This window comes from Engraulis encrasicolus, chromosome 2, assembly GCF_034702125.1.
Source record: "Engraulis encrasicolus isolate BLACKSEA-1 chromosome 2, IST_EnEncr_1.0, whole genome shotgun sequence".
Classification (NCBI taxonomy): Eukaryota; Metazoa; Chordata; class Actinopteri; order Clupeiformes; family Engraulidae; genus Engraulis; species Engraulis encrasicolus.
In genome coordinates this window covers 37542037-37614125 of record NC_085858.1, presented here as the reverse complement: position 1 = coordinate 37614125, position 72089 = coordinate 37542037, and the positions used below count along the sequence as shown (strand labels likewise).

At 43.6% G+C, this 72089-nt stretch overlaps 3 protein-coding genes across 4 annotated transcripts; 2 read left to right on the top strand and 1 right to left on the bottom strand.

Moving 5' to 3' along the window:
• The first annotated feature begins 15758 nt into the window (after positions 1-15758).
• Positions 15759-20425, top strand: atp5mc1 (ATP synthase membrane subunit c locus 1). Of its 2 annotated transcripts, none has more exons than XM_063187904.1 (5): positions 15759-15875; positions 17558-17605; positions 18056-18133; positions 19050-19234; positions 20038-20425. In XM_063187904.1, exons 2-5 carry the CDS (start codon positions 17567-17569, stop codon positions 20150-20152), a joined length of 417 nt encoding a protein of 138 aa, XP_063043974.1. In that variant the 5' UTR covers positions 15759-15875; positions 17558-17566; the 3' UTR covers positions 20153-20425. The 2 variants fall into 2 exon arrangements, with proteins under 2 accessions (XP_063043974.1, XP_063043965.1); XM_063187895.1 differs by having other exon boundaries at positions 19047-19234.
• A 1609-nt stretch (positions 20426-22034) lies between these two features.
• On the top strand, positions 22035-42698 carry ube2z (ubiquitin-conjugating enzyme E2Z). Its single transcript, XM_063187887.1, has 7 exons — positions 22035-22949; positions 28184-28256; positions 32251-32438; positions 36422-36533; positions 38274-38386; positions 39866-39956; positions 41039-42698. The coding sequence occupies exons 1-7, from the start codon at positions 22495-22497 to the stop codon at positions 41213-41215; spliced, it is 1209 nt and encodes a 402-aa protein (XP_063043957.1). The 5' UTR covers positions 22035-22494; the 3' UTR covers positions 41216-42698.
• Positions 42699-49225: 6527 nt separating this feature from the next.
• On the bottom strand, positions 49226-56264 carry LOC134462358 (uncharacterized). The gene is made up of 10 exons (XM_063215348.1): positions 56172-56264; positions 55802-55890; positions 55517-55553; positions 54087-54791; positions 53141-53249; positions 52770-52903; positions 52530-52592; positions 52389-52416; positions 51171-51314; positions 49226-50632 (listed from the first exon to the last, which is right to left on the bottom strand). The coding sequence occupies exons 1-9, from the start codon at positions 56220-56222 to the stop codon at positions 51205-51207; spliced, it is 1326 nt and encodes a 441-aa protein (XP_063071418.1). The 5' UTR covers positions 56223-56264; the 3' UTR covers positions 49226-50632; positions 51171-51204.
• Between the last annotated feature and the right edge of the window lie 15825 nt (positions 56265-72089).

The following is a 72089-nucleotide window of genomic DNA, read 5'->3' as shown; positions in this document are numbered from 1 at the left end:
GATGCACTATAGCTGTGGGCCCTACTTGTTATAACACCAGTAATTCTACTGTGAGTGGACACAATGAGTAAGTAGCCTACACTGTAAATATAGGCCCCTCAGAATAAAGTGTTACCAAATAAATTGTTTTAGCTCTGGAATGTATCCGCCAATGTGGTGTTCAAACACTTGTGTGTTCACATAGTTCTTCTTTCTTTATCTAAGCTATTTCTTCCCTTCACCTTCTACTTTCGTTTTCACCGTCCTCTTGTCTTCCTCCTCTTTTCTCCTCTTTTTTTCTCTCTTCTCCTCCACTTGTTCAATCTTCTTCTTCTCCTACGGTACATTACTTGCTCTGTTTTCCTCTTCTTTTGTTCCCTCTGTATAAATTCCCTCATTTCTTTCTCTCATCCTCCATGGGCACATTCTCTTCCTCCTGTAGCTCCCCATACCACCCCTCCCTCCCTACCTCCCTCCCTCCCTCATGTCTCTCTGTTCCTCATGATTCATCTATCACTCTCTTACTTTCTCTCTTCTTTCATTCTTTCATTACTTTTCCCTGTTTCATCACCTTGTCTCTCCTCCCCCATCTCTCTCTCTCTCTCTCTCTCTCTCTCTCTCTCTCTCTCTCTCTCTCTCTCTCTCTCTCTCTCTCTCTCTCTCTCTCTCTCTCTCTCTCTCTCTCTCTCTCTCTCTCCAATCCACAGAGGGTTTGCCCATGAGCTGGAATAATAAGCCCAGGTCACTGTTTAAGAGACTATTGATTTTGTGCTTGCTACAGTGTCAGAATACTACTGATGACATGGGGCGCATATGCCATGACACACACAGCAACAATCAAGCTCTGCTTAGTAACAAGAGTCACAGCAGTCACAACACCCAACACAACTATGCATACATGGTCGTTTTCTCTCACACACTCGCTCATAACACACGCGGGCGTGCGCGCACACACACACACACACACACACACACACACGTTATAACGTGTGAAACAACCATGGGATTTAAAGAACGTCTGTGCCAAGAAACTACTCGTTTTTAGAAATGGCACACATTACCTTTTGAAACCAAACAGTTCCAAACAATAGGCCTACATTATGTATATTAGGCCTATATGTGTCTGAAGAATTTATATGAATTTAAGAATAAAGAAGAAATTACCAGTATTCTGTCAATCTGACAGTAAATGAAAGCTCATCTGGCTGCATATAGGTCGAGTGCGTGTTTAATATGTTGTAATATGTATGGTTATAGTACTTTTTGTATTTGTGCATGTATGTGGCTGGACACCTTGGATTAAAAAAATAGCAACTCTACTCTACTTAAACATACAGTATGTGGCCTATATTTCGCTCAATCATCATGATCATTTAATACAAAATGTAAAAACATTGTTAGCCTTGATTAGATTTAGTCCTACTGTATATCTCAATTTCATATTATTAGCCTATTGGGGTTTTTTTTATCATTGGTCATTTCATATGAGGCAAAAATGCTACCTCAAGAACATGCCCTATGAAACTCTTCTGAGGGCCACATCTCACCACCGCCCGGTCCATCTGCACGGCAGCCTACGCCAGCCAGGTGCGTCCTAAAGAAACGACATGCCCTTCGACCTTGTGGAGGGAGACTTTCTACTCTCCAAATGTTACTCTGGGGCGCAGTACTATGTCGCCTCGTTTTTCTTCCGTGCGCTGCCATTGTGATGGAGATCAGCGGAGCACGCACATGCCCCTCGCAGCAGCGCGTGGGCCTGCGCTGCTCCCTTTCGTGTAGCTATGCAATGGAGCAAGCGCGCGACCATATTGTCGGGGATTCGGTTGCCTTTGTGCGCATGTCATGTTTCTACGATGACCGATGGGACGGTATTGTGCAGCTATTACAGGCGGAACGTTGGTGGTTTTCTAAAAGACTCAATTAATGAATAACCAATTCAACCACTTCAGAACAGAAGCATGTCTTCCTACAAGTGAAACTCAGTGGTGTTCACGCAGTTGGAATAGGCTTGGCATAGCGAAATCTGGGCTATAGGCTATTTCAGGGATGGCCATTGTCTTCTCTTCATGAGCAGGAAAGATATTTCTCTCGAAGACCCCATGTTTTACACATTTAAAAAAAATGGGTGTCAAGTAATTATAGTGCACCTGATTTGAATACATTGTAGGATATCGTGCAGAATTTTAAAAATAGCCTTTGTTTAAAGAGTCTTAATATTCTTAGAATTGCAAAAAGCCAGGGGAGAAAGTCTTCACATTTATCAAGTACAAGCATGATCACTAGGCACAGTTTGAAATGTAAAATGTATTCAGTGGACTGTATAGCCTCGTTGGCAGCAAATAAGGGGATCTAATGAAACCATAGATTTGCAATGAAATAAAATATATGCACTTAGCAGGCTTAGCCTATGGGCATCCAGTTTGACATAGGCCTATATAGGTGGTGACACAGTAGCCTACTTTGGTGCATGAAACAACTTCTGAAGTGCATGACATGCCTGACATCTGGGGCCCATCCCCATTTGCTGATCTGCTGGAGGGAAAGTAAAAGAAAACCAATTTTATCTCTTGAATGGAAAATTCCATGCACATTACAATTGCACCAAAGACATACTGTCTCAGACTAATCCAGTGGTTTTCAAAGTGGGGGCCGGTGACCCCTGGGGGGCCATGAAGGTGTGCTATAGGGATGGCCGCAGCAGGATGGCAGGAAAAGTATAGCACAAAAAATGACGCGACCCATGTAAGGGGGGCCTTGACTGGAATCTACCGGTATATGGGGGGCCTGTCATGGTAAAGTTTGGGAACCACTGGGCTAATCCATTCCACAAAGCAGGAATTTAAAACAGGGAATTGTCCATACAAAAACAGACAAAAAGACTTGGTTTTGGTCCAAAAACGTTGTTGCCTGTCTGACAAGACTTTTTTGAAACTACAACTGCAGTTCACACCCTTGAGTGGGTTTGACTGGCAGCTGGGTCTGCTTTATGATTGGCCAACAGTTGGCCGAGGGAGGGGTCGAGTCTGTTCAGTTACTGTACTGTATGCCTCACTACGTAGCCTATCACACACTGTGGTCAGATATCTGGAAATGATGAGGGAGAAAGTTGCCATTAATTATCATAATTTATGTGGGAACAACAAGTGGCAACAACTCCACAAATATTACAGCTCAGATCAATGAATCAACAAATATTTTTACAGATATAGTGCAACGCATAGGTCTACTGGTTTATTCAGGTTGCTCTTAAAGGTGCACTGTGTAGGATGGTGGCCAGAGTAGGTATTGCAGCTATGCTGCTGATTGAAACTGTGCTGTCTACTGCCAAATTTGATCTTTTCGTGAATATTTACTAAATAATGAACTAATATTTACCAATATGACCAAAGTAACATATGTTTTGCAGTTGCAATGACTATTTCTGGAAATTCCAAATGGCGATCAATGGAGAAGATCCCCCTCCCAGTCATAATGAATAGGCCTACTTAGAATTTGATGGTGGTGGTAAGTATTCATGAAAAAGGTAACATATGTGAATGGGCAGCATGAATTCTGGAAATAAACTGCTAAAAATATTACACAGTGCACCTTTAAGTGCTTTGACAGTAAAAAAAAACCAAACACAAAACAGTCCGAGAGGAATCAACCTAGTTTGTGCTGTTTTATGGGAGTTGCATTATATAACTTGTTTTATATAAATCATTTAAAGACGAAACTTCAGGCAAAGCAGAGGACAGCAGGGGAGCCCATCTGCGTTTGCTGAAAGGTCAAATTCTGCTGGTTTGAAATCCAAGGGCCAACAGACATCTTTCCCAGGGCCTCTGCATGTAAGGACTTATTTCCAAAGATAATATTTTGTTCACTTCCAGCTGTCTCTTCAGTCTGACGCCCTACTGAGCTTCATGTACACCCACACAAATACACACGCACACGCACAAAGACACTCTCTCTCTCTCTCACACACACACACACACGCACACACACTCTCTCTCTCTCTCTATAATATATATAATATACACCTGTATATCTTTCTCAAACTCAAACACACACACACACACACACACACACACATACAAACTCTCTCTATATCTCTCTCAAACTCAAACACAAACACACACGCACACTCTATATCTCTCAAACACACACACACACACACACACACACACACACACACACACACACACACACACACACACACACACACACACACACACACACACACACACACACACACACACACACACACACACACACACACACACACATACACACACACACACAGCAGGGCAGTACCAGATGCAAGGGGAAATATAAGTCTGTAGGGGAAACATATGGACGTGCATGCAATTCATGTGGCCTGCCGACAGGTTCCTTCCTTCCTTGCTGATGTTACTGGAGGAGTTCTAGCTGGGTGGCGGCTGATCTGTGGAAGCATAGGCGTTGCGCCACTTATAATTTCTTAATGTCCATGATGTGTGTATGGAATAGTGCTGGAGTCAGGGCCGCTGACAGCTTTTGCCGGGCCCAGGACAAATTCATCTGAAGGGCGTCCTAATCCGATACATGCAATGTATTGAGGACCCAAATCTAGGGCCCCCATTTCCCTAGGCACTGGGGCAACTGACCTCTTTGCCCCAGAACTTCGTCTTGATGGATACATTACGAATGGGAGGGGGACTTTGCCTAGCCATTGTAGGCTGCAGCCTATTTAGAGTCATTAGTAATGCATCTACTGTGCCTTTCAAGGCTATTCGTGAAAAGTAGAGAATTGATTTCGCGAAAACATGAACTCTCAAACGCGGAAGTTAGACTATAACAAAATCCCTCCGATGCCATCCCGGGGGAGTGTCCGCACCGGTTCAAGTCGACCTGGTGTGTTCGGGAAGAAAACTGTGCCTGATCAAGACCAAAAGGAGCATACAAACAACTGCCGGAAGTCTGGGGGAATCGTTCTGGTGCGCAACCGACTTTAAAGGTTGCACACCCAAATGTCTGACCTGATCTACACAGACAAATAAAAATGTTTTTGGCTCCTAATTTTTCACCGTGATGTGTCAGGTTAAATCCCTTTGAATAAAAAAGTAGCTTTTTTTTACTATTACTATTTTAGCTACACTCTGTGACCTTTGACCTCCACTTATGCCATCTCATCTCATCTTATCTGGTCATCTTGCCTGCCAGTGTTTTACCATCAGACCTGTGACACATATTTATACAGTATAGTATGTTTTATGTGTGTGTATACAGTATACATGTATATATACAGTATACACACACACACACACACACACACACACACACACACACACACACACACACACACACACACACACACACACACACACACACACACACACACATTCTCAACAGCTATTCCCGCATGGTTGCCAACTTTTGTCTATGAGTGTCTGTTTGTCTATGTGTGTGAGAGATGGAGTTAGTGTCAGCTGTGTGTGTGCATGCATGCAGTTTGGGAGAGACAGAGAGAGAGAGAGAGAGAGAGAGAGAGAGAGACAGACAGACAGACAGAGAGAGAGAGAGAGAGAGAGAGAGAGACAGACAGACAGACAGAGAGAGACAGACAGAGGGAGAGAGACAGAGAGACAGAGAGAGATAGAGAGAGAGAGAGAGAGATAATCTCATGGGTGAAGTTCATCCTCTTTCATGTCATGTGAGGAAAATCTGGCCAACCAGTTTCATCCCACTTTCCATTTTGTGGCCTACCAAACAACATCCACCATTGCATCTGCTAAACAATGCTGACCATGTTTCCATGGTGATTTTATTTTTTTTATTGTGGTGGTCAGACCCGAAACGTTTGTCGCTTGTCTGTCGGTTTTATTTACTTTATTAGGGTTTGTTTAGTACAGTTTTGATTTCGCATTCAGCTCTTATGTGCGACTCCTTACTTCCTTTTTCGCCATACTGTTCTTGGAATTACGCACCGAGCGCAACGCTCAGAAAAAGTCACACAGAACAAGACCTCCCCCTTACGAGTGTGAGGCTACAGATATCAATAATATAAAGAGAATAGGACAACACTCCAAGTTGTGTACTTAAACTGCCCGTCAGACGTTTCAGTCTTAACCTTCTTCAATGTTGGGCAAACACAACTTGGAGTGCTGTCCTGATCTCTTCATTTTGTATAATTCTAAGGAATGAGCATCCAGTTGGTTTTTACTTTGGTTGAGTTGAGCGCATTACACCTCTTACAGATATCAATATCAAATATGCTGATTGTACTGTTAGCTGTGATGCAGCTCGCTAAAGCATCTATCCATAGGTTGCATGCTCATGGTGAACCAGGTTCAAGTCCAGCTTGGCTCAATTCCCGGACCTTTGCTTTCACTTCCTCCGCTCATTTCCTGTCCTCTCTCCCACTACTCTGACCATTAAAGATCTATCAAGCCTATAAAATATATATACTTCAAAAATATGCCATACCTCCAGCTTCATAGTACAAATCAGCAAATTAGGACATCTTGTCTAATAATTCACCTTAGGTACAGTAGCCTATAAAATGACACAACAAGCAAACAATTTTAACACATGTAACAAAGAGATTACAGGGCACAGTCACTGGAGCAATGAGGGGTATTTTAGCTATAGTGATGCGGATGACACCGGATACCAGGGCCGCTGACAGCTTTGGCTGGGCCCGGAACAAAGACATCTGAAAGGGCCCCAAACCCAAAATATACAATGTAATGAACCAATTCTGGGCCCCCTCTCTCCTTGGGCCTGGGACAAGTGCCCCGCATCCGGATCGACACCAAAATTGAATCACTTGTTCCTTTTGTCAGTTCCAACAACTCCACAAAATGTAATCAAAATCCGTTGATAAGTTTTGTGAGAGTTAGTTTGAGAGGCTTAGATGGTTTGAATATCCTTTTGAAAATGTTCTCTTCTGCAAATTCACTTATTTGGGTCTTTTGCTCAACCACTAGACAGCACACAGAGCAATACCTCCCCCTTGTGGTGGTGTTGACCAAGATGATTTCAGTCATGTGTGGCCTGCCCATCTCCAGGGGTGGAATCCAATATGCGGACTTCCGTCCTCCCTTGCTCATTCGCCTGCTTGTGACCTCATGATGATGTCACTGGTGACAGAAAATGAATTCTATATATTGCAAAAGCACAATTCTAATGTCATTTTCTCATTTGCAATTGGGATGGTGAATGAAAAACAGTCCCTTAAATGTTCTTGTGGCTAAGCTGACAGCTGGGAAACTTTACTGTTTTCTCCACGGGCAAGGAGGCGGGGTGAGGCCACAAGCACAAGTGGAGGCCAATAAATAAAGATAGGTAAAATATGATAATACAGTTTGAGTTTTACTATTCCATAGCGTTAACAACTAAAGACAAATCCTGCAAGAATGTAGAAGTCAGTGTGCCATTTCCATTCCATTCTATTCCATTCCATTACATTCAGGGCTCTAAATTAACACCAGCCAACTGCTCAAATGCTGGTGAAATTTCTATTTGGCAGGTAGAAATGACCAACTTACTAGCCTCTTTGACCCATTAGTGAGTGTGTGTTTGGCTAGTACCTGGAAGATTAACATCTATGAGCCATTTTGGCTGGTGATGTAAAAAGTTAATCTAGAGCCCTGATTACATTGCATTTAGCAGGCACCTTTGACCAAAGCGACAAACAAGGAGGCAATTCAAGCAAGTACAGAGAATATGGTCAGCGCAGAGTACAGCAAAATACAACTTAGCAAAATGAAGATAATAAAAAGACATCTTGCAGTGTACAGTTGAAACACCAATACAAAGCCAACACCAAGCTTGAATTTAACAGGATAGTTTTGATGTTTGCTATGTAGTTTATGGCTATAATGAACCTAGGCGTGGGCTACTAGCATGCAGTGCTACAGCAGACATTAATACTACCTGCAGTCGTCTTGTATCTCAGTCATATAAATAAAGGTACCTGTAAGGCAGAGGCATTCCAGGCCCAGAAAGCATCCGGTGTCATATCTGCTGCAGACAACTAACTGATCCCACCAATTCCCAGCTAATTACCTAATCACCTCATAAATGAGGACTCTCATGAGGGCTCTTCTTTTAGATTATTTACCTCTTAACGTAACCTGGTTTACTCCTAAACCAGTGTTGTAGTATAGGCCCTTGGTGGTACACACAGGAGTAAGTAATCCAAAAAATCCCCTACTGTCATTCCACCCCAGCTGAAGTCTACAAGTTCCTGCACTTGTTGGCCATGTTGGCAATACCTTCTGTTGTCTATTTTGGTTTAGAAAGACATTACAGATTACAAATATTTCTACTGTCCAACAGTGAGGGACAAAATGAGACTTTAAAAGCCCCCCTTTGGACCCTGCCTTGGCTCGAGCGGTGGGGCACTGCTCTGCCACACCAACGACCCGGGTTCGATTCCGGCCTCTGACCTTTGCCGACCCTACCCCGTCTCTCTCTCCCCACTCGCTTCCTGACGCTCAACTGTCCTATCAATAACGGCAAAAAGCCCAAATAAAAAAGCCCCCTTTGCCAAGTTGGACTGTGCAGTTTCTCTAGACTACTTGAAACTATGGCACAGCAGAGCAGGACACACTGTAAGGTTTGATAAGCATTTGTTTCAGCAATTTAACAGATAATTTGCCCGCACTGCATATAACAATTTGGGGTATTTCCAGACACTCACCATTCTGCTGTTAAGATTCCATATGCATTTCTCTGAAGGTGCGTTTCACTTGTTGTCTCTTCTCCAGTACGAAGATCTCTGATCCCTCTCCGTCAACACTGCTGTCAATGGTGCACAGAGAGGAGCTTACAGTACAAGACAGTCATAGGCTTGGGGTTAAGGAATCTGCTTATAGTAGCGTATGGGTCACAGCCTTCAGTCCTGACATTGACAGGTGTTTGGGGGAAATGACTGACTGAGCACAGCACCCTCCATCCTCCTCTCCTGTATCCTCCCCATTGACTGATGTGTGCTGCTGAGCATACGGTTCCAACTCACTGCTCCCTGGGTGCCACTGTCATGCCTGCCCCCCCCTTCACACACACACACACACACACACACACACACACACACACACACACACACACACACACACACACACACACACACACACACACACACACACACACACACACACACACACACACACACACACAAACATCTGCGATGAGTTAACGTGCAGAGGTTGAATTTCTTTGTGTGCAGGATTTGCAGAAGTGTGACGTGGGATCACAATGGAAACCCCTTATGGCTTACAAGTCCTCTGATCATATTGACACTTTTTGTATTATATGTTTTTAGGGGGCCGAGAGGATCACAAATCGTCCTTCCATTTTGTCATTAAAGAGACGCGCACTGCGCTGTTTGAATTCAGCTGCCAGTGTATGTCATGTCAGACAACTACAAATTTCCCTGATAGATTTCAGGTGGTGGCGGTGACTTAAAGATACTGTAAGATCAGTAAGTACACGCCCTGAGCGTTGGTGTGGGTCCATGGGGGTAATCTCTGTGGTGGCTACTGAGCTTTTTTTTTGTCTCGCTGCTGAAATTAAACAAAAACTGCTGCTTTTTTTTAAGCTGAACTTAAAATATGTCATACGGTAAGTTGCAATGACACACAGTTTCTCAGTGTTTATTAATTTCACTACAAGACGTCTTCAGACAGCCCTCCAGTTTCGTAGCGAGTCCTACAGTGCTCATAAATCCCCCTTTTTATGACTTTAGATTCATGACCCGTGTCGCCTGATAAATAAATCAGATTTACTCGGCACTATTGTGAAGAGAGAGGGCTAGCAGGACAAATGGGCAGCATCTCACACACAGCAACCCTCTGACACAGTGGTTCTCAAAGTGGGGTCCGGGAACAACTGGGGGTCCGTGGCAAATTACGCTACATTACACTTTGCGGACGCTTTTATCCAAAGTGACTTACAGTTACTGAAGCCTAAAGGCTGTTGGTTGCAGTCCCTGGAGCAAGGATGGTTTAGCCATAGATGTAGGTGTAGGGAGAGATGGGATTCGAACCTGCAACCCTTCGATCTCTCTCTTCTCTTAAGATCACTGCCCTAACCATTGAGTGGTATTTGGGTGCAGACCCCATGGAACCATTAGGTCACGGCAACCTCAAATGTCTGTGAAATGTTTTGTTCTAGTGCAATACATGGAAATGATAAAGTATCACGTAGCATTGTGACTGATACATAATTACACAGTAATTACATGGATTTTTTTTGGCTCTTTGGGCCTTCTTTTCTGATATGATACTAACAGGAACTGTGTGTGGAGAGAGAGATGGGGTAGGTTTGGGAAATGACCTAGGCCGGATGCAGACATGCACGCTCATACATTTGGGGCTTAGCTGCCCATTATGACAAAAGTAAACTGCATAGACCCCACTTTAGCATTAACATCACTATTTCAAACTATTTTCATAAAAATGGCAATATGAAACAATTGCTATAATTTAGCTATAATTTGAGGTGTGATTATAAGGGAGGACCTTACAAAAATGTTCTTATCCACACAGGCAAATCTTGTCACCAGGTGAGGCAAGCAGCCACTTTGGCCCCCTAGGCCACTAGATGGCAAAAAACAGCTCAACTTGAAAATAGAAATAGAAACTATAATAGCGGCAATTTGCTTCAAATGTTCATTCCTTTGAGGTTTTGCTTGGGGCCCTAACTGACACTAGAATCGCCTCTGCTGATCCATTAGAGTTCCCGACTCCAAAAAGGTTTGAGTGTGCATTCAATTATGCCTACTTCCGTTCACCCTTGCTCACTTGCCTGCTTGTGACCTCATGATGACGTCACCGACAATAGAACATTAATTGCAAAAAAGCACAATCATAATGTCATTTTCTCATTTGTAATCGTCATGGTGAATGGAAAACAGTCCCAGAAAAGTTGTTGTGGCTATGCAGACAGTCGGGAAACTTTATTGTTTTCTCCACGGAGGCGCGGGGCCAGGAGGTGGGACGAGGCCACAAGCACAAGTGGAAGACGGAAGGTCGCATATTGGAATACACCCACAGAAGACCTGTCTGGATTCATGTACCATTTTAGAGGAGCTCCAAGCATCTGCCTGGCCCTGCAAGCAATCTCATTAGGTGTTAGGTTCAAACCCTTAACATTTGTAAATATGAAAGACCTGAAATGAAAGACACAGAGAATCATTAATTAAGTTTCAAGCCGGCTTGGAGAGCGGATGGGGAGAACCGTCAGCTACAATTTTCCCCACTCGTTCTAAACGCTGTAATAGCTCCAAGCCATATTTATTGAAGGATTGTCCCTGATTACATTTGGTATCTCTACCCGCTACGGAGGGGGGCAATCACCCAGATAGAGATGAATTCATTCACACACACACACACACACAAACAAACAGGCCTTGGCCTGCCATGTGTAGATGCAACTGTGTTGTGTTTGGGCATTCCATCGTTCTGATACAGATAAAGTCCTCGCACAGTCCAGTAATCCTCCGCTCAGCCTTGAACAGCAATTCTTGAATGCGAAAAGGCACATTTGTACCCAGGCAACATGTTTGCTCTACTAAAGGATAAAATACAGTTCCAACATTAGGCCAAGTCTTTATAGTGCAGGCTCATTTGTACTCATTTGCCTGCCTTTGTGTGGCTGTGGGCAGGGGCGGATCTAGCCATTTTTGGGTCCTCGGCAAATATAAACAGTGTTTTGTCTCATATAGATCTTCAATTACTTTACGTTAGTGACAAGCCTGCTTTTTTGTTTGTTAACCGCGACTGGTGTGACAGTTGGGGCCCCTTTGTGACGACCGATTTGGTAGGGCCCCAAGGCAATTGCCTAGGTTTGCCTAATGGAAAGTCTGCCTCTGGCTGTGGATGTTGTAATGGTTTGCAGTTGCCAATCAAACAATCATGGCATAGATGGGGTGCTTTATGCTGCCAACATGGCTGGCGTACCTCAGGATCATTTAAACAGCATCTTCTGTTTCACAGACAATTGTAAGAACTGCTGCAGAGATTCACAGACAGCTTGTAATGTGTCTAGAAGATGGAATGGAGAGAGAGAGAGAGAGAGAGAGAGAGAGAGAGAGAGAGACAGAGACAGAGACAGAGACAGAGAGAAACATTGGCAGGTGGGAAAGGAGACAAGAGAAGAACACTTTCAAATGCCATTCAGCATTTTAATGATAAATCCATATGATTTATCCCAATCCATATTTTAATGATGGGATGGATTGCACCATTCTGTATTCCTTATCCACGCCTATATCCAATGCACACAGGAAATGAATAAAATGATGAAAAAGTGATTTCAATCAAATAGATCTCTTTCACAGAGAGCCAGAAAGCAACTGAAAAAAGAATGAAAAGAACTTTTCACACAGAGGGAGCTTACACAAAGTATTTCACTTTCCTAATTTTGGTTGTGTGAGAGAGAGACTGTTCGGATTTCATGGCACTACATCATTGGAGGTAGAAACTTTTTTTGTGTGCCTTTTTTCTTTTTCTTCTCCTCTTGAAGGGAGGGGTGAAAGGCTATTGGGGGGAGAGTGGGGCTGAGATTTGCAAATGATTTATGTAGCCCATAAGCCAGTGCGGCCTTGTTCAGACAGGCTGTTAAAATGATATAGACATACGCGGAGAGAGGAGAGGAAAAGACTTGACAGCTCTGGTCGCCCGAATAGGGAAGATGTGGAGTTCACCCCTGGCCAGAGGTATGCATGTTCCACCATAGTCAAAAGACCCTTTCATGCACAGAGAAGTTCCCTTCCTCTCACTCTCTTCTCCCTCTTACACCTCCTCCTCCCCCTCCCTCTCATTCCCTCCCTCTCTCAATCTCACACACTCACATGCACGCACACACACACGCACACCTTCTACACTAGGTTTGACAGGTTTAACGTACGCTCTAGCCTGCACTTTCTGAATACACATATTCATAAGAACAGCCACTTGCTGTCCCCATATCACACTTGGAGAGTGAGTATGTTATGTTGGCCCCTTGTTGGTCAAGGGGTCATTCTTCATCACAGTTAATCATCAAATCCCATTCCTCAAGCTCATAATTCATATGTTCCTATCAGTTGTACAGATTGCTTTAAATATATATAGGCCCTATATATATATATATATATATATGTAAATGTTTTTAATTTTATATATATATATATCTATATATATTGTAATTAAAATTAAAAACATTTTTTAAGATTAAGCTTTGAAATTCATTTGTTTGAAAACTTAAGGGTATACATACACCATGGAAACAGTTTATTCATTGAGAAGAATACTGATATTTTGAGATTTTGCTCGACATGAAATGTACCCCCAAATTATAGAACGACTCCCATATCATGTCGGCCTACTCATGTTGTTCTTAGAACATGAATTTACTTTTAATTTTGATATCTCTGTTCTTCCCTAAACAGCTTGTTCAGAGCAACAAAGTCAAGTGTTTGCATGCAGCTAGTTGATGTGACTGAATGAACGACATACAGTAAGATGGCCCAGACCAAGTGTGTAATTAGGGTGCTATGTGTTGAAACACTGCCCTCTATTGCCTCTATTGGATAGTGAGGGAGAGATGGCAAAAGGTGAATATTCTCTTGGACGAAAAGAAAAGAAAAGGTGACTGGGTGGGGTTGATTAGGCCTATTCACAAAAATATGTAACACGCAAATTATCATATGTAACAACTAGAGTACTAGACTATAGAAACCATGTCATCGATGCAAACAAGTGTTCAGTGTAAAATAGGTTTTATAAAATATGTACAACGTTGTTATTATGTATGTGCTATATGTATGTTATGTATGTTAAATGAATTATTTTGTTTAGAAGTAGGGTACACACATCCACAAGTAGTTGTCCAGGTGTCAGACAAAAGGTAGTAGGTAGTGTGATGAAGCGGTCTGCACACTGTATTAACTCCAAAAATACTTTATTTCATTTTAACATACGGCAACGTTTCGATCCAACAGAGGGATCTTCCTCAGGCAATGAATTATTTTGAAAACGTATGTTATCAAATGTTCAGTAGGCTTTGTATGCATGTGGGCTATTTATTTATTTATTCATTCATTCAACCATTCCAAGCACATTTTGAGGGCGGCCAGAACATATGCATTCTTCCCAGAGTTTATATTAGCAAAATCAAGTTGCCAATCGAAAGTGACAATAAAAGTGCAAACTTTTCCAGAACATCTTCAATTATAAATCGCATAAATAGCATTTTTTTTTCTTAAGGAACACCTGGGTGCCTCTACAACTGGCCCAAGCTTCCCAGGTGTAAAAAGCGACAAAGACTATTTGCCCCATGTGTGAATGCAAAATGTCCAACTGACCCCCTATGTTGACCTGGATGTAAATAGCATTTTTGACCAGAAACACGTGGAGTGAGACCTGGGTGTAATTTACACATGAGCCTTGTGAACTATTTGACTATTTGACCATGTGAGAATATACTGTAAATAATAATGTTCAATTGATCCCCTTGATTTAATATAGCAGTTCAAAGATGAGCGCGGATTCACACACTGAAAAAGACAGTAAGACCAAACACAAAGAGTGCAGAAGTTTTGGGGTTCTGCCTTCTGCCCACTTCTGCCCACTTGAATTTGCTCTCACCTTTGGACTGTTCTATTTGGGTCCATGCAAGTAAGAGTTTGTCTGAAGATACTAGAGGTGTCAAAAGAAGAAGATGAAGTAAAAGAAAAGTTAAAATCCTGGAACAGTTTTCTCCCAAGGTGACGTCACTGAGGACATTTTGAATTTAGGCTACCCGACTGTCTTGCAATTAGCTGATTCTGAGCTGGTTGGATCAAATTTGTGGAAGGGTTTTCACTCTGTGGCAACAATTTATTTTAAGGGGCAAAAGTAGGCTACCTCATTAGGTAGGCTACACAGTGCAGTAGCCCAATTGGTAGGTCTAACAATTAGGTCTAATATTGAAGTGATGTGTTGCCCACATCATGAATTCCACTTTTGGCACGTTACATACATGCCAGGAATTTGAAATAAGGGAGATCCATAGTGCACTCACAGCGCACCAGAATTTTTTTAAAGGTGCACTGTGTAGGATGTTGCCTGGAGTATCTATTGTAACTATGTTGCTCATTGAAACTATGCTGTCTTTTGCCAATTTTGGTCTTTTCATGAATATTAGCTAAATAATGAACCAATATTTACTAGTATGACCACAGTTTACAGTATGTTTTGCAGCTGAAAAGATTTCTGGAAATTCAAAATGGCGGACAATGGAGAAGATCCCCTTTTTCATGTATGAAAAATATTATTTTCTCTAAAAATAAGGGAGGTCCGGACCTCCCTTACCTCATATGTGGCTACGACCATGGTTACTAGGCTTACTTGTCTTGACAGTATCAGCCTATGCCAACAACAAAAAAACCGAAGACGTTCAAAAATACCACTGTCAATAAATCCTTTGCAGCAATGGACAGACACTATCATACCTAATGCAAAACCTCACCTGAAGATGGCTCTACTAGTGGCTGGGCCCATAGATGTGTATAGAAGTCTTCTATACACATCTATGGCTGGGCCTGTGGAGGTAAATGAAAAAGAGTGATTTTACTTCCTCTGATTAAGGGACCAATAGGCGTGGAGGACACTGCAACACAGAGAGGATTTCGATGTCCAATACACAAGCACCATACAACCCAGTCTCCTCTCGAATGCTTGGCGGTCCAATGAAACTCTCGAGGGTTCACAGACGTATGCCTGACGTCACCTGTCATATCCCATGAAACGCCTATGGATACACGAGGGCGTTTTGGCTCACCCAATCAACATCGAGGACGTGCGTTCTATGCTTATAAATGACAAGGTGACAACCTGCAAGTACACTCATTGACTGCAGCTGCAAACTCCTGCCTCTCGTCTTTGGGTCTGTTTGTACTGTATTTATAGGTAGGTAGACTTTGTCATTGAAAGTGATCGTTGTGTAATGATATTCTATATTTGACATGCTCTGTGTGCGAGTAATTGTAATTAACGTCTATGTATGTGGGCGGTCATTCAATGCCTGTTCAAGCTAGCTTGCTCATTGCAGTTAGCATTGATATCTTCAAATGAATGAATTGCCGAAATCAGATGCTGTTTATGTGCAGTGTTCTGCGTTAATAGGCCACTTGAAAATAGCAAAATACACCGTGTCTTTTCTGAGCCGAGTTAACGTTTGTTTTCGCAGCAGTTTAAAAACCTCTCTTGTCCTTACGTGTAGCTGCTAGCATACATGTATGTTGCTAAGTAGCCTGCTATCTGGTTGGCTACCGCGCTCTGAGAGACATATCTGCAAAATGTCTGACTTGTATGATTTTGGGCCTTACCAGACCGAACCAGACGCATTACCTCCAACCTCTGCCAACAAGAGCGTCGCTGATATAAACATATTTGGACACCACTATTTGTCACTTCTGCTTGCACGTCAGTGCAATCTGCACTGTCTCCCAACATTATGGGTTATAACGTGACCTTCACGTTGTAGGTTTGTTGGCAAGCGTTAGCAGTCTGAAGGAAACCAACCACTATGCTAAGGTAGATAAGCTATTGGTTTCGTGCAAATGTAGGTGGCAAGTCTGTTGGTTTTAAAATCAGTCACACATTTGTTACGACCTTGTGTCTTAACATTATCCGCCCTATTAAGCGTAAGTTTAACTTTAGTGTCCATGATATGCTTTTGATTGTAGAACTACACTATGCTGTGTTGGTCTGAGCAAGATTACCAGCTATCCAGTCCAGTGGTCTTCCCATGTTTAAGTTTTAAAGCCCAACATGCGTGCAAGTGTCAACGTTGAGCGGTGTCGTAAAATGGCATGTATGCTGTTACGAGGTCAGCTCGATATGTGTTAGTAATTCATTAGCGGCGAAGCTGTACAGCAGTGTTTTGTCTGTCATTGGGACTATCTATCTGTTAGCTAACGGGTCCACCTTCTGTAGAGGACGCGGACCCTGAGGACGAAGTCAGCTGTGACCGTGGATTGGTTTACACTCAAAAGTACTATAACTAATGCCACTACAACTAGATCTAGTTCTAGATGCCATAATGAAACCAAGAATTGGTATGCGGGGTAGCTGCAAGAATGTTAAAGACCTGACAGACCCACTAGCGCTACCACAGTCACGACCTAACGCGCAATGTCAAAGGATTTATACTGGGCAATGGGATCGCGGAGACCGAGATATTCAAACATGTATCAATACTGAAATCGACACAAATGCCAACTTCATCTTAGCACGAAGTGGTTTTCGCGATGTTTCAAGTTATCTTTCTTTGTAGTGTGATCTTGCTTTCCTTGCCTTTTTGTGATCAGATTTGGACACAGCCATAAAAGGTTGTGGTGATTCAGGTCGTTTGTGGTTTACCTTTATTTGCATGTTTTACAGCACAGACCTCAAACCTTCCAAGATATTGTAGTCATTTGGTGCATTCCCTGTTATCAATGTCAATGTTGAATCTGGTAAACCATTTTTCTTCATCTCTTGTGTGTGAATGTCATGAATAACTTGCAGATGCCCCCCCCCCCTGCTAACACACTGACAGTTATGTATACTATACTTTTAATTTCACCTTTGTGTGCCTCTCTTCACAGACATCCACCATGTACGCCTGTGCTAAGTTTGTCTCTTCACCTGCTGTGGTATGTATTCAGCTTGGCAGACAAATGCTTTGGAGTTCGGAGGTTGAATAGCTACTAGTCTACTAATTGAAATACAAGGAAAGTCTCCTACAAGTCGCAGTAGTAATGGTAAATTCAGCCTTGCCTTAAAAAACTGCTAACCTTGCCCAGTTTACACAGTACTGTCAAACACAGCAAATGTTCCATTGTTTTACTTAATCCTATATCATGTCTCCAGGAATCAGTTTATGGTCCATTGCATGAAGTCTTTATCCTCTGCTGCCTACCTTGGGCTGGTTTTAAATTGCGTAAAGCACTTCATACATGAGATATTACATTGAGTCAAATTTGGACTGAAACTAGAGGTAAAATGCTTGTAAGCTTTTTGTGCTGTAGTTCATTCAGTTAGATGCTGGGGCGGGGTTATAGGGAAGCCCTTGACGCTGACTGACTGTGTTTTTCCTCCATCAGCTGCGCAGTGGGTCCAGAGTGCTGGCCCGGCCAGTTTCTGTTTCCATCTTCAACAGACCCGAGACCAGGACCGAACAGGTTGGTTCAGTCTTTAACTCTGCTTCATATTTCTTAAGTTACTCAAGTTTTCAAACGGAGCAATTCGTGCCATTACATAACCCAATCCATTGCAGTCGATTGCTATAGTGTTTTAGATGGTTTTGATGAGTGTACAATGGGTAATAAGATTGCCTCTCTTCACAAGCCACTTCTTGCCCACAATTGTACAAGGGATAGGGGCACAGATCCCCTTTAATGAAGACTATTGGGTCAATAGCCTTGAGCAAGCACCTACCACTAGGCTCAGAAACCTGCATACTTTACCACTATTGACTGGAGTCATCTTGCTCTGCTGGTCTATTATCTTTGACTTGAAGTGCATGAATCTCTAGAGTGGAGGAGAGTGATTGCCAGGGAGCAATACTGTATGCCAAGTTGGCTAAATACAATAACTGTAATGTCTTTTCAGATATTACAGTAACTATAAACTTGGTCATTGGGCTATGCCAGATTATGTTACTCTGGACATTTAAACACAAGGGGGGTAGTGTGTGTTATTGTGTCCGAGTGACGTAAGTATCTATAAGTAGCTGGATAATGACCTCAACTAATACAATGCATATTGCTGTCTCCATTCGGACCTATTGCCAGTGATCAACTCTTTATCAGTGTTGAGATTAATGCAATGCAATGTAAACCCTCCAGCAAACCTTATTGCCAGGGAGCAACTGCTCTTTCATACAGCTCGTCAGTAATGCAATTTAACTAATTGAAATGTCTCCACCAGTAGTCCCTATTGGGAGTGGCTGACTCCTTCATTCTAATTAATATAATGTATTTATTTATATATGATGTGTTTTTCTGGATTCATTGTGATTTCAGAAGGCCCTGGTGCCCAGGGGCTGACTCCTTGCTAGTAAATCTCTAATGTAATCGTTTATTGTGATTTCAGCAGGCCCTCTTGCCAGTGGCTGACTCCTCCATGCTGAGCGTGGCCCGCAGCTTCCAGACCAGCGCCGTGTCCCGAGACATTGACACCGCCGCCAAGTTCATCGGAGCCGGGGCCGCCACCGTGGGAGTCGCCGGATCAGGAGCCGGAATCGGAACAGTGTTCGGCAGCCTCATCATCGGCTATGCCAGGTATGGTGTGAACTTCCAAACCCTCTGGCTTCTACATGGAAAGTCAACTTTTGAAGATTGGTGCACTGTGATGCAGTAGTCACAGCACCCTTGACCCTAGATAAGAGAAATGGGCAGGTGCACATGGAAATTTGACTTCAAATTTGTCCTCCTGGGGCATTTCAGGATCACTAACCTAGCTTTTCATTTTGTTATCAAAGGTAGGGAAGGCCAGAATGTTCCCTTTAAATAATACTATTGACCCAAAGTATATAGGACTCAGTGGTCTGTTCACTTCCTTCTGGCACCATATGAAAAATGCACATGTGGGCTGTAATCAGTTCATTGCTGTTTTTGATGTGGCCGTTTTTCTTTTCAGGCATGCTTTATCTAATTGTGTTTTATTACATTGTGTCTTATACAAAAATGGGCCACACCCACAGAAGTTTAAACGTGTCCCTAGAAGCCCTTCTCGTGTTCACCAAACGTCCTCCTTAGACATGGCAACTGTACATGCATGGGTATTAAGGGCATGAGCTGGACCTACATTTCCCTTTCGGGTTAATAAAGCAACTACTGTTGTCAGCTACCCCATTTCCTCACTTGTTTATTGGCCGCTTTGGCTATTCAGTATGTTGTACTCCAAAATGTGGTACACCTTTGGACGAAGTAGGGTTATCCCATTGACAAGATGTGTCCTTTTTGCCTGCTTCGTACTTGGACTGTGGTAAACTGTGTGCCTGACCAGTAACCCAAAGTTGACCTTGGTGTGAAATTGATGTGATTGATGATTTGACTGGTTCTCTTTTCTTTTCTCCCCACAGGAACCCATCTCTGAAACAGCAGCTTTTCTCCTATGCTATCCTGGGCTTTGCTCTGTCTGAGGCTATGGGGCTCTTCTGTCTCATGGTGGCATTCCTCATTCTGTTCGCCATGTAATAAAGCACTTATTCTTCTACAGCTTCCACCTCCTTTTCTTTCTTTTTTTTTTTCGTCCCTCTTGTCCCCCTGTCCCTGTCAACCACCTCTGGGATCGGAACTCTATTTTGACGAGCAGCTGTCAGTTGACATCAATGTTTTGGCAACGCCATTCCATCACACCTACAACTACGATAATCCTGTCTTTTTATGTTCCTTTTTTTCCAAAAGAGAAGTTTTATGTAAGATCTCAACTCTGGTTTGGACAGTGTCTGAATAAATGATTGGGATAAACTTGTGGTCTTCTGAATGTTCTTACTAATGCATGTAGTCTGAGGGGCGTGTGTTTTAAACCATCCTTTAGTTGGTATTAAGATTGGGTTCTGAGAGTCCAAACACGTGGGCTTTATGGCTGCTGGTAGAACTGGGCCCTCCATCTTCCCTCCCTCGTCCTTAACCTACTACGTCACTCTTAACCGCATAACCAGAGCTGTATAACGACACGCTATCTAGTGGCCAAAATGGGCATAACATTAGGCTTGCACAGAACTTGGAGCCATTCCTTGGTTCACCTCAAATTGCCTAATTGAAAGGGATTACTTGTCATGACTTTAATTCCCAATATTGATCCTGTCATTTTTTTTTCCAAGGATGGATGTATGTGCATTGACGAGTTATTGAGGATCTCTTCTTAAAACTATCACGTGCGTGGTGAAACGCTCCACCTGAGATCAAGTCTTGAGTTTCAAAGCCAAGCTTACCAAGTGGCTGAAAGAGGGGCAGTAGACATAAGAGGTTGGAGAAGAATGCTGCAAGAATTGTCATGTCAACCGTGCCCTTCCAATGGCCTACCAGCTGCAAATAGAATTGACTTCCATTTCCAATAGTAGCTCATGACAGCATTTCAATTTACATTTAACCCAACAATGTATGAACACTAATCAGTCATGACAATGGCACCCACGGAGCATATTCTGTAAACATTTGGACAGCAAAATCTGATCTGGGAGATGTTTGTGGTAGCTGGCTGCGAAACAAATGATTGCTGTAGGGTCAGAAATTAAGTTACAGGTGAATACCTTAAGAACCAAGAGGACAATGTGAAAATGGCCTAAAAGTGTATGACTTAGCAACAATTGCACTTATTTTTCTATTGTTAGCTTCACAGATGTTGCATTGAACTTACTCTGCACGTTTGGAAAATAATTTGTTAAAGTTAACCTTTCTGATCTTAACCTATAATTTCTTCTAATTTCTAACCTATAATTGCTACTAGGCACAAACTGTTAATCATCTATTTGTTTTAATAAGGCAGCCTGTACCTGAGTCCTAATGTTTGCAAAGCCCAGTTATGAGGGCAATCAGACATTTGCCTGATATTTATTACTTGAAATCACTGTATCAACAAAGTTTTTACTTAAACTCACTATCAACAATGAAGCTATGCAGTTTCCCTTAAAAACAAAGTCTTTGTTGTCCCTCTGAGTATCTTCCAAAAGTATTCCATAATCTCTGTAGGCCTACCTAGATAGGCTTACTTACTCTCTCTACTATGATAAATATTTGACCTATCATTCAAATTATTCACATTGTTAAATTAATCACTTTGTTTTATATAATTAGCTAAGCTCTAAAGTCTGGCCAAAAATGCTGTGTTCTAGTTCTATCTTCCAAAAGTATTCCATATTCTCTGTAGGCCTACCTAGATAGGCGTACTTACTCTATGATAAATATTTGACATATTATTCAAATTATTCACATTGTTAAATTAATCACTTTGTTTTATATCATTACCTAAGTTCTAAAGTCTGGCCAAAAATGCTGTGTTCTAGTGGTCATAGCACATCATGCACTCTCCTGTCAAAACAACAGAACACACGGATGGCTTGTCAGTCAGGAGCAGCTCGTGATGACTTTTATTTTATGAACGATGTGACAAAGTAAACACTAGATGGCGGCATGTTTGGCTACAGGAAGAGGAAGTACCAAAGAAAATTGGAAAACACCATGACAAACAGGCTGAATCCGCAATCTACGTCGTTGTGAGGCAGTTGGTAAGGTGTAGATATTTAATGCGTAGGTTTGATGCGTACTATCAAATGCCCAAAGGGAGCTCGATAAGGTGCTAGAGGTATCCAGTACACGTACCGTTTAAGAAACAAGATCATCTAGTTATAGAGGTGAAATCGAAAGGAAAGGACTATGCCGTAGCCGTAGGTAGGTGTAATTTATCATCGGTTGACTTCCTTTCCCCCCTCTGTTAGCCAACAATAGAAGGACAAACTGTAATGTAAAGTCTCCGAAGTACTCCTTGAAACACCACATTCAGGTCGATTGCGTTGCTAAGTTGACGTTTAACAACAATGGCGGATAGTGTTGGAGAGGGATCCAACGGTGCCATTGGTTCAGCCGTAGGAACAAGTCAGGGCAATGGAGCTCAGTTGTTGCCGAGTTTGGGTAATTCCCTGCCGGGGCACTCGGCGAGTGGTGCTAACCCGGCCTCGCCGCCTCCTGCTGCGGCCGCAGAAACTGGCCTAGCCGTAATGGATCCAGGTGTAGCGGACTCGATGAGCCCCATGGACACCGCATACGGCAGCGGAGTGGATGTTCTGACCACAGCCATGAACTCTGCCGTCTCACCCCCCTTTCCCGTGCATCCCGCTCTCCCTCCAAGCATCGGGCTGGGGGTCACCGGAGCCCCGAATCTGGCCGGAGCAGGCCTGCTGTCGCAAATACACGCCACATCTTGGGACCCCACACTCAGCACAGACTGGGACAACGAGAAAGCATCACAGCAGTGCATTCTCAGGATAAAAAGGTAACAGACACCATTCATACCCTTTCGGCTCTGCTGTTCCTGCCTTTGCGTCTTATCTGGCATAATGTTTACCCAATCAACTGACTGTAAGCTGTTGGCTCACTCATGTCCCTTGTGTGAAGCATATGGCTGGTCATTTCTGACCGAAACTGGGCATTAGTTTTTGGAAAGCATATTGCCTAAATTGTGCAGTCATCCATAGGCCGTTTTAATGGAATTAATCCCATGTTTTGAAGATAGTTGTTCACTTCATTATGTGACAGGGGGCCACCTACCTGTCACATTATCCTTATCTGGTTTGTTGTACCATGTTGTAGGGTTACACTGTAGACCAGGGCTATTCATTAGAATTTCATCTGGGCCACATTTCCAAACCAAGAACTGCAGTCGGGCCACACATTTTCAGACATCACGACCACTGAAATGACACTTAAAATCAGTAGTCCACAAACAAATGTTAAACATGTTCCTCTAACCTAAAACTTAACCACATTGAATATGAATATATAAGACAAGCAGAAGATTCACAAGCAATCATGTGTTGTACTGCAGTAACAAAACTGAAATGTATACTGCTTCAGTTGGGGGCCATGCCTGGGCCGCATGTGGACTGCATCTGGGCCGCATGTGGCCCTCGGGCCTCCAATTGAATAGCCCTGCTGTAGACTGTACCCCCAACTCAGCCTCCATAAACTTAACAGATTTATAACAAGTCTAACCCAAGTCGGACCAGGATGTCCTACTTTTGTATGAAACTAGAACATATAATATAGGTCCAGCACGTATGGAGGAGGACGTTTATATCCATCTGAAGCAAAGTAGGGAGCGCTTATATTTCTCACACTTTGTCCATGTAATTGGAATTGTTAAGCGGTGGAAAAACAGACATGTGAAGAACTGAAGTGAAGGGTTGTCACCTTTTTTAATAGGTAGCAGTTGGCGTCTTCGGGTGATGTTGCACATGTGTAGTAGAGTAGGCCTATACTTTTCCCATCCCAAGACAAACAACCAAGAAGTTTTTTTAAAAAGTGCAGACGTCACAAACACAGGCTACCTCTGGCACTGGTACACAGCTGAATACTGAGACTGGTGGCACTGCAACGTTGACATTGGCCAGGCTCCAGTTGTGTCAATCCAAGCTTCAGAAAGTATGTAATAAATCCTGACACAAGTTAGATTCAACTGGCAGGTGAATCATCTAGTAGGACCTTAGCCTAGCCGGGTAGATCACCTGTAGTAGAAGGAAAAAACTGCAGGGATTTTACTTCTACATCACATATACTATAAACTGAGCAATGCAGTAATACATGTGTATATGGATATCTCCTGTCTCCTCAGACTAATTTCCTTGCTCCGCTGTCCATGTGACTAAAAGCAGGGATTAAAGTTTTCCGTCGCTATGACGGATTTCCGTCAACTGGATTTTCGTTTGGACGGATTTCCGTCCTTATAATTCATGTCAATTAATTTACAATTTTTACTTTCCAACTGAACTCAAATCGAGAGCACTCCTGGTCATGAGAAGGGGAGGAAAGGTGTGTTTGGTGTACGGATTTAGTCATACCGGTACACGCCACCACCGCTGGTGTCATACAACAGATTCACTCAGTAGTTTTGAGCCATCGTCTTCCGTGTTCCCAAAAAAAAAAAAAAAAAAAAGTACACGAGCGGTCAACAATCAGTTGCGGCGCAGCGCGAGAGATTAAAAAAACAAATAGCCAACATTGTTGCTGATGGCAGAAAAGAAAATAAGTGTAATACTATGTCTTTAAAGTGCAATGACCATCATTAAACGAGTTGGACTGATATTCCAATATGGGCTAATAATAATGCATATGCATGGAATGCATAGCTGGAAGAAGGTAGGACACGTATGTTTCCATTATCATTGCACCTGCCGTGGTGGATAGTTAGAAAAAAAAAGAATAGTTTACTTCGACTGCGCATGATGTCCTTTTCATGAAGGGTTTTCCTTTTAAGCATTGTGACTTTTACTAACATTATTCATAGCCCCAATGGGACGGCATCAGTAAGCCCATACGACTTCATTGCGAGCGTCGACGTTGCGCAACGGACGTCAGCGAGAACTTGTTGTCACGATGTGGGTGTTATTAAATACAGCGCATTTAAAGTCGGCCACAAATATGAACGAGACGATGAGCTCGCACCGGTTTGCTCTACTAACACACCACGTGTGAGGAGTGGGGGGACAGGCAGTGAGGAGGAGCTGAAGTGGGGACCTGCGCAAACTTGTGTAGAGGTGTGAGACAAGACCCATATACACACGTGAGTGAGTTGTTGACCAACCAGTTCATGGGCGCGTGACCTCGGAGGCAGTCCGCCGACGAGCGCCGACGAGCGTTGAAGGGGATAAGCAACTGCAGAGGTTGCAAGATCTGTCTGCAGCCGCATTCATCCCGCGATAGTTTTACACCATGTGACATGTCACCTCGTCAACGCAACGTCGACGAAATTTCGAAGTTTGACAGGAAATCTAACCGTCATGCAGCATTTTCATCCAGGGTGCATTGCTGTCTAAATGCGCATTCATGCGTTGATGACAACTCGATCGCACCTATGGGCAGCTAGCTAGGATATACCATGCGTAATACCATGCGTTTCATCCTCAAAGTTTAGCGCGTTTGACTGGCTACGTGTAGAACTAGCTCTAGTTGTCTTTCTGACAATTTACAGTCTCACCTGTAATCATAGCATATTAACTTTGTTGTTGTCGATTATATATTTAAGAAATAAGTTAAAAATGGGTTGCATTTTACAGTGGTCACGGAGGCTATCCATGGCAGAGCCAATATTTTATAATAATAATAATAATTGTATTTGTATAGCACTGTGTCATACAAGGCATGTAACTCAAAGTGCTTAACAAATGGGAAAAAACATTGTTAGAGATAGATTTAAAAGGAGAGGTATAGAGGAGAGGCAGAAAAAGCAGGAAGGCAGAGGAAGAAGAGATAGACAGAGAATGTAGAGTCATAAGGTCAACGTAGGTTAGGACCAGGATTCTTAGATGTGTAAGGTCCATAGTGGCTGGGCCTATCATAAGTCATAGATAGTCACACAGAGATTGGGCGCTCAGGTGCGGCCCCTGGTGGCATCAGGGGTGAGGAAAAACTCCCTTTCGCTTGATTCATAGTTTGTGAGGGGGAAAAAAAGCTCAGTGAGGTCTGAGAAAAAAGACCCCCTGTAGTCAGGAAGAAACCTCAGGCAGAGACCAGCGGCCACCTAGGGGAGCCCCCTGCCAGGGCTGGATTGCGAGTAGTAAGGGCGCTGCGGCGGCTGGGACACTATGACGCCTTGGCAGCTAGGAGTTGGCAAGGATGAAGAGGTGGGTCTTCAGCTGCTTCTTAAAGGAGTCGACGGAGGTGGCTGATCGGATCTCGATGGGGAGGGCGTTCCATCTCTTGGGCGCATAGCAGGCAAACGCGGCGTTGCCGATCTTCTTCTGCGGGGGGGTGGGGGTCCTTAGCAGCTTGGCATCAGTGGACCTGAGAGCTCGAGCAGGGGCATAAAAAGAGAGCATGTCTGAGATATAGCTAGGGGCAAGTCCATTTAATGCTTTAAATACTGTGAGCAGAATCTTAAAGTCGATTCTGTATGAGACAGGTAACCAGTGCAGGTCTGCCAAGACAGGAGAGATGTGCTCTCTCATTCTGGTTCTTGTTAGGATTCTTGCCGCAGAATTTCATCCTCAAATCCTCCTTTATGTCTTGTTCTGGGAAGCAGTGTTCTGATGGGTGGACTCATGGTCAATAAATGCCGTTTCGGTGTTTGTTTCACTTTCAAGGCTTGTTGTAGGCTACTGTGTGATGCTATTTTTGCTAACTGGAATAGTGTGCAGCAACAGTTGTGTGTGTGCTTGTTTTTGAGTGGCTCAACGTCTGTGCCCATCTTCTCGGACTATACGCTTCGTTTGAGTTCAGTTATTTGCGCACTCAAGACTGATAGGTGGGTGATTTGCCTTGATTCGAGTGAAAAGTTACGCGACAAGCTTAGGAAAGTGCGTTACTTTCGATGGACGTATGTCTGTGACTGTGTCTTGTCTGCTTGTGTCGTGTCAGCTTGTAGGAGAGAACACGGGTGCGTGTAGGAATCGGGGACGTTTTTTAAATCAATGGTAAGCGTGTGCCTGTCACCGCACATCGAGAAGCAAAAAAGTACCGGTAGCCATAGGTTTTCAAAACTGTAGAACACAAGAGGTAGACTACCGCACCCTGTTTGTAAACGTCAACGTCAACTTATCTGTAACAGTGAAAATAGTGAAAATCATACAAAATAACCAACAACTAGTTTTCTCCCTCTGATTGCTATGACCAGTGCATTATTTTTTAAATGTCAGAAATACTGCAAGCAATGCGCACCAGTGCTTTCACCAGAACAGTGTTTGCCCATTCTGATGGGAAAGACAAAATATAGCCTACTACTACTACAAAAAAAACCCATAATGGGATCACTGTATCAACGCATTGCAATTCCAAGTCAATAATTCTGTGATATCAGCTAGACCATTTTGAAGCAACACTCATTGTGAATCCATTCTGCATAATGTTGTGAACAATTCATAAACAATGGGTAGAAATAAGAGGAAATAACCAAAACATGCCCCAAATTGCAGTTCAATGTTTGCAGTCTGATATATCCATTATCCCTCCATTCTCGGCCAGTTCTAGTCAATCTGGTGGCCTAGGCCTGCCCCCTTTCCCTCTTTCCTTTTTCTTGTATTTAGAAATTGGCATCTGTAAACATAGCATTGTAGGCCTACATCTGATTGAGCACATCTGATCTAGTACCTACAGGTACATTCATACTGAGAGTGTATATAGGCCTACTGAGTGTACAATGAATATTCATTATACACTCAGTAGGCCTATATAGAAGTGTAAAGTTTTATGTTGGTTGAAGTTCTGATTTTGTGGCACTTTTTGGTATTACTGGCGCCCTCAAGACATAGGTCTATTCTGCTCTAGGCGACTGCCCTGTCTGCCTATGCCTAGTGCTGGCTCTGGCACCATTCCTTGCATAAAACCAGTGTATGTTTCGTTATGAGGGCAAAGCCTGGCTACATTGGTTTTCGTAGGGTTACGGAGTGATACTCGATCGGGTACCTAACCGGTAAAAAAGTTCAGTCAGATGACTTTTTTTTGCTTTAATCCCTGTTAAAGTATTTCCATATTAGTTAACTTGCTGTAATTTCCTCAACATGTTTGTGCTTCCAGAGACATCATGTCCATCTACAAGGAGCCTCCACCAGGGATGTTTGTGGTGCCCGATCCGCATGACATGACCAAGGTAGGCTACCGTTTACTGGCTCACACCTGTCAGCCCAAGCCCACAGTCCACAGTTCCCTGACACTCCCACCAATATGGTTTATTTAAAACGTGTGTTTTGACTGACCAGGGCCTCGTTCCTTGAAAGCATCCTTTCTAACCAGTTAGCAACTAGATTAGCAAGTAAGTTGTTAATGGGAAATTGCAATGCAATCAACTAAGTTATTTTGTCAACGGTTTCGTTTTCAAAGGCATTAAAAGATTGACGTTTTGGTTATTGAAATGTTGAGGCTACTTTGTCTCTGCAGCCCTCATCATAGGTGTCACGTGATGTTGGTGTAACGCCTTCTGTGATACGGTAGTTTATGTGCACCCTCAAGACTCATGAACATGTCTTGCTATTGGCTGGCTTAAGCTAATGCATTCTGGGCCCCAAATGGTGATGATTTTCGACAGCTTTGCTGATGTTCAGGAGAGATTGTCAGAGAATGTCATCATTTCAAGTCCAGAATGTAATCCTTAGATATATTACATGGGTGTCTGAAGTGAATTATATAAGGTATGATTTCGATGGGTCAAGCCAGGGTAAATGCAGGTCCTGATTGACCTGTGATCAGAATCCTTACACACACGTGCATGTGCACACATGTACACACACACGCACACACACTTTACACATCTGCAGGTGTAACATGGGTGTATACAGTGTTTAGGGTCCAGTGAAATGCTTCACTGCCTGTATTTTCTCACATTTGCCACGCAAACTTAAATTACCACCTTTATGTCCCTCAGAACTAATAAAGCATATCTATTACGACTACGACTATGATTACTACAAGTTGAAAAGTTCAACATTTCCAGTTAGTTTTAGGTCCTCTTTGTAGAAATGAGAGTAACGGAAGTGGTGTATGTGTGAGTGTGAGTGAGAGAGAAAGAGAGGGAGAGAGAGAGATCTGGAGAATGACCGGTCTAACTGGCGAGGTATTTTTTGTGGTATATTGTTGTGTGACTAACCTGGTTCTGCCTATACTGCCTGTGAGAGAAAACACTGCAAATTTCACGTTGCAGTCTGTCAGGCCAATCTGCTTAAATTCGCATTTCTTCCTGGTGTGAGATTATTCGGCAGTGGTAGCGGTAGTCTGAAGAAGCATCTGGATTACTTGTGACCTGAGGACTAAATCCAGCGATGATTTGAGCACACTAAGGAAGTTTTTGTTACTGTGGTGCAAAGCAATGACTGACGTTTCAGTGCTGTCTAACAAATCGCCATGAGAAGCACCACAGGGGCTAGACTCAGCACAAGTGACGCCCTTCTTGTTGTAGTCTTGTAGTAGTGCTGCTAGAAGAGGGGTAGCAAAATGTCCCAAGAATAAGTGTTTTTTGTCTGTGTTTGCTCATAACTCTATGGCAATGTCACAAGGTGCCTGGTCACTTCTGCATTGCTGAAACCACAATATGATATGACATGACATGCACCGAACACATCAACACTTGATTTAATTGTACGTATTGAGCAACAGCCCTCACACGGTGTGTAGCTGGAGGTTTCGATATGATCTCATATTCTTCCTTCCTTTTTTTTAAACCAAGATGTCCTACTTTCAGTTTCTCAATGAAGGTCACTACTCTGTCAATGTGTTACACATACATTTCTTAGAGTATGCACAAGATAAATAAATGCATATGCAGTGATAACGTGAAGCGGCACATAAGGAACAAGTCCAAACCAAAAGATGATCCGTCTCCGGTTGTCTGACCCTCTCTAAATACTGGCTCAGTTGGGTCTATAAAATGATGACTGTTTGAATGAAGCATTATTGACTCTGGTGGGTAAAGTAAGACTTCCGAGGTCACATACCATATAGCATTGAACTGCCATTTTATAATTTCCATCAACGGATGGAACAGCCATTTTGCTATTTCACCACACCAGCATGAGAGGTGCCCCGCTATGTTGAAATCTGGGCACATGGGCCAGGCGATATAGAGCGATGTGGAATGTATAGTATGCTGTTCATCCTTTGGATGGAATCCTTCCTTTATTGCTCCACGCTTCCTGACTTGTTACCAAGGCAACGCATAACTGTTTGGTTAGTGCCCTGCACAGCTTTGCTGTGTCGAGGTGGAGGATCAATGGTGTTTGCTGATCATTTCCGAGGGGATGGTTAGAGTAATTGTGCCAGTAACCCAATGTGTTAGACGTTAAGCAGTCTATGAAACAGAAAGATGCGTAATCAATAACATCATAGCTATTAAAGCCATACTTTGCCTTTGTAGGGCAGCATATTTTTGAGCTATTCTATTAAATAGGTTTTAGATGAATAGACATTTATCTAATAAATCTTATTTAATCATCTTAGTTTCAAGGTGCATTTCCCTCCTCACCTGTTCATTGGTGCGTCATTTAGGGTTTTGTCGAGCTGTCTTTATCCCTCACACCCTCTCTTCCATCCAATCAGTGGAGTAGGGGGGCGAGGCCAGAGATTCTTTATGTATATAGAGATATGCCAACATAATAGGTTTCTATGGGCACCTAACATGACCAGGTTCCGGTCTGCCTAAAGGGGCGTGTCATAATACTCCTAGCATTGAATAGAACAGTCCTTAGGTCTGCCTAGGTCTGCCTAAAGGGGGATTTCCCCCCCTTCCCCTTGCAATAATAGAACCCGGAAACAATGGCCCAATGGAACCTCTCTCTCTCTACTCTCTCTGGCGAGGCACTGCATATCTCCCTCCTTGACGCATTAACGGCAGGAGCCCTGTGTGAAAGGGAGCACCCCCTGATCATTAGGAAGTGAAATGAGCACGTCCACTCCCCACTCCACCTCTCTCAGATTAGTACCCTCCTGCAAAAGGGCATGCCCCCTAGTAATGAAACTGTAACTTGCACTCTGTTCCTCTCCCGCCTCTCTTCCTCCAGACCCTAGCACTCATTTCCCCCCCTTGTCGCTGTTCATTTTCAAATTACAGTGGGGGAACTAAAGGAGGAAAGTACTGTCTGATGTAGTAAATCAGTGGCATATCTCAAGAATGGCATATCTCAAGTGGCATATCTCAAGAAGCTGATGTAGCAAAACCAGGTTAAGTTAAACTTGAGGCAGTGGTAAACCATCTTATACAGGGGTGAGTGAGGAACCTTTTTCATTCGAGGGGCGACTTCAAATTCCTCCAAGGGCCGTAAAAGTCCTCAGAGGGTCGTACTTTGACCATTAACCAGGATTTCCCCTTGCACTTTAGGCCTGTATTGAAGACGGTAACCTTTAACCCATTGTGTCTTGAAGCGACATGTACGCTGCATTAAGGTTCTTGGAATTTGAGCTGTTTTATTAAAAATGTGGGTATGTTAGAGCTGAATGAACACATTCTAGTGCAAAATGAAGGTTCTTGTTTTCAAATGCAACCTACTTCGTGTTTCTATATGGTTCGGAGGCTGAGAAATTTAGTTTTTAACAGGGAGAGGGCACCTTTTCCCAAAAAGGGCTTAGGCTAAAATGGTTTAAAACAGACCCCACCTCCTCTAGGTCACCTGAATAAAGCTTAATTGTATTGCAAATGTAATTTCTAAGATTCCTTTACAAAATACGTCATATTTCATGTGAAGCTGCATAACATTAAAATTATATCGGGGGCACTATAAAACTGCCTCAAGGGCCGTAAATGACCCTCAAGACATAGGTTCTCCACCTCTGAGGCTCTGACCCAGTAGAAGAGACTGGAGTCATCATTTTCTTAAGTAAATGTTGCCTGCATGCTATCTTGTAGCCAGTTTATCACTTTCTGTAGGTTAACTTAGCAAGGTATATCACTTAACCATGTCCTTGGAATATCACCCAGGTTTGGGGGTCATCAACATAGCCAACATGCACTTGTTACATCAACATAAACAGAAGTGTCCTTCTGTGAAAGTTAGTGCTCCTTAAATATGTGACCGGTAAAATGTAATTGACCTTCGGGTGAAACTGATGTCATTGTTTTGACTGACTGACTGACTGTTTCTCTCTCTCTCTCTCTCCAGATCCATGCCCTCATCACGGGGCCGTTTGACACGCCGTACGAAGGCGGTTTCTTCCTCTTCCTGTTCCGCTGCCCCCCGGACTACCCCATCCACCCTCCCCGCGTCAAGCTCATCACCACGGGACACAACACCGTGCGCTTCAACCCCAACTTCTACCGCAACGGCAAGGTCTGCCTCAGCATACTCGGGTAGGTGACGTCACACACACACACACACACACACACACACACACACACACACACACACACACACACACACACACACACACACACACACACACACACACACACACACACAATACAGTAATGGGCAAAATTGATTTACTAGTTACAATCTAGTGCCACATATTCCAAATGACCTTGTTTTACTTGTCCATGGCTGAATTGGACACGGGTAAAACCAACCAATTCATTTGGAATATGTGGCACTGGATTTTCAATAATGAATCCATTTTGCCTACGTCACTGACTCGTTGCCGACACACACTCAAGTATGCAGCCATATGTGTCACTAGTGTCTTTTGTGAATGCCAACTACCGGTACAAAAACTAAAAGCCACTGCATACTTGGGGTACCACCACACCACACTCTTGTGGATGCATTCGTTTGTGCTACTAGAGACTCTAGTGTGAATAACTGTAACAACAACATTGCCTGAGCGTGCTTGGGTAAGAACCACACCCTCATGGATGCATTCGATTGTGTTACTGGACTCTAGCATGAATAGATAAAGATTCCTCGGTGCAAGTCACCTCTGAAGCCGAGATCGTACGTTGTGGGGAGAAGGGACAAATCCCTCTGTGACACCTGTGTGTTTTTAAATTAAGTGTTTCTCTGCACAACATGCACTGTGGCTACAGAAGCAGATCATGATACTCTCCATAGGATTTCATTCAAAACTCACACCCATCTATTTTAGCCAGATGCAGACTCAAAATGTAAAATTTCAGTGTAAAGAAAGGTTGAAACACACACTGATGACTTCCTTTTTAATTCCTTTTTTTTTTCGAAATGAAAAAATGCATGTAGTTGCTGCCAAAGGTGGTTCTATAAAGTATTAAGCAAAGGCTGTGAATACTTATGTAAATATGATGTCTTTGTTTTTTTTTTTTTTAATACATTTTCAAAAACTCTCAAGAACTCTTTTTTTCACATGGTCATAATGGGGTATTTATGTTACATTTTGAGGACAGAGATGAATTAAATACAATTTGGAATAAGGCTGTAACGTAATAAAATGCGGAAAAAGTTAAGCGCTGTGAATGCTTTCCGGATTGACTGTATAGCCTACTGCTGTAGCACAGCCTCTCTGCTACACAGCCTGTCCCCTACCCTGATGACCTGCTGGTGTTGCATGTAAGGATCCTAAGGGATTATATTCAGATTGATGCCAGGTACCCAAAGCTAAATGATTTCTCTCAAGCCGTTTGCACTCCATGCACTATTTTATTTCTTTCCCCTTTTTTCCCTCAATGGTGCATCTACATACAGTTGAACACCAGAGGGCGTTCTCCCTATTTCTTCTCCATCTAGATGCCAGTTTGGCTGGCATACTGTGCATGTCAGCACGAAAGGCAGAGTGGACAAAGAAATGCTGAAAGAAGTTGTGCCGCATATGGCTTCATTCTTTTTTGTCTTATTCAGTTGTGTGGCCCTTGAATATTATTTTGTTTAGACACTAGATCATTGGTTTTGATGTTGGGATACTTATATTTCAACTCCAAGTAAGCACTGTTATGTCTGGTCTGGTCTAATATAGTCTTTAAACTCTTGCTCAGTCTGAGTAAGAGGTGTCAAATTGTGAATCTGACTCAAACACGGGGTTCTTCCATAGACCTTGAAGAATCTACCTCAGTTTTTCCGCGTCATGTGATGACTGTTTGGTAGAAGACACTGGAGAAGACTTTCTTGGTGCGATTTCTGCTACCAGTTAGCTAGGCCGTGCCCTCCTAGTGACGCAACACCTTCAGCGTTGCTTCTAGTCTGGCCAAGAGCAATACAAGTATTGTTTCTGAGCGCACGAAAAATCGGGAACTCCTCCCACTTACTTTGTCGGGAAGCATACAACCATTAGCAAACCAAGGGAGGCAGGCCAGCTATGCTGTTTGGGAAATGTTAATTGTTATGCTTTTGGTCAGACCAAGTCTCGAAGAGATTTGAAAGTCAATGATAATCAGGCTAGCTACCACTTTCATGAAATAAAAACAAGATTGAGACGTATTTGAGCCAGATACATTTTTTACTGTTAATATTCCATAAATATTGTTTAATTGTTAATATTCCATATATTTAAATATGATGTGCACCAAAATCGGAGAGCGCAGTGTTAGAGGAGACCTTATTCTGCAGTAGCAGGATGAAGCTCATCATGTAGAATGATTTGGAAGGAGGAAGGGGCTCCAGTGGAGTTCGCATATCATACCATCTTTTGGCTCCAACTCTGCTCGTCTTCACCCTTTCACTCGACCCGCTTCACTCAATTTCCTGTGATTCATTGGCTGATGGGCCCGGTTCCAGCCAATCAGATGGTTGCTTGTTATCTGGGTATGGCTGGGAAGCAGCACCTGTGCAGCCATTGATGATGCTGAGGATGCTGATGCTGAAGTGGTGGCAGCAGTTTTTTTTGTTTTTTTTGTTCCAAAATAACAGCCTGCTTTATCTGGAGACTCCACACGCATGAAACACACATGAAAGGAGAGAGAGGCAGGAATCTTCTTCAGTTGCCTAAGTCAGCAGTTTACCCTTGAATGTGGTGGTAATTGCATCTCCAGCGAATACCTCACAGATCCTTTTTTTCCAAAGGTGTCTTTTATTTGGTCAAGTGATTTACGGAAACGAACAGATGCATGTTTTCTACAATTATTTTACTCTCTTAGAATTAACTGATCTTTATACATTCCTTCTTGCATTCCTAGAAGAAATTTGTTTCAAGCAGTGCATGTTTTTGTTATCCTTTCCTGAATAGAAATAAGCCTATATTAGACGCCAATGGAGCGTGACCCTACTTTACAAGTTGTTGATGGCTAAGAAACATTTGCGGTTTTGTTTAAGCCTAACCTGTAATCCCTGGAGAACAAAAGTGAGTTTGTTGGGCCAGCAGTTGTTGCGTAATTCATTTCTTAAATAAGCAACAAGTAATGCCCATTTAATCGTAATGATCTTCATTAATTGGATTTATGAATTAGGACACGGAATAGGGCTGGGTTCAAAAGATCGAATCGCGATCCAATATCAATTCACGTTGAAAAAGTGTGATATCGATTCACAACTTTGTGGATCGATCTTTTGCCGATGATTATAGGTGCTATTTTCTCAACCACATCCTGTAGCTTTCTTCCACATTCATGTACACTACATGCACAAATACACACGGCCTGTTCAAGTAAATAGTGCCAGTGTTTTCCCACCTTTCTCTCTCATACCAAGTTTCCCACTTATTTCTCTCATACCAAGGTATTTCATGTTTGTGTGGGTATCAAATGTTGAGATATTTAGGTTTTTATAGCCGGTCTTAGAATTTTAGGCATAAATGGGTTATAGTGACAACCCAGCAATACAGAAGATCGATATTGAATCGGATCGTGGATCGAATTGGATCGTGACCTTCTGGATCAGAATCGAACCGATCCAGGAAATTTGGATCGATTCCCAGCCCTAACACGGAATATACTTGCTTGAGTGGACATGCTGAGACCTAATTATAGGTCGTTTTGGTATATTAGGATTCTCAAGTTAATGCAGTTTTTCAAGTTAGTTAATCACCTTTTCCAGTTAGCTGATGCTTCAATGAGTTACCACTAATGGGCAAATAAAGACTGCGGTGCGGGCTCTAAGACGTGCTTACAATGTCCTGAACTTACAGCTAACAAACATGGCAAAACAAACTTGCCACAAAAAAATCTGCCTTTTAAGTGCTTCAGTAGACATGATCATGTTTGTATTGGCTGCTGGTACTCTGCTACCTCTGTTCCAAATGAAAAGAAATCAGTCCTGATGTCACACTAACTGTGCGTGTGTGTGTGTGTGTGCGTGTGCGTGTGTGTGCGTGTGCGTGTGCGTGTGCGTGTGTGTGTGTGTGTGTGTGTGTGTGTGTGTGTGTGTGTGTGTGTGTGTGTGTGTGTGTGTGTGTGGGCGTGTGTGGGCGTGTGTGTGTGTGTGTGCATTATAACAGTACCTGGACTGGTCCTGCGTGGAGCCCTGCTCAGAGCATCTCCTCTGTGCTCATCTCCATCCAATCCCTGATGACGGAGAACCCCTACCACAACGAGCCCGGCTTTGAACAGGTACACACACACACACATACCTGTGACATGACATCAGGATGCAGACACAGAAGGCTGAGCATGTCTATAATTTCCTGTCTAAAGCCAGGCTCAAACTACACGATTATGGTCCTGATTCTCGGCCCTTATGACAATCGGTGGAACTTTACCCTCCAGGACCATCACAAGTGATTGTCGGGCAAGATTTCCTCATCGTGACCAATGTTCAAATATAGAACTTTTTGCATATTCAAAGAGTCGCCGATCACAAATCGTAGATCTCAAAAAACGGTTTGATATTTATGACTCGCAATAGAACGTCAGGCATTGTCTTGGGTGTTAACAGTGAAGGACGTTGACAGTTGTGATTGTCTTTGTGTGTGCGGCGCAACACAAAGTCAAAATCAGACAGAAAATCGGGAGTCGTGTAGTTTTGAGCCTGGCTTTGTAAGACCCTACATGTCTGTTTTGCTTCCCAAGCCGAGACTTGGGGTTGCTACTAAGTGCGACAATAAAAAAAACAGGACTGCCACCCACAGATAACACACATCTCCTCCTGAAATGCAAACATAAACAAACACACACCCTCATCCAGGGCTCAAATTCACAAATATAGACTAAATATAGACTGCATACACTATAGTTACCAAAACTATTCGCCAAGCTGTCTTGACTCACAGATGAACTTAAATGTCATCTGAAAAACACACCGCAAGTCCTCTCCCAACAAAATGTGTACGCATGTACATACAGACACACGCGCACACGCACGCACGCACGCACGCACACACACACGCACACACATGCACACTGTTAACTTGCCTTATGGGCATTTGTCAGTCCAGAGTGTCCTGGATTCACAATGTGAATTTTAAACCATTTCCTCTGTGTGTCTCTGGATGCTTGTCCTTTTAACTAGCGCTACCCCCGTGGGAATGGGGAGAATGTCAATAGCTCTCCCCAGCACTTACTTGTGTTGGTGTGCATGGCAATAAGTGTTTAACTCGTGCCTACACCACAATGCAGACAGCATGCCTTTTGCGCACGCACGCACACACACGCACACGCATACACGCATGCATGCACGCGCACACACACACGCACACTCCATTACAGCAGAGAGTGTGTTAAAAGATTCATGAATACACCCCTGTTTACACACACATACACAAAGTGTAGGCCTCAACCAGGGCCCTTATGACTGACTATTTCTTGTTGACAATGTCTCCCCCTCATGTCCTCTCTTTTTCCTAAACCTCTCCTCTCGCCTTATCTCATCCCAACCCTATCTCTCCCTCTCCTCTCCTCTCCTCCCCTCCTCCCAAACATCTCTCCTCCTCCCAAACATCTCCTCTCCTCCTCCCAAACCTATCCACTCCTCTCTCTTCTCTCCTCTCCTCTCATTGTCTCATCCCCTCCTCCTCTATTCTCTTCTCCTCTTCTCTATTCCCCTTTCCTCCCCTCCTCTCCCCTCCCCTCTCCTCCTCTTGTCTCATTTTCTCTCCACTTCCCCATCTCCTCTTCCCCATCTCCCCTCATCTCCCCTCATCTCATCTCATCTCATCTCATCTCATCTCATCTCATCTCCTAATTCCATCCTCCTATATTCTCCTCCTCTCCTCTCCTCTCCTCTTCTCTTCTGTCTTACCTCTCCTCTCCTCTCCTCTTTTCTCCTAATTCCGTCCTCCTATATTCTCGTCTCCTCTCCTCTCCTCTCCTAATTCTGTCCTCCTATATTCTCCTCTCCTCTCCTGTCCTCAGGAGCGGCACCCGGGGGACAGTAAGAACTATAACGAGTGTATCCGCCATGAGACCATGCGGGTGGCAGTGTGTGACATGCTGGAGGGCAAGGTGCCATGCCCAGAGGCACTCTGGTGAGTGTGTGTGTATGTGTGTGTGTGTGTGTGTGTGTGTGTGTGTGTGTGTGTGTGTGTGTGTGGGTGTGTGTGTGTGTGTGTGTGTGTATATGTGTTAAGGAGAGGGATTGATTTTGTGCATTAACTGAGTCGTTCGTACTCACAATTCGGTTCTTGACGTACGGTTCCATACACCCTATGATTTTTTTTTTTTAATTAATGTATTTTTTTAAATTTATTAATTTGCTTTTGTCACATTTGCAAACATTATCAAATGAAATTATAAATACAAATTTATGGAATGAAGTCTGAAAAAAACGTACCTCGGTACAGTATAGTCCAGGGGTGTCAAACTCATTTTGGTCCGGGGGCCGCATACAACCCATGTGGACCTTTAAGCGGGCCGCATTAGTAACATCATCGCAAAAAAAAAACGTAAAGCAAAGGATTAGTGTTCAGTACTATCACGTTTTAAATGTGTTGAATATGTAGAAAGCAATGCAATACTGATAATCCTATGCAACATTTCCTTGACTTCATTCATTCATTGGCAACCGTCAATGAATTAAATATGGGACCGTTCATTTTGGCAGGGGGTCTGGGGGTTTTCCCCCAGAAAATTTTGTATTTCTTAGATGTAATTTCCTGCATTTTCACGCATTCTAACGTCCCGTTTCCAGTTTCAGCTTAATAGGAATCAATACAAATCCAATTATATTTATTATTTAATTACAACCAATACCAATACAATACGAATAAGAAGTATTAACATTTTATCTCTATATATGAGGTCTATAATATATGATCTTTATCAAATGCCTGTTACAGTACAAATTCACCATTTATAATAGAAGTGTGATGTGCACTTTACTACATATATACAGTATAACAGAGGGACCATTGGGTTAATGTCATGCAGGTCTCGATTTTGTCCCGATTGGCGTAATAGCGCATTTCGGTTATTTCATTGAGAAAAAAAAAAAAAAAGTAAAGGAAAAAAAAAAAAATTATTATTTTTTTTTATTTATTTATTTATTTCATGTATTTATTTTTTACATCCGGGCCGGATGGAACCCTCTGGCGGGCCGGATGCGGCCCGCGGGCCGTATGTTTGACACCCCTGGTATAGTCACTCTGCGTATCGCAATATCTCGGTTTGATACATTATTGTTACAGCCCTAATAGACTGTAGACTGTTGATTATTGAAGTTTTATCTCACATAAGCAGGGGTGATAGAGGAGCTGATGTGGAGCTTACTTTGGCCTTGGTAATATGGCAAATCTACTCCGTGGGCTAAACTGGAGCCTTTCTTTCTTTCTTTCTTTCTTTCTTCCTTTGTATTCTTTCTTTCATTTGTTGGCATTGTCTCCTTTTTCATTTTCTGGCTCTCTCATTCTATCTCTCTCCCTCTTTCCTCTCTCTGTCTCTCCCTCTTTCCTCCTCTCTCTCCCTCTCTCTCTCTCTCTCTCTCTCTCTCTCTCTCTCTCTCTCTGTAGGAGTGTGATGGAGAAGTCTTTCCTGGAGTATTATGACTTCTATGAGGGCGTCTGCAAAGACCGGCTACATCAGCAGGGACAGAACATGCAGGTAAGGCAGCGTAGACCTTCCACACGCCTTCTCACACCTACACTACATACTGTACCCGCTCACTCTCCATGCTCTTACAATATGTCTGCATGAGAGGAATTGGTAACAGGTTTACTCTGTTACAGTCTGTCCCTTCCGCGTGTGTGTGTGTGTGTGTGTGTGTGTGTGTGTGTGTGTGTGTGTGTGTGTGTGTGTGTGTGACTGTTGAATTCTGCGTGTGTGTGTGTGTGATGTTGTTCTCACTCCACAATAGTAATGTCTTCAAGTTCTGTGGGATGTATGTATGTATGTCTGTATATAGGCCTCTGTCTGTTTTTTGTCAGTTCGTGCTTATGCATGTGGAGCATGGTACACGAGCAATAGTCTTGTGATGTTATGTGTATGTCCTGTCTTAAACGAGTCTTGCTTAGGGATGCAGAATTAATTTCAGTGCAAACTGACAATATAGGACTGTCGTGTCGTATATAGGTGTGCATGTGGTTGCCTTTCATCAGGTATATCCGGTTCGTCGCTTGTATCTGTTTAATGAACCCTGTCTAATCTAATGCCTCTCATCAGGGTTATTACCATACATCTCAGCCCTAAGGGGGAGGGTGTCTATGTATGTGTAGGTAGTACTGTAGTCATGGCGATAGAGCAGGAGTTCATGAGGCCAGATGCTTTTTTTTGCTCGTGTGCGTCAATCAAAAGGCGACTTTCAATGCAGTGTCATTGCATCGCATACATTGCACAGCTCATGTATCTGACCTGTCACCTTTTCTCCTCCATTGAGTCTCTTCTTTGATTCCTTCGTTCTCTGTCTCTATCCCTCCCGTAACACAACCCCCTCACGCCCCTCTCTCTCCTCCTCTGTCTGTCTGTCTGTCTCTCTCCCTCTCTTCCTATCTCTCCCTCTCTCCCTCTCTTCCTCTCTCTCTCTCTCTCTCTCTCTCTCTCTCTCTCTCTCTCTCTCTCACGATATGTGGACTCCTTCCATGAGATGGGGCTAGTTTTGATTATGGGCTTCTGAGTGTAGGAATGTGCAATATAAATAATGTGCATTCTCTCTCTCTCTCTCTCTCTCTCTCTCTCTCTCTCTCTAGGACCCCTTTGGTGAGAAGCGGGGGCGTTTCGACTATCAGGGCCTGCTGGCGCGCCTCAGCGCCACCCACCGGCGGCTGCGTGAGAAGTGCCTCTCGGAGGAGAACGAGGGCGACTCGGACTCTGACACCAGCTCCTCCGGAACGGACCCCGACAGCCAGGGCAGCTCCCAGCCTTAAGGGGGCGACGGCGAGCCCGCGGAGCTGAAGAGGGCGGCCAAGCAGCAGAACTGCATCGCGCACAGGGGCCATACTATAGTGGCTCCGCGTTGACTTGGCAACCTCTGAACTCTGCAGCTGTTTGGTTGGTTGGTTGGTTGTTTTTTGTTTTTGTTTGTTGGCCACCAAGAGCCATGGCACCTCCCAGCCATAAGGGGGTGCCATCCCATAGGGACCGACCGAGCAGCGGGACAGGACACCATAGACATAGAGGGGTGGCTGCCACAAGTGGTGGATCCATGTCCTCAACATCGTCTTCTCCTGAGCCTTCTGGACACTGCGTCTGGTGGGTCGGACGCCCTCTGGACACTGCGTTTGGTTAGGGTTGGCTGCTTTGTTATTGTTTGTTGACTGACCCCTAGCAGTCGTAGGGCAGCAGGGAAAAGAAGGAGGTGGTTATGACTGCAAGACAGGGCAGCACACAGGAGCCCCCTGCTGGTGCTCCTCTGCCCTCGCGGTGCCCTCCTTCTTCTTGTTCTTGGACTCTCTGCTTGTTTTGTTTTCTGGTTGGGTGTTTCTTGTTTGTTTATCGCGTGGACGCTTCCCCCGTGCAGGCAAGGGGCGTAATTGACGATGAACTTAATGGGGCTTTTGTGGGGTTCTTGTTTCTCTGTTTGTTTGATTGTTTATTTGTTTATTAAGGCACTGAATTCGACATGCAACATGATTCATCTAATCTAGAACGAAGTCTGCAAAGCCTACAAGAAGGCTCCATTGCTGCCCATTGGCCAGTGACCTGCCTTCTCTTGTGTTCTATTTGCTCGTTGGAATGCCAGCAACCAATCAGGGGCAGGATTTGATGGGAGGAGTGAATATGAAGGGGTGTGGTCTCTGACTAGAGTGACCTATCTTTTTTGCCTTTGTTACTGGTAGAGGTAACTAATCAATATGCCCCATTTTCTCCCACCATTTAGTACAAACACACACGCACACACACTCTGTGTGCATTCCAATATGTGGACTTCCGTCCTCCACTTGTGATTGTGGCCTCACATTTTGCTGCTTGCCCCGCCACCGTGGAGAAAACAATAATGTTTCCCCGCTGTCAGCCTAGCCACGACAATTTTTGGGGGACTATTCGTCATTCACCATCACCATACCCATTGCAAATGAGGAAATGACTTTAGAATGGTGCTTTTGCAAGATATTGAAATAATTTTCTCTCGTCGCCGACGTCATCATGAGGTCACAAGCAGCAGGCAAGTGAGCAAGGGAGGACGGAAGTCCGCGTATTGGAATTCACCCTCTCTCTCACACACGCATTCTCACACACGTACACACACAAAGACTCGCACACACATGCAACATATATGACGACACGTGCACTTGCATTCCTTGACTGAAACATGCACTCTGACACACAGCTCTCAACTGTGTGCGTATGTAAACCTAAACACTCATAAGCCAGTCCATCTTTAAAAGAATAAAAAAATTATGAACCATATCATAATGGCATCAGAGAAAATTCATAATGAATTGCAATTCATGGATCTAAGAGAAATCAAGAGCATAATTCACAAAAGGAGTGAAACTTGTATATAATCGATCTATATAAATATATAAATCTATATATATTGAGCATATAGGTAAAGGAAAAAAGTGATTGTTTCGATATCGGACCTTGTCTGCATATAATGCAACCCAAAAAATGATGACCAATGCATCTAATGCCAGTGTTTGGGCACCCCACCCTATTGAATGGCTACACCACTGGCCTCACTAGGGTTCTCCACAGGATTTGACCAATGCCCCCATCTCTCAACCATGCCAGTCCTCGACGCCCCTCCTGTCAGTGATGTCTATGCTCTGCAAATGTAACTGAGGTCATCTATGCTAGTTCGTCACTTGGGGCTCAAACCCGCGATCAGCCAGTCAATGCTGCAGTTCGGGCATGGGAAGCACAGCTCGGTACCGCTAAGCTTAAGGTCCAGACCGATAGCTCAGCGCTACCATTACTGTATGAGGCTTCGGGAAGGAGGTTTACTAACATTCTACCACAGACCACAGACCTCTACTAGTTGGCATCCGTTACACCTCCCTCCCCCCCCCTTATCTGCGCCATGTTAGCCCCAACTTTAGCTCAACCTACCTAAAACATCCTCTGCTGAGATTTCTGTGCACTACAAAGACTGGGATGGCAGTAGTCAAGTAGATGTTGGGTAGTGCTTGTGTCAACTGCCCCCATCTCTTAATCATCCTTAGTCCTTAGTCCCTTAGACCAGGGTCAAGCTTCTCGGTGTGATTTCTATGTCCTGCAAAGAGGATAACTGCTAACTGGGGTTATGTCCGTGACCTGATAAGTACATGGGCTGCAAAGACTAACTGGGGCTATGAGACATGGTATTCATTGGGATAGTACTTCTGGACACCCCCCCCCCCCCATCTTTCAGCCATGCCAGTCTTTAACCAGGGTCTCAATGAACACTTGCCTCCCCTTCTGTGATTCTCATACCCTGCAGAAGATATTGTGAGACAGTTTCATGGGGAAGTTCTCAATCTCAGCTTTGCCAGTCTGTGTGGATGTGTGACTTCCATATCCAAAGCCTCCAGTACCCACATCCACAGCCACCCTGCCAGCACACCCAACCACACCATGTCATGCTACACCAGGTGGACTGCTCTGTGCTGGGGCTGTGAGATGGCTTCACGGGGTAGTGGCTGGTGGTGACGTCCCTTCCGCACAGAGGAGAGGAGAGGAAGGCAGGGAAGGGTGTTGTGTTGCATGTGCTGGCAACGTCTGGGTCCTGGATGTGTTTGCTTTTCGTCAAGAGAATGCATGCACACAAACCTCTCAAGCCTTTTTGTGACACTCTCGACGCCACGGACTGGCAACTTCATGGTAACGACAACCCCAAGACAATAAAAACACGGAAAGGGCAAAAACAAAAAAAATCCCGTTTGTTTGCGGTGGGGATTTTTTTTTTTCTGTTTCATTTTTCTGTTTTTTTTTTCTTTCTTTCACTTCCATCCGATCCTCTAGAGCTTGATGTTTGTCCTCCACAAACACCCTCTGATGCTGTCACTACGGCGACGTGGGGTTGCCATGGAAACAGAATGTGATGCGTGCCTGAGTGATGGTACCTGTGAGCAAGCTGTGAAGCTCCGAATGAGAGAGAGGGCCTGCCTACCCTCCCTACTCACTTCCTCTTGGCTTCACATTTACAGATATACCATTACTTACACATGTACACCGGCTAGAGTCTTTTAAACCTCTCATTTCCACACACTTCCTTTTTGTTTGACAGCTTTTTAGGCATCAGTAGTCTTAGTTAGAGAGAACACCATCCAAAAATATAGCATTTAGTCTATTTATTCGTTGGTAGCAAAATTGGGTGGCATTTTGCCATTGAGCCCCAAAGCCGTGTAAAATGACATCATCTGCATAGCTCGTGATTCTGGTGGGTGTGTGCCTGACCGAGCAATATGATTGGAGCATAGGCACACTTGAAACAATCCATGCTCCTCACACCGCTTTGAAGTGCTCTGCATTTTCTGATTCAAATGAAAACAATGCTGTTGTATTTCTAGAGGGAGCTGCCACTAATTTTTGTTTCTTTCTCTTTTTGTTGTCGTTTTCATTTGTTGAATACCAGCCCTTACTGTGGTCTGGTCTCCCTGTCTCGTCTGCATTGGAAATGTGCGGTGTATACAGTGGTCATCCGTCAGGTGTGGTGATGTTGACTGGTTGTGCTAATGTTGTTGACGTGACCGCACATGAGCTGTTATAAAGCGCGGCTCGGTGTGGGTGGACCTAGAGGTCCATTCTCTCTCTCTCTCTCTCTCTCTCTCTCTCTCTCTCTCTCTCTCTCTCTCTCTCTCTCTCTCTCTCTCTCGGTAGCCGGGACAGAAGCCCCTCTTGTGCACTGTGCACTCCAACCACAACCAGTAAGACCAGGGCCTCTGACAGCTTTGGCTGGGCCCGGGGAAAAGTCATCTGAAAGGGCCCCTAACCCAATACATGCAAATGTAAATGATGACCCGATTCTGGGTACCACCTTTTCTCTCTGGGCCTGGGACAACTGACCCCTTTACCCATCACCTGGGCAAGACATCAACTCAATTATGCACTCCCTGTCCCCCGCCCAAACCCTCCTAAAAGACATACGACTAACGACTAATGGACATCAGGGCTTATTGTTGTAAAGTGACTCTGTACATCTTTCCTGTTTGGATTGTAAAAAAAAAAAAACATCAACAAGATGTGATGTAATGTAAAGTAATTTTGCCTCTGATCAGATGTGTTAAAGGAGAGGGTGGAGGAGAGTCCTTCATGTAGTCTTCAACCTGCTCCCTCCTCCCAGGGTGTGCTCTCTCTCTCTCTCTCTCTCTCTCTCTCTCTCTCTCTCTCTCTCTCTCTCTCTCTCTCTCTCTCTCTCTCTCCTTTTTTTTGTTTTCCAACATGCAAATGAATTGTGTAAATACTATACCAGTAAATGTATCGATCTATTGCAAATGTATAAAATTAATAAATGACATAAAGCTTCACAAGTTGTGTACAATTGTTATAATAGATCAGGGATGGAGAACCTTTTTCATTCGAGGGGCCACTGCAAATTCCTCCAGGAGCTGTGAAAGTCCTCCGAGGGGCGTACAATGAACACAAACCAGGATTTTCCCTTGCACTTTAGGCCTATATTGAAGGCAGTCACCTTTACAACAGACCCCCATCTTCTCTACAACTTAAATGTATTGCAAATGTCATTTCTAATATTCCTTTACAAAACATTTCATATGAAGCTGTATAACATTAAAATTGTATCGGAGGCCAGATAAGACGGCTTCAAGGGGGGGGCGTAAAAGACCCTCGAGACATAGGTTCCACACCCCTCTAATAGATGAGCACAACACAAGAGTAAGACATGATTGAATGATCGAATTCGATGATTTTATTAATAACATAAAATAACATATCTGCCCTGCACTCCGTAACAGCAGGGAATCTTTGCTGTTCAAGGGGTCACTTCAAATTCTCCAAAGGTCCTCCAAGGGCCATACTATGAACACAAGCCAGGATTTCCCCCTGCACTGTAGGCCGGGGTCTGCTCGTTTTCCCGACGCACCATTGATCGATGCGTCAATGTTCCGAACATTTCCCTTTTATCCTACAGTAGTTAGTCTCAGATAATTTTTTACCAATAAAATGAAACCCTTTGTCCCGACAGTCCAATGTTCCGACCAAAAGCTGCTTTAGATCACCGTCATCTCTGACAGCCTGCGCAGTGGTCATGCAGCTGTCTGTGACGGGTTAGGTTTAGGGAAAGTTCTGGTCAAGGCACAAATTTAAAACTCAGAAACATTGCAATAGCCTACTGACAGGTTAGGGTTAGGAATGGTTTTGGGTAGGGCACAATTGTAAAACTTGGCAACATTGCATTAATGACAGGTTATGTTTAGGGGTGGTTTTGGTAAGGGCACAGCTAGACCGACTCAGACGGCATCTATGTGCTCGTAGCAGCGCATGCAGCTGAAGTCTACTTGGCACCGGGAAAAGCAGGACATACGACCTGGGATAATGACCAACCCCAAACAGCCATTGGTCGGAACATTGAGCTGTCGGAGCAAAGGGTTTAATTTAATTATTTCGAGTTAGTGGGCTGTAGGATCAATGGGAAATGTTCTGAATATTGATGCGTCGGACCAAAGAGGCGTCGGAAAAATGACATGCTACCCTGTAGGCCTACTGTACGTTGAAGCCGGACACCTTTACAACAAACCCAAACTTCACAAGGTCCCATGAAAATGTAACTTAATTGTATTGCAAATGTAATTTATACAATTTCTTTACAAAACAATATTTTCAGTGAAATTGCGTAACATTAAAATCATATCGGGGGCCAGATAAGATGGCCACAAGGGCTGCAAACAGCCCACGAGAAATAGGTTCCACACCCCTGCCACACCCCATCCATACGGCATGGCTAGATCATTTGTGTTGGAGGAGACTTCATTATAGGACTACTAGGTGTCCCATGCCACTCTCATCAGATTCCAGAGGTACCTCAAGACTCCTGGCGTGTTACAGAGCCTATACGGAACGCTATTGGGGCGGTAGCATGTCATTGTTCCGACGTCTCTTTAGTCCGATGCGTCAATATTCCGAAAATTTCCCATTGATCCTACAGCCCACTAACTTGAAATAATTAAATTAAACCCTTTGCTCCGACAGCTCAATGTTCCGACCAATGGCTGTTTGGGGTTGGTCATCATCCCAGGTCGTATGTCCTGCTTTTCCCGGTGCCAAGTAGACTTCAGCTGCATGCGCTGCGACGAGCACATAGATGCCATCTGAGTCGGTCTTGCTGTGCCCTTACCAAAACCACCCCTAAACATAACCTGTCATTAATGCAATGTTGCCAAGTTTTACAATTGTGCCCTACCCAAAACCATTCCTAACCCTAACCTGTCAGTAGGATATTGCAATGTTTCTGAGTTTTAAATTTGTGCCTTGACCAAAACTTTACCTAAACCTAACCTGTCACAGACAGCTGCATGACCACTGCGCTGGCTTCAGAGATGACGGTGATCTAAAGCAGCTTTTGGTCGGAACATTGGACTGTCGGGACAAAGGGTTTCATTTAATTGGTAAAAAGTTATCTGAGACTAAGTGCTGTAGGATCAATGGGAAATGTTCGGAACATTGACGCATCGGACCAATGGGGCGTCGGAAAAACGAGCAGACCCCATTGGGGCCAGGGGCTGATGCTGCTCTTGCCCGCTGTACTGTGCTCTCAATTTCTCTCCATGTAAGGTCCCTTTTTTTCATCTGGTGTTCAGCTGGTTGTATTGCTGGCATGTCACCCGTAATGCTTGCTGGCAGTAGGTCTTCCTCAGCTACTCCTCTAGTTCATCTGTGGGTGCTATGAGGGTCCCAGACTTCTCCCTTGACAAAGAGGGTTTTTCACAAACTTGAAGAGTCGTTGTCAACATCTGAATCGTTGTCGTTTCCGTTGCAAAGCAACACACTGTTCCACAAGATGTCGGAGCCAGTGTAGACCACTTTTGGAATGGATGGGTCACGCCGTTGCCAGCCCCCATCAGCAACACGTCATCCCGGATTTACACTCGGCTCATCTGTACTGGGTGTGCTAATACGCTTCAGGCTGCACCCGGTCGCTGTGAGCAGCGACATCAAAGGGATGTTCCACCATGTTTGTCTCCTGCCTGAGGACAAGCCCTTCCTCCCCTTCATCTGGTGTGACCGGGACCGTACCAGAGCCCCGACTGTCTACGAATGGAAAGTGCTGCTGCAGTTCGACATCGTGTGCTGTGCAGTCCCTGCTGCGCCACGTTCGCTCTCCTGAAGAAGCACATGCTGCATCACGGCAGCCCAGAGGAAGAAACCCGGTGCTCCGTCGAACACTGCTCCTATGTGGACAACTTGCTCCAGAGTTTCTCCTCCACATCAGAAGCCAAACAGCTGATCGGCACGCTGCAACCTCTGCTCCTCTGTGGTGGCTTGAGAGCTACGCCAGTGGGCCACCAACCTGCCAGAGCTGATCCGACACATGCCAGCTGAGATGCGCTCAGAGAGCTGTGAACTCTGGCTGTCCCACGACGCAGCTGACCCACACGAGAGGGCCCCATGGGGCTGTTATGGAACTGCCCGTCTGACAGCCTCAGCTACCGCCTCCGCTCCACTGAGCCTGCTGAGCACACCATGCGAACCATCTACCGTGTCCTCGCCCGCCAGTACGTACGACCCTCTGGGACTGCTCATACCCTTCACCACCGGGGCCAAGATCTGTGTCCAGCAGACTGGGAGAAGAACTGCCGGCTTGCAACAGTGCCCCCAAAACGTTGATGTTGGAGGAGTCTAGCATATATACAGCGCCGCCAGTTAGTATTGGCACCCCTTAGTTTTATTTACAAAATGTGCAGTATATCCAGAAATAAATGAAAATATAAACAACTTTTAGCAACAGGGTCTTTTAATTGAAGGTTCAAAGATATGTTGAATAGCAAAGTATTTTTTTCCAAATGAATTTTGGAATTTCAAGCAAAAACATGAAAAAGGGCATGTCCATGAATATTGGCACCCCTCCTTAACAGATTGGTCTCACACCATTAGACAGCAAAAGCAGCCTCCAAAGGTTTTGGTATTCGTCTACGAGCTTCTTGCACTTCCCTAGTGGCATTTGGATGTGTGCATTTGGATGTGTGCTTTGGGTTTTTGTCTTGCTGAACATGATCTTCACCTCAAACCAAGTGTTCTTGGACATGGTTACACATTTTCCTGTAAATGATGATACCTGTGATGCCTGTCATGATACCCGTGATATGGTCAAAGCCTCCAATACCTAATGCATCAATGGGGTGACATAATATTATAGATCTGACATCATGCTTGATTTTTGGTAGGGTGTCCTTTTCCTTAAAGACTTTCTTGCAGAATATGCAAACATGCTGTTTGTGTGCATCACTGAAAAGCTGTACTATTGCTTCATCTGACCTTAAAACATTCATAAAAGGGCTGTGCTTTCCCTGTATTCTCTTATACAGACTTCAGGTGTTCCTTTATGACTTTCATGAAGCAATGTGGTCTGTCTTTGCCTCCAACCAAAAAACAAAACTTTGTGTAGTGTTTAACTTGTGATGCTTATTGGAAAAAACTTCCCAAAACAGTTCAAAGTTGACCTTCAGGTCTTTAGATGTTAGACCCTGTGTTTTGTCATTATTTGCACCGACTTATACAGACTACTATCATCATTTCTTCCCTTAACCCCACATCCAAGGATGTTCTTTACAGCTCCCTGTTTGGCAAATATCTGAATAACACAACACAGTGTTGGAAATGGCATACTAGGGTCTTTTGAGATGACCTTTTATTATTTGGAGGTCTTGTTGTTGCAAAAAATAGTATTTCTGGTGTCCTCAGGCAGCCCATCTGTCTTCACATTTGTCAAAGACGCACAAGATGTAACAGGTGGCTATTTAAAACACAAATATAAAAAACTCCTTGCCTTATTCATATCCTATGGGCAAAAGCAATTGGTCATAGGTGATTCCCATTTATTATCTACCATATGTGAGTCAAATTAGGTTTCCACAATGGTATCCAGTAAAGGGTGCCAATACCAGTGGTTCCAGGAGCTTTAGCTTCTTCAATTTTTCTCCCTCATAGTATTCCTTGCTGTTGATCATTTTTACATTTAGTATCAACCACAAGCTATCTATAGAAAAGTCATGGTTGACCTTATTATTTGTTGTCTGGAGATATGTCTCATAAGGTGCGTAAGCTTCAAGGGTGCCAATACTAACTGGTGGCACTGTATGGCAATATACGGCCTTGTGTCCCTCAGATAAGCTGGGGCCGTTCCAGTGATGACCCCCCTCTACTCCTTTTCTGCTCTTCTGCTTGGCCACCACGCTCCTCTCCCACTGTAAAACACAACACAGACAACTATTACTATTAATATATAACCATCATCTCCATTCCCGATTCCCGATTACTAGTCTTATTTGGTAGCCAGGCTGTTGCCACCTATGCCTCTTTTCCACTGCCAGCTTTCTGGTAGGTCTACAGCTTGACACAGTGCGCCTCAGTCGCCAATTTTGCTTTTGGATTGGGCACAACATAGTTCAATCTTAAAGCAAGAAGTGGCGGCTGAGTCGTGCTATGTCGAGCCATAAGCCTACCAGAAAACCGGCAGTGGAAATGAGCCTATGGGGTTGGCAAGTCGGTGTGTCACCAGAGTCGAAAACGTATCTCCATTCAATCGCATATCAGTCCAGCAATTAGTGACAAGAAGCCGGCAGATGCAAGCCAGCCAAGTCTTTGTCAGTTGGCATGCTGAATAATGCAACTTAACAGAAGATTTTAACAAATTATGTATACTTACTGTCTAATTATTTAATACATTTACTATTTGCTTAGTATATACCGTAGTAGTATAGAAAGTAGACAGTATGTACTCACTCTCCACACCCGTCCCCTCCCCTGCCACTAGGGGTCACTCCTCAGCCCTGCAGCAGCAGCAGCAGAGCTTCTTCAGGGCAGAGGTCACTCTGGACCTCAGTGATGGCCTCCTCCTGCTGTCACTGTTATGCTCCTCCATCACTGCTGCAATGCAAAACACATCACCGTCACACACTGCATGGACACTAGGGGTGTAAATAGTAATCGAAATGTATCAATGTATTGGCCGGTGATTTAATCGAATCGCATCGTATGGTGGGGGATTCTTAAGAATCGAAAATAATTGAATTGCTGGTCCCTGTCCAATGCGCTAGCTCTAGAACATAATAGAAGTGGAAAAGTAATTGGAAAGAATTAAATCGTATCGTATCGTGGGGAATGCTTAACCCTTAGCGCATCACTATGGCTCTCTGTAATGTCATAGCAATGTTGTTATGAATTTTTTTCAGCAAGTGAATAGGGTCACCGGCGACCCCTGCTGCAGTAAGAGGCTACGTATCTAAAATAATCGAATCCCTGCTTTGAGAAATCGATACCATATCATATCGTCATGGAGGCTGAGATTTACACCCCTAATGGACACAGTCAAATATCACACACATCCAAGTTTAATAAACGGGTGCAGGGCCAAGACATCAGTTTGCATAAAGACAATGATGGCCCGCAACGCTGATGAGCTGAGCTCCCTTTTTAACCCATTTTATTGTCGTGTGACATTTCGGGCCACCACCAACCCTTCCTCAGATATATATGAAGAGTTCAGATGCAAAACCCCCTAACTCCATTTCCGAAGACCTGCACTTCTATATTTTTAGAGAGCCCCGTTGTTGGTTTGGTTTACATTCATGTACTTGATAATACATATAAATAGTTATATTACATAAATAAAATAAAAAATATGCAATTTTGATAGCTTTGTATTAAATAAAAATGAATTAAGATTATTTTCTGAAAAGGCACTTAGGGGGTTTTGCATCTGAACCCTTCATATACAGTATATTGGAATGGCTGTGCTGGCTCGAAGTGTCTCATACAATATGGTTAATTAATGTGTAAGGATGTGTGTAATGTCTCGTGGGTAATGTCTTTTGTATTTATATATGTATGTATGTATGCTACTCGACACCTTAATTTCCCCCTGGGATCAATAAATGATAATCTACACTACTCTACTCTACATACTGATAGAAGAGAATGGGAAGTTGTAGTGGGTTATACCTGGGCAAGGCACCAGAGCATTCATAACCTTAAGGAAAGGGAAATAAAATAATGTTTTGTAATTAAACACAGCAAGATGATATTGATCGATGCAGTAGATGACATCAATGTCAAGTATGGAATTTTCATTTTTTTACTCACTCTATTATTTCGGTGGAAGAAGGCACGGAATGAGAATCTGCGTCTCCTGCTATTTCCTGAGAGCTGAAAATTAAGCACAGACATAGCCTACTAGATCACACATTTTTAATTAGGTTCTGGAAAATGTATTCAGTTCAGTGGAAAGTCACACCCTGGAATTGGACTGTCCCCATTGATGATATTGGTATTGGTGATGGTATTATTTCTCTTTGTTACCATATTAAAAATGTTTGGTTGTACCTGACTGTCAGCACCAGAAGTCTGGGCCTGGGAGACCTGCATCTGAGGCACGGCACTGCTGACAGGCACGTCCTCGGCCACCTCAGGGGCGGTGTCCTCATTGTCCACTCCGAGGAACGGTAGAACGCGGAGAACTTAAAGGACAGTTGATGAAAGTTTAGTATGTTTACATGAAGTCAAGTGACATTTATCAATAAAGTGCAAAAAAAAAAAAAAAAAACGTCAAAAGTGCAGTACCAGGGGGAGGGGGGGGGGGGGGATCAAAATAGTCTTATATTGGGTTGCTCCAAATGTTGTATGTACTATGTATGTTTTTATTTGTTTGTTTAATAGAAGAAAAAACATTTTTGCATCATGTGTCCACATCTCACCTCTCTCGTTGTCCGTCTGCTCTAAGGCCAGGGCAGTGAAGTCGCTCACTCTCTTATAGATCTGCTCCAGCACTAAGTTTATCTTCAACTCCCTGTCTGGCTCAAACATCTGTAGCCAAACCAAGACATGAAGATTTAATGAGTGGAATAGAACTAATCATGCATTAATGTGTTCGATATTACCATATTGTATCATAAATTGGGCTTAAATTAAACTTGCCTACACATTATGTGTAGACTTCAGGTCATAATGTCTCAGGTCATAACTTCAAAAACCTACACTCTATAAACCTACACCTCTTTCACTGTAGTAGAGCACAGCTCTGCACCACCCACAGCACCTCCATTTCCCAAATGGATCTCTCTCTCTCCCACCTCACCTGGGAGTTAAAGGGGCATTCCACCGGTGGAGACATGAATATGTATTGAAAGTGGGTCATATATGTAGTAGAATAGTAGCATACATTTCTAATTTGGTGCCTTCTTGGCCGAGAAAAGGCAGAAAATGACTTTTTAGTGCTTGTGGATTTGTGACAACAATCCCCATAATGCATTGTAATACTCAAGCACCACAGGCCACACCCAGGCAGCTCTGCCAGTGACTTACTGGAGCCTCAAAGCCAGTGATTTCAAAAGCACTCGCACACTGATCTGTAATAGGTCTGTTAGCGCTTTAGGTCCAACCCCCTATGGGCGGGGTTGAAAGGGTGGGAAAAAGGCTTGTAGTCTCAACAGAAATCCACCTCTCTTACACTTTCTCCTACAATGATGCAAAATGACGATTTTTACATCATTGTAGGAGGACGTGTCAAGAGGTGAATACGGATTTCTCCTGTCTCAGGGGGAATTGAGAGGGTGTTCAAAAGTATGACTGGGTGTCTAGCAATGGAAAGCCTAATGCAGATGGGTGGAGTGTTCCTTTAAAAGAACATATCTTTGCCTTTACCTGAGGGTAGAACAGCATTTCTGCTGGTGAGGCAGGCCACATCACCTGCAACCAAACTGCCCTTGGGGCGTTGGCCAGGCACTCCAGGAGGATACGGCTGGCCTCCATTGCAAAGTGGCTGATGAAGAGCACCGCAAACCTCTGGAAGCCAAGGGGTGGGGACGCAGCAGCGACATCAGTGGTGTCCTTGACCTCCTCCTCTGCCTGTGCAAGCTTCCTTCGGAGTTGGCACAGCCGGCCAGCGTACTCCGCAATGACGGACTGCGTGAGCCAAATCGCCGTAGGGTGCTTTCTCTGCTTGACGAGGGCCGCAAACAGGTCTGAGGTGCCTTGATAGGAGTCCCTCTTCCACAGGGTCTGTCCAGGAGCCAGGCTCTGCACCAGTGCCCTGGCCAGGGAGCGGGCACCCTCGACCGTGATCCCGTGGCCATTCTGGATGGGTGGCATTGTCCTGCAGCGCAGGTTCCGACGGTAGGGTATCTCCTCGGGCATTTCTGACAGACAGATGTCACCGGCCGTAAGATGGTCCAGCTGCTCTGGAAGACATTGTGGGACGATGGCAGTAGTCCACCCCCTGCCCCCCGGGGTAAAGGTCCCCTCGATGCTGTTGCATATGGTTAGAGCTGGCACAATGACGTTTGTGGTCATGAAGGCCACACAGCGCACGATCTTCTCTGTCGCCCAATTCATCTCCGGCCGAGTCATCTGGAACACAATCAGGGGGGAAAACAGTGGTCTCACTAACACACATACTGTATATCAAGTGTACTTTAATGTCAAAAATCTATGTAACAGAGTTAAGACAGAAGATTGAAAATGCATTTGACCAGTCATCAATGTGCAGTTAAACTTAACATATAACACACACATAAGAGCCCCCCCAGGCCCAGGAATGCCAAAAAAAGCCCAGTCTGAATAGGGATACTGTTACATGAATTTACATTTACTCACTCACAAACACACACACACACACACACACACACACGCAGTAAACAAAAGACATAGCCTACTGATACAGACAGATAGGCTTTTTTGGTCCATGAATATGTATCATGAGTAGAGTAGAGTACATGGAGTGAGTGCCACACCTTGTTGGTGTGCCACACACACACGCACACACACACACACACACACACACACACACACACACACACACACACACACACACACACACACACACACAGTAAAATACACTAACATATTGATATATGTAGGTCTACAATAAAGACACACATACACACACAGTGTGCAGTAAGTAAGACACCATGCTATCACGTTGTAAATGAACTACCAGAGTAGCTATTTACACATAGGCCTACTACTTATGCTACCCATTTATGCAAAGGGAGGAACAAGAAAACATTGTTATCAAGCAGAAATAAGGATATTAGACGCAAACACCATATCACGAAGATTTAAAATAGGCTTACTTGGCTGACGAAACATGTTCTGATATCAAATAGCTCACTGAAATACAAGAAGAGAAAGAAAAAGTTTTATGAAGGTGCGTACAGTAGGCCTACATGTTGTGGCAGTTGACTTGTGATATATTGGCATAGGCTACTACTGCTACTACTACTACTACTACTGCTACTACTACTGATAATAATAATAACAATAATGATAATAATAATGATGATAATAATACATTTTATTTGTTGTGCCTCTCAGGTGTGGCTAGATAATAGGTAACAGCTGATGGATGTGTAACGTACGGGATTGAAAACTCCTCCAGGGGTTGGGGAACTTGGATCCCTCCCAAGTCAAAATTGAAGAGTTCTTCAAAATGATTAGCCACAAAGTCCTACATAAACAAACAAACAAACAAACAAACAAATAACAATGTGTCTTGTGTAGCCAATAGCGTTTTGAATGGTCAAAGATGCTTTACACAGGAATTAAGAGGAATATGTTTTGTTCATACAGATCGGGTGTCCCCAAAACGCACATTTTTAAACAGTTTGAAAATGGTGACAAAACATTGAAGTTATCCTTTCCTATACATTCGATTAGGCCCAGACAATTAGACTATATGGATTTTAAAATTGACTTAATGTTTAAGCACACACTTTTGTTTCTACATACCATAAGTTCTGGACGGTCCCAGTGGTCTACAATATATAGTGGAAATGTCATTGTAACTCTCGCATCTTCAAAAATTACTGCTATCAAAGTGTGTTGTGGTTGATGGAAGTTGTTTCTCTTTACCCTCGCGTTCCACTGATGTTGTTTCGTCACAAATATGTTTGTGACGTTCGTTGATCTAAAATGTATTTGACTGCACAGGTGGTTAGAATGCGGGCCACGTTCTTGAAGTTAATCGCGCACAGCGTATCTCAAACTGGAAATTGTTTACTGATAGCAGTATAACTTATCCATTGTTGACCAATGTAAGATTTAAAATCCCAAATAACAGTCTGAGGATACCAACCCTGTAATTCAACACGCGCGTAATAGCACTGTCAATCGTGCGCCTTTGGAAAAATAGCTGCCTATCGCATAGCATACAAAGTGCGCTGACAAACTGTACAATAGCCTACACGCGATGGTTCGCTCAGAAATTGGCTCACCCATCGATCTGCAACTACAGACTTGTCCCTCTGGGTGGCGCATACGTCCCGCTGTACGGCTCTGGCTGTAATAATTGTACAAGCCTATTGCACTGGTATCTCCATGGTTAACTTAGTGGTTTATAAACTTAAATTCAAAAGCATTCAAAATAACTCCCGAAATGATTATTGCCTTTGCAAATATATCCTGGTGTCCAACTTGGGGCATTCCAGAATAGTTATTTGTTTATTTCATTGAATTAAATTTTGATTTATTCAGCTCAAAGCCGATTTGCAAATGGCCTAGAAGGGGAATAAAACACAATGAATTGTGAACAGATTGGACAAAGAAGGACATTAAACTATTGCGAGGACATTAAACTATTTCCACCCGAAAGGAGTCACCTAAGGGCTTGCAGAAAACCATACATGATATCAGATGATTCCTGATTCATATTGTTTGTCATTAACTGGCGGTCAGACAAACAGGAGAGAGAGAGAGAGAGAGAGAGAGAGAGAGAGAGAGAGAGAGAGAGAGAGAGAGAGAGAGAGAGAGAGAGAGAAAGAGAGATTTTAAGATTGGAGGAATACTTTTTTTAAAAACAATCAGTAATCTTACAAGAGGTTTAAAAGTATGGCTACCCATATAGCCCATATACCCATATAGCAAAATAATACAATAGTAGTTAGAGATTGTTATTTCACTGTAATGCAAATGTAAGAACAAAGGATGTGTGTGTGTGTGTGTGTGTGTGTGTGTGTGTGTGTGTGTGTGTGTGTGTGTGTGTGTGTGTGTGTGTGTGTGTGTGTGTGTGTGTGTGTGTGTGTGTGTGTGTGTGTGTGTGTGTGTGTGGCACACCAACAAGGTGCGGCCCTCGTTCCATGTACTCTACTCTACTCATGAGTAGTGCGCCAACATATTCAAGGACCAAAAAAGCAAACCTTTACAATGAAAATGATGGCAAAAAGTGGGCCCAAAAGGAATGGTACAATAAAAATAAAATGAATGCAAATTTGGCCTATATGGATAGCCTCTAACTACAGCTGGGACCATCAACGGGTCTATTCACCCTTGAAAACACTCAATTTCATCATAACAACGTTGCTATGATGATGCAGAGAGTCTGATGAGAGTGTGACAATGCAGAAAGAATGCAGCAGGGGAAAAACTACTTGTGGTGCATAGACAAGCACAAATGTTTTCAAACTAGCATGCGTTTGACCTATGACAGGCACCTGGAAACTAACGGTGTTTTCACACCTGGTCCCTTTCAGCCATTCGGTTCACTTAAAGAGGTCGATGTGTGAAAAAGCCCCAATACGGTTTTTACACCTGGTCCCTTTCAGCCATTTAAGTGAACTCAGACCTGTGACTCAGCATTTTCTGTGCATATGTGACTGCTTTAAAGCAGGGGTGGGGAACCTTTTGCGGCCCTTGAGGCCATTCTATCCGGCCCCTGATGTAATTTTAATGTTTTGCAGCTTCACATGAAATATGATATATTTTGTGATGGATTCTTAGAAAATACATTTGCAATACAATTAAGTTATATTCAGGGGACCTAGAGAAGGCGGGGTCTGTTTTAAAGGTGTCTGCCTTCAATATAGGCCTTAAGTGCATGGGGAGATACTGGTTTGTGTTCATAGTACAGCCCTCGGAGGACTTTTACGGCCCTCGGATGAATTTGAAGTGGCCCCTCAAATGAAAAAGGATCCCCACCCCTGCTTTACAATGTAACCAGACTTCTTGGAAGTGAACCGTACTGAGACCTTCATTGACGTGGTCTGAGTACGGTTCGCTTATGAGTCCTGGGGTGAGTTTCTCAAAAGAGAAGTTGTTAGCCTGTTAGCAACTTTGGTAGTTGCCAATGGGAAAATGCATTGAAAACAACAAAGTAGCTAATGTAGTAAGCAACTTTGGTTTTGAGAAATTCACCCCTGGCTAGTTACACTGGTGACTTGGTGTAATTACTTAAGGAGAGCTCTAGAGGGCCGGGTGTGATCAAAAAGAGGACTGAAGCACAATAAAAGCCTAACAGGACCAGAAAGATCAGCTGGTCCTTTTTGTAATACACTCACAATATACAAAAACAAAAACAGAACTGAGTCCCTTTGCTGTTGGTTCACTTTTCGTTCCCCTTAAAGAGTACTGAGTTCAGTTTACTTAAAGGGGACTAGGTGTGAAAATGCCCATAGTCTTGTCGCCAGACACTATATTTTGGATTTTTTTGTTGTTGCACTAAACGTATCCCTTCTTTAAGCTCCAAGTAGAAAAATGTTCACGTGAGTAACATGCTTCAATGGGAGCATCCACCATGGATTTCAGCACCACACCCGCGGACAGCTCCCACTGAGAGCAACTTTTAAGTGATCTTTGGCGCTGTGCACGTGATGTCACGTAGGAAGGCTGATATGAATGCGTCCATGCAGAAACATTCAGCACCACACGCTTGGACAGCTCCAGTTAAGAGCAAATAGCCTACGTGGGACGATCGGAATGGCTGTATCAAAAAGTGTTGGAATGGCGGTTCCCCCCTAGCCTACAAGGACAGACCTTGAAGCCCTTAAAATGCACAAATGTACATATGTATTAACCTACACCAGTATGTACACATTGCACTATAGCATAAAGGTGATTTTACCGCAAAGTTATCACAAAAGCTTTACGTGATAGTATGTGAGATCTATTCCGATTTTTTTAATTGATGAAATTATCAAATAGGCCCATACCTTATATATCTTGTCTTATGACTGTTGCAGAGCAGTGAAGTGATGGGGTGATCCAAGCATAAGGAGACGTGGGAATGAAATTTGGGACTGGATTGTGCAACTGGTAGTACATGACATACTGGAATTCTAATTCAAATCATGTCTAGAACTATGATAACCTGCCTGTTGCCAACATTGACTGGAGGGATTCCAACAGTCTTCCTGGGCTTAACCCTGGATGTAACAAATTAAAAACATATAGGCCTTATTAATAGAGAGTAGTGTTTCTCAACGGGGGCTCTATAGCTCCCCAGGGGGCATTACAGACGCTACTCATGGCATTGAGGGGCATTAGTCTATTTTATTTTTCAAAAGTAAGGGGGGGGGGTGCAGGCTTATGATCAGGTAAAGGGGGGCGCTGTGAGATATGAGGTCAAGGGGTGTTGGTTCAAAAAACGTTGAGATTAACCACTGATATAGAGCAAAGGGATCAGTTACTCAAAAGTAATCTGTGTCAAGAACTTAACCCCTTCTTTATTAAATCAGTTACAGACCAGTTACAGCCATTCACATTCTCTTGGGGCTCTGAGTAGTTGACTAACAACATTGACAATAGGCCTAGTAAAAAAAAATGCACAAGAAGCCTCTTGCAACCCCTCATGCACTTGATCTCTTTAGCTATAAAATCCCAATCCTCTATCCTGATAGTGTGGAAATTAGCCACTGTTACAGCTGTAGCCTATTTCAAGCTGGTGATAAAATTATAGATCATTTTCAATTTTAGCTGTCATCTATAAAAAAAAAATACAGTATATTGAAAAAAAGGGTTTCCAAGCAAATAATTGAATTCCTTCAGCAATAGCCAACACCTCACTCCATGCAATTTGGGCTTTGTTGACATTATTGTACCTTAATTACACTGGGCATTTGTTCGCAAAAATTAAATCTAATGTCTGTGTTGGTGTCGTTTTCTTTTGCTACAGTTCATATTAACATACTGTTATAATTCATTTGTCACATTCATTTTTTCTCTGCAACCTACAATTTGGCTTCAGTCACACCGGTCAAAGAGATAACAATGTGCAGTACCAGGTCCACCTTCATGGGCTGTCAATAAGGGGTTCCCCAAAGGTGCATACTAACTTAATGATGACAAGGCCCGCTCCTAAATACTGGTAGAATCCAGCCAAGGCCCTCCTTACATGGGCCGAGCCAAACTTTTTTTCAGTGCACACCCTCACCTATACGCTGTTTGTCAGTGATCCTGGTTAATACTGCATAAAACATTGGTTGGCATTAGTTATTACATACTTTTTTTTATAGATTATTACATAATGTACCATGTTATTACATTTCCATCATGAAAGAAAATCAGCAGGCACATTTTGTAATAAATTCTGCATTATGTAATACATTCCGCATTATGTCATAATTTATTACAAGATGAGAAAAAAGATGTTACGAAATGCGTTCAAGAAATGTATTACGAAATGCGTAAATTATTACATAATCCGGAAATTGTCACCGCATTCTGTAATCATTTTTTACGTTATTACATAATGCGGTGTTACACCTCAGGAAAACGGATTGTCGACTTGCTGAAAGAAATTTCCCAACACTGCAGTCATAACGTTTTAATGGTTGCAGTACAATGCTGCTGACTGTGGTGGCTGTGGAGATGGGAAAGCACATGGGAAAACACATCATTTTTATAGATTATTACATAATGCACCACGTTATTACATTTTCATCATGAAAGAAAATCAGCAGCCGCATTTTTTAATAAATTCCACATCATGTAATAAATTCTGCATTATGTTATAATTTTACATACATTTGAAGAGTTCAGATGCAAAACCCCCTAAGTGCCTTTTCAGAAAATAATCTTAATTCATTTTTATTTAATACAAAGCTATCAAAATTGCATATTTTTTTATTTTATTTATGTAATATAACTATTAATATGTATTATCAAGTATATGAATGTAAGCCAAACCAACAACGGGGTTCTCTAAAAATATAGAAGTGCAGGTCTTCAAAAATGGAGTTAGAGGGTTTTGCATCTGAACTCTTCATTTATACATAATACAGTGTTATTACATAATGCGGTGTTACACCTCAGGAAAACGGATTGTCGACTTGCTGAAAGAAATTTCCCAACACTGCAGTCATAACGTTTTAATGGTTGCAGTACAATGCTGCTGACTGTGGTGGCTGTGGAGATGGGAAAGCACAGTCAGAGGGGGACATCAAGCTCATGAGATGGTGAGAGTGCATTGGGTCTGGGGCAGGTATGCCACACAACACCCATTTGATCATCTTTTAATGAGGTGACACATTAACGGATTTCCAAAAGAAATAAAGAAGGAACCACCATTCAAGTTGATGTATTACAACTTTAATATATTAGTGAGTAAATGTCCTGATTACCACTCAGATTTTCCCTGTTGTCAGCAGTTCAAAACCCTTTATTCCTAATTCATGTTACATTTTTACGGCATAATTTATAGGCCTACATATCAAAGCAACACACTGTTCCACAAGATGTCGAAGTCAGTGTAGACCACTTGTGGAATGGATGGGTCATGCCGTCGCCGCCCCCATCAGCAACACGTCATCCCGGACCCACTACTCGGCTCATCCCTACTGGGTGTGCTAATACGCTTCAGGCAGCACCCAGTCGCTGTGAGCAGCAACATCAAAGGGATGTTCCACCAGGTTCATCTCCTACCTGAGGACAAGCAGGGCCGGCACTAGGCATAGGCACACCAGGCAGTCGCCTAGGGCGCCAAATGTCTTGGGGGCGCTAACAATGCCCAAAATGTTCCACAGAGTTAGAATGTCAAACAAAAACCTCTTTACACTTAACACATTGATAATGATTATGCGTGGACACACGACACAGATTAGCAGTATTCAGTGAGATACAGTGGTGCTCATATGTTTACATACCCCAGCAGAATATCCGCTTTCTTAGCGATTTCTCTCAAAACATGAAGGATTACACAAACCCTTTTTTTTCACTCATTGCTAGTGACTGGCTTAAGATATTTATTAGCAGTATTCTGTGTTTACTCTTTCAAAAGCATGATCACAACCCAAACTACCCAAATGACCCTGTTCAAAAGTTTACATACCCTAGTGTCTGATGCTGAATATGGCCCTGTTTAACATCAGGGACCGCTCTAAATTGTTTGTGGTAGTTGTGGATAAGGCTCTTAATGTTCTCTGATGACAAAACAGCACATTCTTCCTGGCAGAATGGTTGTGTCCTATAATATTTTTGGGTGTCTTGCTGGAACCTCACATTTGAGGTTTCCCCTGAATGGCTCAATGATGTTGAGATCAGGAGAGTGAGACGGTCGCTCAAAAACTTCATTTTATTCTTTCTGAAGCTAATGACGGGTTGATTTGGCTTTCTGTGCTGAAATATTGTCATGTTGGCATGTCCAAACAATGGACCATGTGCAGATTCAAGGCTGATGAGTGTCAAGTTTCCTCCAGTATTTTTCACAGGGTAATGTATTCATCATTCTGTGAGAATGGACCTAAAGTGTAGAACATTTGTAACTCAAATGTCCCCATGACATCAGTGGTCCATGACCACGTTTCACAGAAGGGATGGTGTAACTTTCATCATAGGCTCCGTTGACTGTTCTCCAAATGGTACTGTTAATAGTGGCTGAAAAAAGTTCCATATTGATCTCATTTTTCCAAATGACTTTGTCACATGCATTCTGATGCTTCTCACTATGCTATTTGGTGTATATGCAAAATACCATGTTTGAATTTTTGTAGTAATGGCTTTCTCCTGGCAACCCCCAACAGCCCATCTTTCCTCAAGCGCCTCTTCCCTGTACAGTTTAAAACATTTTTTCATGTTGTCCTATATTTCACCTGAAGTTATTTTTTGGTTGTCCTATGCCTCCTGAACAATTTCCCTTGCAATGATCATTGCAATGCAATGATTCCCTTTCCCATTGGCTTGATTCCAACCAAACCCCTCATATTGCATTTCTGAATTGAAATTCCAACAGAGCCAACATGACAATATTTCGACACAGAAAGCCAAATCAACCCATCATTAGCTTCAGAAAGAATAAAATGAAGGTTTTTGTGCGACCATCTCACTCTCCTGATCTCAACATCATTGAGCCACTCAGGGGAAACCTCAAATGTGAGGTTCCAGCAAGACACCCAAAGATATTATAGGAAACAACCATTCTGCCAGGAAGAATGTGCTGTTTTGTCATCTGAGAACATTAAGAGCCTTATCCACAACTACCACAAACAATTTAGAGCGGTCCTTGATGTTAAACAGGGCCATATTCAGCATCAGACATTAGGGTATGTAAACTTTTGAACAGGGTCATTTGGGTAGTTTGGGTTGTGATCATGCTTTTGAAAGAGTAAAGACAGAATATTGCTAATAAATATCTTAAGCCAGTCACTAGCAATGAGTGAAAAAAAGGTTTTTGTGTAATCCGTCATATTTTGTGAGAAATCGCAGAGAAAGCGTATATTCTGCTGGGGTATGTAAACATATGAGCACCACTGTATATGGCGCTATGTTTACAGATGGCAATTTCTAAATGCACAAAAAGGGATGTGGGTGCTTGCCTAGGCCACCAAGTTTACTAGAACCAGCCCTGAGGACAAGCCCTTCCTCCGCTTTACTGTATCTGGTGTGACCGGGACCGTACCAGAGCCACGACTGTCTACGAATGGAAAGTGCTGCTGCAGTTCGACATCGTGCGCTGTGCAGTCCCTGCTGCGCCACATTCGGCGTCCAGAAGCGCATGCTGCATCACTGCAGCCCAGAGGAAGACACCCGGTGCTCAGTCGAACACTTCTTCTACTGTATGTGGAGAACTTGCTCTCTAGTTTCCCATCCACGCCAGAAGCCAAACAGCCGATCGGCAAGCTGCAACCTCTGCAACCTCTGCGGTCGCTTGAGAGCTACGCCAGTGGGCCACCAACCTGCCAGAGCTGGTCCGACACATGCCAGCTGAGCTGTGAACTCTGGCTGTCCCACGACACAGCTGACCCACAGGAGAGGGCCCCATGGGGCTGTTATGGAACTGCCCGTCTGACAGCCTCTGCTACCGCCTCCGCTCCACTGAGCCTGCTGAGCACACCATGCGAACCATCTACCGTGTCCTCGCCCACCAGTACGTATGACCCTCTGGGACTGCTTATCCCCTTCACCACCAGAGCCAAGATCTGCGTCCAGCAGAGTGGGAGAAGAACTGCCGCCTTGCAACAGTGCCCCCAAAACGTTGATGTTGGAGGAGTCTAGCATATATATGGCAATATACGGCCTTGTGTCCCTCAGATTAGCTGGGGCCGTTCCAGTGATGACCCCCCTCTACTCCTTTTCTGCTCTTCTGCTTGGCCACCACGCTCCTCTCCCACTGTAAAACAAAACACAGACAACATTTACTATTAATATAACCATTGTGTCCATTCCCGATTCCCGATTACTAGTCTTATTTGGTAGCCAGGCTGTTGCCACCTATGCCTCTTTTCCACTGCCAGCTTTCTGGTAGGTCTACAGCTTGACACAGTGCGCCTCAGCGGCCACTTTTTGCGTTTGGGTTGGGCAAAACATAGTTCAATCTTAAAGCAAGAAGTGTCGGCCGAGTCATGCTATGTCGAGCCATAAGCCCACCAGAAAACCGGCAGTGGAAATGAACCTATGGGGTTGGCAAGTCGGTGTGTCACCAGAGCCGAAAACGTATCTCCATTCAATCGCATATCAGAAACCGGCAGATGCAAGCCAGCCAAGTCTTTGTCAGTTGGCATACTGAATAATGCAACCTAACAGAAGATTTTAACAAATGATGTATACTTACTGTCTTATTATTTAATACATTTACTATTTGCTTAGTATAGATATACCGTAGTAGTATAGAAAGTAGACAGTATGTACTCACTCTCCCCATCCCCTTACCCTCCCCTGCCACTAGGGGTTAGTTAAGCCTGGCTCAAACTACGCGATTTTAAAATCGTATGCGATTTCGAAGTCGGGATGTGCGGCAATAAGGATAATCGGAAGCGATAATCCTGCCTCCAATCGTAAACACGCACACACTACACGATTGCGACATGCGACTACACAATTTCCTCAAGTGTTCACACAGTGTGAGTGCGTTTTAATATGGGTCATTTCCACGCCAAATCAACAGGAGCCCGCGCACTTAGGTCTCAAAAAAATCTGAAAATATTACTGAGTGTACCCATGGTACTTAAGAGAAACACTGTTACTTCATTTGAATGTAGATGTATACTCTCCATGTTACAGCCAATTTCACTGGGGGAGGGGGGTGCCCATTTTGTTCACACTCTTTTTTTTGTCAAAGTTCACAAGCCCGTAGCTCAAGAACTAAACCATGTAGGAAGCTCAAATTTGGCATGCTGGTACATAGATAGGAATAGTTTGTTGCAAAACTGTCAGTTTTGGTCTGTATGATCCAGCATCGTCATTGCATTCTCTCAAAGATGATACAAATTGTACTGGAGTTTTTGGCTGTGCTCTGTTTAGGCCTTCAGAAGACATATTTGTGCCCAACATAGCCTCATGATTCTTTCCCCTTGTAGATACAATTAAAAACACTCCCATAAAAATCTATAAATAGAAAGGAAACCCCATCAGTGTTTGACCAGAAGACCTCACAAGTCTGACAAATCATTTTGGGTGTCATTTTCAGAGCACCAGAACACCTTGTGGGATTGTCCACAGATTTTTATTTTATTTTTTTCTTCATTCTCCATGAAGTCTTCTTTTTAAAAATGCCAAAGAGACTTGTCTTATGTGATGTTTTCTTTTTTAATTTCCACCCTGAACATGGGCAAAATGCAAAAAGAGAGCAACATGATTTCGATAACATTTAATGTAAATACTAAATAATCAAATGCAAATTTTGCCCAGACATGATCACCCGAGAGTCCCTGTGCAGGGGTGCAGGTATCCCTTTCAATTTCAATGATTTCAGGAGCGTTCAATGTGGGAGCAGGTTCGCACACCAAAAGAGACAGTAGGTCAGGCACAAAGAGTCATGTTGTTACTTTTTTTGACCAGCAGATGGCAGCGGAAGAAACACATAGAAAACATATTGCTCTCAATGTGCATGTTGCCCATGTTCAGGTTGGAAATAGCTAAAGTCTAGCTGAAGTCCCGATATGTGTCCTGACATTAATCCGATAGCCGATACGTGGTTGTGGCCATCGATAAAATAGCAAGTCTACTGTCCTGGCGGTCCACCGAGGCTTAATCTGGGACACTGATTTGTTTTGAACTCTGACCTTAGGCTACTTCGCAAGTCTCATTATATGTTTTTTATCAAAGACTGACATCTAGTGGTGTAAAGCCAGGCTCCAACTACACGACTAGCGATTGTGTGTCCGATTTTGGCGTCGGGGTGCACCGCACACTAGAAGAGAACGTCGGGCACTGTCTCGGTGGCTGCGAGCAGCGACAAGATTGACAGTTGCGATTCTCTTCTAGTGTGCGGTGCACCCCGACCCCAAAATCGCACACACAATCGCTAGTCGTATAGTTTGAGCCTGGCTTTAGAACATCGGACGTGATCGCCCATGACGAGGAAATCTTTCCCGACAATCGCCTGCAATGGTCCTGGGGGGTAACGTTCCAGCGATTGTCGTAAAGGGGGTTTTCAGGGCAAGAATCGGCGCGATAGTCGTGTAGTTTGAGCCAAGCTTTAGGCTACTCCTGGGCCTTGCTTAGTTTATACACCATAGTAATATAGTATAGAAAGTAGACAGTATGTACTCACTCTCCCTCACCCCTCCCCTCCCCTGCCACTAGGGGTCACTCCTCAGCCCTGCAGCAGCAGCAGCAGAGCTTCCTCAGGGCAGAGGTCACTCTGGACCTCAGTGATGGCGTCCTCCACCTGATGTAAGCTGCAGAGACATCAGACTCCTCCACTGCTGCAATGCAAAACACATCACTGTCACACATATACTACATGGACACAGTCAAATATCACACACATCCAAGTTAAACAACGGGTTCAGGGCCAGAACACAAGTTTGAGTAAAGTCAGTGATGCCACGCAGAGATTAACCCATTTTGCTAGCCTGATAAACCAGCCTAAATGTGAGATTGGATGTGTAATTTAGTCTGGCCCCGATGAATAGTACATGCGAAGATTGTTGATGAGAACAACCTGTTGTCTTTCAAACTGTGCCTGTGCCTATAGGCCGGCGCTCTGACCAATCAGCGCTATCTTTCTGGTTTATGTGCTTTCACAACGTTGTGAGCTTCGTCATCACTACCTCAAAACCCCGCCCACTTTGATTCAAAACAAATCTCTGTGTTGTGATTGGTTTGCCAGATTCTTGTCAAGCCTGGCAGACCACTCGCAGCCAAAAAAATTTGGCATCTAGCGGGTGGCGCTGGTTTACTACTAGGCTACCATTTTGCTGAAGTGTGACATTTCGGGCCACCACCGACCCTTCCTCAGACATATACAGTGTCACATACTGCATGCTGCCTTGTCAACTTTTGTGCTGAATTATATGACCTGATAGAAGAGAATGGGAAAGTTGTATGTCATACCTGAGCAAGGGACCACAGCATCCTGAACCTTGAGGAAATGGAAATAAAAACAAGTTTTATGAGTAAATGCAGAAAGATGATATTGATTGATGATATGGCATCAATGTCAAGTGGGGAATATTCGGGGGGGGGTTTAACTCACTCTGCGGCAAAAGCGTCGGAATAAGAATCTGTGTCTCCTGAAAGTTCTTGTGAACTGAAAATTAAGCACAGACAGTGGTCACACATTTATCATTAGGTTCAGGAGAATGCATTGAGTTCAGTGGAGAGTCACACCCTGGAATGGGACTGGCATTGTCCCCACTTTGTAGCATGGACGACACAGGGTATTATTTCTCGTAGGTACCATATTAAAAAATGTTTGGCTGTACCTGGGAGATCTGCCTCCGAGGGACGACATTGCTGACAGGCACGTCCTTGGCCACCTCAGGGGCGGTGTCCTCAATGTCCCCTCCGAAGAACGGTAGAATGCGGAGAACTGAAAGGACAGTTTATGAAGGCTTAGTATGTTTATATGAAGTCAAGTGACATGGAAATATTTTTTGGTACAAGTATATGGTACAAGGAAACATATTTTTGGTATGGTCCATGTGCTGTATGTGTGTATGTTTTATTTGTTTAAAAGAAGAACAACATGTTGTTGCATCATATGTCCTCATCTCACCTCTCTCGTTGGCTAGCTGCTTTAAGGCCAGGGTAGTGAAGACGTTGACACTCTTATAGAGGCGCTCCAGCACAAACTTCAACTTCCGCTCCCTGAAGGGCTCGGTCATCTGTAGCCAACCAAGACATGAAGACTTAATGCACACAAGTGGAATAGAACTTATCATGCATTAGTGTGTCCGATATTAATACCATAGTGTTCTGTCCCCACACAAGTGTTTGGCGAACTTGTTTGGACAGCAGCTTAACTCATTCACTTCTTCAAAGCCAGGAACGGGCCAGTCAGAGTGCCGTATTCCGTGTATTTAATTGTGAAAGGCAAAACTGTAAAATACAACATAAAACAAAAAGGTATTCAATATAAAGTCCATTAAAGTCCATAAAAATCAGCTGAATCTTGAGATGAAGGGACGATTACGGGAGGGACTATTACGGGAGGTATTATTTATGGGTAAGAGATCAAGAAAAATGTAGGCCCGGGGAAGAGGCATGGGGCATTTAAAGAGACAGAACAATAGTGTAACATAAATTAGGCTTGAGGTTCAATTTCAAGTTTATAAGTTTTATTGTAAACCTGCCTATACATTATGTGTAGTCTTCAGGTCAAAATGTCATCATTTCTCTGCTCTCTTAAGGTATTACAAAAACCTACACACTAGGCTACAAACCTACACCTCTTTCAGTGGGGAGAACTCCCCCTGAGTTCTACTGTAAGGTTCTATAGTCTCTGAATTATTCAGAGACTAGAGACTATTCAGATACTATAGAACCTTACAGTAGAACACAGGGGCCCACCGTGACATCATAACCTGCAACTCCACCTTTAACTAGGGGGTAGTAGAGCACATCTCTGCTCCACCCATAGCACCCCAATTTCCAAAATGGATCTCTCTCTCTTCCACCTTACCTGGGGGGGTTATAAGAACATCTCTTTGCCTTTACCTGAGGGTAGAGCAGCATCTCTGCCACGACAGGCCTCCTCTGCCAGACTGTCCTTGTCGTATAGAGGTCATCGGCCGTTGCCATTGTGGAGTTGACCAGATTCTCCAGCAGGATGCGGCAGGCCTCCATGTTAAAATGGCTGATGAAGAGTATGGCAAACTTCTCAAAGCCGAGGGGTGCGGATGCGGGTGCAGCGACATCGACCCCCACCTCACCGGTGTCCTTGACGTCCTCTGTCTGCGCGAGCTTCCTCCTGAGCTGGCACAGCTGGTCAGCGTACGCCGCGATGACGTTCTTAAGGCTCCCCATTGCTGTGGGGTTCGTCCTTTCCCAGGAGACGGCCCAAAACAGGTCCCAGTTGCCTGAGAAGCAGTCCCTATGCCAAAGGGGCACCCGGCCAGGAGTCAGGGCCTGCAGCAGTGTCGAGGCCATGGAGCGGGCATCCTCGACCGTGACACCATACGCCCTCCGGTAGCCCGTCTGGATGGGTGGCAACCTCCTGCAGCGCATGTTTTGCTGGTACTGCAGCACCTCGGGCTTGTCTGGCAGGGAGATGTCAGAGTACCTCAGGTGCTCCAGCGTCTCAGGAAGACATGCTGGGACAATGTCATCAGTCCAGCCCCTGCCCGGGGTAAGGGTGCCCTCAATCGTCTTGCACGCCGTCAGTGCCGGCACAATGATGTTGTTGGTCATGAAGGCCACACAGCGCATGATCTTCTTTGTCGCAAAAAGTATGTCCGACCACCTCATCTGGAACACACACAATCAGGGGATAAAACAGCGGATAAAACAGCGGATAAAACAGCGGTCTCACTAACACACATGTATCAAGTGTACTTTATTGTCAAACATCTCTACAGTGTGTAACATGGTTGACACAGAAGACTGAAACGGCAGTTGAACAGTCTCTAATGTGCACTTAAACTAAACATCACACACACACACACACACACACACACACACACACACACACACACACACACACACACACACACACACACACACACACACACACACACACAATGCGCAGTAAAAACTAACATACTGATACAGGAATTTACATTTTCTCTCTATAAACTCTCGCTCTCTGTAACATGGTTAACACAGAAGACTGAGACGGCATTTGACCAGTCTCTAATGTGCTGTTAAACTAAACATCTCACACACACACACACACACAGTGTGCAGTAAAGGCTAACATACTGATTTTTAGTGAAGACTAGCATACTGTATTTACATTTTCTCAATCTATAAACACACACACACACACACACACACACACACACACACACACACACACACACACACACACACACACACACACACACACACACACACACACACACAAAGAAAAAAGAATTGTTTTATGAAGGTGCAGCCTACATGATGTGGTAGATTGGCATAATACTAATAGCCTATTACTACTACTAATAATAATAGTAATAATAATAATAACAAGAATAATAATAATAATAATAATAATAATAACAAAACACATTTGTTATGCCTCTCAGATGTGGCTAGATAAGGCATGTATCAGCTGATGGATGTGTAACTTACCTGCTTGACAAGATTACTGCATCCGCCAGGGGTAGGGGGACTTTGATCTCTCCAAAGTCAAAATGGAAGAGTTCATTAAAATGAATAGATACGAAGTCCTAAAAAAAACAAATTCAAAAATAAATTCAATGCAAATTTGGCCTATATGAATACTAGCCTCTAACTGCAAATGGGACCATCGACAGGCCTACTGCAGGGTTTTCACACCTGGTCCCCCTCAGCCATTTAAAGGGGTATGCCACTATTTTGGGGCTTAATACAGTTAAAATCGTTGGCTGGGGTTTATAAATGTGGTAAAGTGTCTTATTTTTCATGTTAAGCGTTGTCTTGCTTTAAGACAAGTTAAAAGAGGGAGTATGTCGCTAAGCTAGTGAAAGTCAATGGATCCGTGTAGCATTGCAACCATTTTAAGTGAACTTAGACCCGTAACTCAGCATTTTCTGTGCATATGTGAACGCCTCAAAGCGTACCCAGACCCCTTGGAAGTGAACCGTACTGAGACCTTCATTCACGTGGTCTCAGTACGGTTCGCTTATGAGTCCTGGCAAGTTACACTGGTGACTTGGTGTAATCACTTAAGGAGAGCTCTAGAGGGTCGGGTGTAATCAAAAAGAGGACTGAAGCACAATAAAAGCCTAACAGGACCAGAAATATCAGCTGGTCCTTTTTGTAATAATAATAATAAGAATAATAATTGTATTTGTATAGCAGAGAGTAGAGAGTAGAGTATCTTTTATTGATCCCAGGGGGAAATTAAGGTGTCAAGTAGCATACACACATACATAAATGAAGACATTGCTCACAAGACGTAACACACATATTACACATAAAATAATCATCATATATAGCTCACTGTTACATATATTTGCCAAGGCATCTCTCTCTCTCTCTCTCTCTCTCTCTCACTCTCTCTCTCACTCTCACTCTCACTCTCTCTCTCTCACACACACACACACACACACACACTGAAACGGCAGTTGAACAGTCTCTAATGTGCAC

Excerpts from the sequence above, each read along its gene's own strand:
- atp5mc1 (XM_063187895.1), top strand. The coding sequence starts at position 17,567 with ATGTACGCCTGTGCTAAGTTTGTCTCTTCACCTGCTGTG. Across the intron at positions 18,134-19,046 it reads CCGAGACCAGGACCGAACAG|CAGGCCCTCTTGCCAGTGGC; the intron begins GTTGGTTCAGTC and ends TTGTGATTTCAG. Across the intron at positions 19,235-20,037 it reads CTCATCATCGGCTATGCCAG|GAACCCATCTCTGAAACAGC; the intron begins GTATGGTGTGAA and ends TTCTCCCCACAG.
- ube2z (XM_063187887.1), top strand. The coding sequence starts at position 22,495 with ATGGCGGATAGTGTTGGAGAGGGATCCAACGGTGCCATTGGTTCAGCC. Across the intron at positions 22,950-28,183 it reads TGCATTCTCAGGATAAAAAG|AGACATCATGTCCATCTACA; the intron begins GTAACAGACACC and ends TTGTGCTTCCAG. Across the intron at positions 36,534-38,273 it reads ACGAGCCCGGCTTTGAACAG|GAGCGGCACCCGGGGGACAG; the intron begins GTACACACACAC and ends TCCTGTCCTCAG.
- LOC134462358 (XM_063215348.1), bottom strand. The coding sequence starts at position 56,222 with ATGACATTTCCACTATATATTGTAGACCACTGGGACCGTCCAGAACTT. Across the intron at positions 54,792-55,516 it reads GAACATGTTTCGTCAGCCAA|ATGACTCGGCCGGAGATGAA; the intron begins GTAAGCCTATTT and ends ATTGTGTTCCAG. Across the intron at positions 51,315-52,388 it reads TGCTCTGGTGCCTTGCCCAG|CAGTGATGGAGGAGCATAAC; the intron begins GTATAACCCACT and ends TTTGCATTGCAG.